The sequence below is a fragment of the Lissotriton helveticus genome, chromosome 3_1, assembly GCF_964261635.1.
Source record: "Lissotriton helveticus chromosome 3_1, aLisHel1.1, whole genome shotgun sequence".
NCBI classification, from domain to species: domain Eukaryota; kingdom Metazoa; phylum Chordata; class Amphibia; order Caudata; family Salamandridae; genus Lissotriton; species Lissotriton helveticus.
Window position 1 is genome coordinate 32,764,632 of NC_136061.1, and position 71,912 is coordinate 32,836,543.

Sequence of the window (71,912 nt, forward strand, 5' to 3'; positions counted from 1 at the left end):
ATTTCCGCAGTGAAAGGTTTCTGTGTGTTTCTCCATGGCTTCTATATACACGGTTTCTAGTGCGTGGTTTCTCTGGGTGTCTGATTTCCGCAGTGAAAGGTTTCTGTCGGTCCGTGGGTTTCTTCGTGGCTTCTATGTACATGGTTCCTAGTTCGTGGTTTCGCTGGGCACCTGATTTACGCAGTGAAAGGCTTCTGTGGGTTTCTCCATGGCTTACGATATACATGGTTTCTAGTGCGTGGTTTCTCTGGGTGCCTGATTTCCGCAGTGAAAGGTTTGTGTGGGTTTCTCCGTGGCTTCTATATACATGGTTTCTAGTGTGTGGTTTCTCTGGGCACCTGATTTCCACAGTGAAAGATTTCTGTTGGTTTGTGGGTTTCTCCGTGGCTTTTATATACACAGTTTCTAGTACGTGGTTTCTCTGGGCGCTTGATTTCCGCAGTGAAACGTTTCTGTGGGATTGTGGGTTTCTCCGTGGCTTCTATAAACATGGTTTCTAGTGCATGCTTTCTCTGGGCGCCTGATTTCCGCAGTGAAAGCTTTGTGTGGGTTTCTCCGTGGCTTTTATATACATGGTTTCTAGTGTGTGGTTTCTCTGGGCACCTGATTTCTGCAGTGAAGGGTTTGTGTGGGTTTCTCCGTGGCTTCTATATACATGGTTTCTAGTGTGTTGTTTCTCTGGGCGCCTGATTTCCGCAGATAAAGGTTTGTGTGGGTTTCTCTGTGGCTTCTATATACATGGTTTCTAGAGTGTGGTTTCTCTGGGTGCCTGATTTCCGCAGTGAAAGGTTTGCGTGGGTTTCTCCGTGGCTTCTATATACATGGTTTCTAGTGTGTGGTTTCTCTGGGCACCTGATTTCGGCAGTGAAAGGTTTGTGTGGGTTTCTCCGTGGCTTCTATATACATCGTTTCTAATGTGTGGTTTCTCTGGGCACCTGATTTCCGCAGTGAATGATTTCTGTGGGTTTGTGGGTTTCTCCGTGGCTTCTATATACACGGTTTCTAGTGCGTGGGTTCTCTGGGCACCTGATTTCCACAGTGAAAGGTTTCTGTGGGATTGTGAGTTTCTCCGTGGCTTCTATATACATGGTTTCTAGTGCATGGTTTCTCTGGGTGCCTGATTTCCGCAGTGAAAGGTTTGTGTGGGTTTGTTTGTGGCTTCTAAAGGGGGTTTCTAGTGCGTGGTTTCTCTGCGTGCCTGATTTCCACAGTGAAAGGTTTCTGTGGGTTTCTTTGTGGCTTCTAAAGGGGGTTTCTAGTGCGTGGTTTCTCTGGGCGCCTGATTTCCACAGTGAAAGGTTTGTGTAGATTTCTCCGTGGCTTCTATATACATGGTTTCTAGTGTGTGGTTTCTCTTGCTGCCTGATTTCCGCAGTGAAAGGTTTCTGTGTGTTTTTCCGTGGCTTCTATATACATGGTTTCTAGTGTGTGGTTTCTCTGGGCACCTGATTTCCGCAGTGAAAGATTTCTGTTGGTTTGTGGGTTTCTCCGTGGCTTCTATATACACGGTTTCTTGTACGTGGCTTCTCTGGGCGCCTGATTTCCGCAGTGAAACGTTTCTGTGGGATTGTGGGTTTCTCCGTGGCTTCTATAAACATGATTTCTAGTGCATGCTTTCTCTGGGCGCCTGATTTCCGCAGTGAAAGGTTTCTGTGGGTTTCTCCGTGGCTTCTATATACATGGTTTCTAGTGTGTGGTTTCTCTGGGCACCTGATTTCTGCAGTGAAGGGTTTGTGTGGGTTTCTCCGCGGCTTCTATATACATGGTTTCTAGTGTGTGGTTTCTCTGGGCGCCTGATTTCGGCAGTGAAAGGTTTGTGTGGGTTTCTCCGTGGCTACTATATACATCGTTTCTAATCTGTGGTTTCTCTGGGCACCTGATTTCCGCAGTGAATGATTTCTGTGGGTTTGTGGGTTTCTCCGTGGCTTCTATATACACGGTTTCTAGTGCGTGGGTTCTCTGGGCACCTGATTTCCGCAGTGAAAGGTTTCTGTGGGATTGTGAGTTTCTCTGTGGCTTCTATATACATGGTTTCTAGTGCATGGTTTCTCTGGGCGCCTGATTTCCGCAGTGAAAGTTTTGTGTGGGTTTCTTTGTGGATTCTTAAGGGGGTTTCTAGTGCGTGGTTTCTCTGCGTGCCTGATTTCCACAGTGAAAGGTTTCTGTGGGTTTCTTTGTGGCTTCTAAAGGGGGTTTCTAGTGCGTGGTTTCTCTGGGCGCCTGATTTCCACAGTGAAAGGTTTGTGTAGGTTTCTCCGTGGCTTCTATATACATGGTTTCTAGTGTGTGGTTTCACTTGCTGCCTGATTTCCGCAGTGAAAGGTTTCTGTGTGTTTCTCCATGGCTTCTATATACACGGTTTCTAGTGCGTGGTTTCTCTGGGTGTCTGATTTCCGCAGTGAAAGGTTTCTGTCGGTCCGTGGGTTTCTTCGTGGCTTCTATGTACATGGTTCCTAGTTCGTGGTTTCGCTGGGCACCTGATTTCCGCAGTGAAAGGCTTCTGTGGGTTTCTCCATGGCTTACAATATACATGGTTTCTAGTGCGTGGTTTCTCTGGGTGCCTGATTTCCGCAGTGAAAGGTTTGTGTGGGTTTCTCCGTGGCTTCTATATACATGGTTTCTAGTGTGTGGTTTCTCTGGGCACCTGATTTCCGCAGTGAAAGATTTCTGTTGGTTTGTGGGTTTCTCCGTGGCTTCTATATACACAGTTTCTAGTACGTGGTTTCTCTGGGCGCTTGATTTCCGCAGTGAAACGTTTCTGTGGGATTGTGGGTTTCTCCGTGGCTTCTATAAACATGGTTTCTAGTGCATGCTTTCTCTGGGCGCCTGATTTCCGCAGTGAAAGGTTTGTGTGGGTTTCTCCGTGGCTTTTATATACATGGTTTCTAGTGTGTGGTTTCTCTGGGCACCTGATTTCTGCAGTGAAGGGTTTGTGTGGGTTTCTCCGTGGCTTCTATATACATGGTTTCTAGTGTGTTGTTTCTCTGGGCGCCTGATTTCCGCAGTGAAAGGTTTGTGTGGGTTTCTCTGTGGCTTCTATATACATGGTTTCTAGAGTGTGGTTTCTCTGGGTGCCTGATTTCCGCAGTGAAAGGTTTGTGTGGGTTACTCCGTGGCTTCTATATACATGGTTTCTAGTGTGTGGTTTCTCTGGGCACCTGATTTCGGCAGTGAAAGGTTTGTGTGGGTTTCTCCGTGGCTTCTATATACATCGTTTCTAATGTGTGGTTTCTCTGGGCACCTGATTTCCGCAGTGAATGATTTCTGTGGGTTTGTGGGTTTCTCCGTGGCTTCTATATACACGGTTTCTAGTGCGTGGGTTATCTGGGCACCTGATTTCCACAGTGAAAGGTTTCTGTGGGATTGTGAGTTTCTCCGTGGCTTCTATATACATGGTTTCTAGTGCATGGTTTCTCTGGGCGCCTGATTTCCGCAGTGAAAGGTTTGTGTTGGTTTCTTTGTGGCTTCTAAAGGGGGTTTCTAGTGCGTGGTTTCTCTGCGTGCCTGATTTCCACAGTGAAAGGTTTCTGTGGGTTTCTTTGTGGCTTCTAAAGGGGGTTTCTAGTGCGTGGTTTCTCTGGGCGCCTGATTTCCACAGTGAAAGGTTTGTGTAGGTTTCTCCGTGGCTTCTATATACATGGTTTCTAGTGTGTGGTTTCTCTGGGCGGCTGATTTCAGCAGTGAAAGGTTTGTGTGGGTTTCTCCGTGGCTTCTATATACAAGGTTTCTAGAGTGTGGTTTCTCTGGGTGCCTGATTTCCGCAGTGAAAGGTTTGTGTGGATTTCTCCGTGGCATCTATATACATGGTTTCTAGTGTGTGGTTTCTCTGGGCACCTGATTTCCGCAGTGAAAGATTTCTGTTGGTTTGTGGGTTTCTCCGTGGCTTCTATATACACTTTTTCTAGTGCATGGTTTCTCTGGGCGCCTGATTTCTGCAGTGAAAGGTTTCTGTGGGATTGTGGGTTTCTCCGTGGGTTCTATAAACATGGTTTCTAGTGCATGCTTTCTCTGGGCGCCTGATTTCCGCAATGAAAGGTTTGTGTGGGTTTCTCTGTGGCTTCTATATACATGGTTTCTAGTGTGTGGTTTCTCTGGGCACCTGGTTTCTGCAGTGAAGGGTTTGTGTGGGTTTCTCCGTGGCTTCTATATACATGGTTTCTAGTGTGTGGTTTCTCTGGGCGCCTGATTTCCGCAGTGAAAGGTTTGTGTGGGTTTCTCTGGGACTTCTATATACATGGTTTCTAGAGTGTGGTTTCTCCGGGTGCCTGATTTCTGCAGTGAAAGGTTTGTGTGGATTTCTCCGTGGCTCCTATATACATGGTTTCTAGTGTGTGGTTTCTCTGGGCGCCTGATTTCGGCAGTGAAAGGTTTGTGTGGGTTTCTCCGTGGCTTCTATATACATCGTTTCTAATGTGTGGGTTCTCTGGGCACCTGATTTCCACAGTGAAAGGTTTCTGTGGGATTGTGAGTTTCTCCGTGGCTTCTATATACATGGTTTCTATTGCATGGTTTCTCTGGGCGCCTGATTTCCGCAGTGAAAGGTTTGTGTGGGTTTTTTTGTGGCTTCTAAAGGGGGTTTCTAGTGCGTGGTTTCTCTGCGCGCCTAATTTCCACAGTGAAAGGTTTCTGTGGGTTTCTTTGTGGCTTCTAAGGGGGTTTCTAGTGCGTGGTTTCTCTGGGCGTCTGATTTCCACAGTGAAAGGTTTTTGTAGGTTTCTCCGTGGCTTCTATATACATGGTTTCTAGTGTGTGGTTTCTCTGGGTGCCTGATTTCCGCAGTGAAAGGTTTGTGTGGGTTTCTCCGTGGCTTCTATATACATGGTTTCTAGTGTGTAGTTTCTCTGGGCGGCTGATTTCGGCACTGAAAGGTTTGTGTTGGTTTCTCTGTGGCTTCTATATACCTGGTTTCTAGTGTGTGGTTTTTCTGGGCACTTGATTTCCGCAGTGAAAGATTTCTGTTGGTTTGTGGGTTTCTCCGTGGCTTCTATATACACGGTTTCTAGTGCGTGGTTTCTCTGGGCGCCTGATTTCCGCAGTGAAAGGTTTCTGTGGGATTGTGGGTTTCTCCGTGGTTCTATAAACAAGGTTTCTAGTGCATGCTTTCTCTGGGCGCCTGATTTCCGCAGTGAAAGGTTTGTGTGGGTTTCTTTGTGGCTTCTAAAGGGGGTTTCTAGTGCGTGGTTTCTCTGGGCGCCTGATTTCCACAGTGAAAGGTTTCTATGGGTTTCTTCGTGGCTTCTAAAGGGGGTTTCTAGTGCGTGGTTTCTCTGGGCGCCTGATTTCCACAGTGAAAGGTTTCTGTGGGTTTCCTTGTGGCTCCTAAAGGGGGTTTCTAGTGCGTGGTTTCTCTGGGCGCCTGATTTCCACAGTGAAAGGTTTCTGTGGGTTTCTTCGTGGCTTCTATATACATGGTTTCTAGTGTGTGGTTTCTCTTGGTGCCTGATTTCTGCAGTGAAAGGTTTCTGTGGGTTTCTTCGTGGCTTCTAAAGGGGGTTTCTAGTGCGTGGTTTCTCTGGGCGCCTGATTTCCACAGTGAAAGGTTTCTGTGGGTTTCTTCGTGGCTTCTAAAGGGGGTTTCTTGTGCGTGGTTTCTCTGGGCGCCTGATTTCCACAGTGAAAGGTTTCTGTGGGTTTCTTCGTGGCTTCTAAAGGGGGTTTCTAGTGCGTGGTTTCTCTGGGCGCCTGATTTCCACAGTGAAAGGTTTCTGTGGGTTTCTTCGTGGCTTCTAAAGGGGGGTTATAGTGCGTGGTTTCTCTGGGTGCCTGATTTTCACAGTGAAAGGTTTCTGTGGGTTTCTCCGTGGCTACTATATACATGGTTTCTAGTGCGTGGTTTCTCTGGGCGCCTGATTTCCGCAGTGAAAGGTTTCTGTGGGTTTCTTCGTGGCTTCTAAAGGGGGTTTCTAGTGCGTGGTTTCTCTGGGTGCCTGATTTCCACAGTGAAAGTTTTCTGTGGGTTTCTTCGTGGCTTCTAAAGTGGGTTTGTAGTGCGTGGTTTCTCTGGGAGCCTGATTTTCACAGTGAAAGGTTTCTGTGGGTTTGTGTGGGTTTCTCCGTGGCTTCTAAAGGGGGTTTCTAGTGCGTGGTTTCTCTGGGCGCCTGATTTCCACAGTGAAAGGTTTCTGTGGGTTTCTCCGTGGCTTCTATATACATGTTTTATAGTGCGTGGTTTCTCTGGGCGCCTGATTTCCGCAGTGAAAGGTTTCTGTGGGTTTCTTCGTGGCTTCTAAAGGGGGTTTCTAGTGCGTGGTTTCTCTGGGCGCCTGATTTCCACAGTGAAAGGTTTCTGTGGGTTTCTTCGTGGCTTCTAAAGGGGGTTTATAGTGCGTTGTTTCTCTGGGCGCCTGATTTCCACAGTGAAAGGTTTCTGTGGGTTTGTGTGGGTTTTTCCTTGGCTTCTAAAAGGGGTTTCTAGTTCGTGGTTTCTCTGGGCGCCTGATTTCCGCAGTGAAAGGTTCTGTGGGTTTGTGGGTCTATTTTTGTAGAGTTTTTGCACGTTACCGGTTTCTATTAGTTTGCGAAGGCGTTGGGGGAGGTTCTATAGGCGCAGGCCCATAGGTGTAAATGGCCTCTATTTATATGGTGCGTGGGGTGCATGGTTGTACCCCTGCATACGTTCCATATGTTACATGATTCCTCTATACCAGGCATTCCTTTCGCAGCTCGGTTTCTCTCGGTGCGTTCGGTGGTCTTCGGTCAGTGTTTCTGCGGGGCCGGCTCCCGACAGGGGTTTCTTCCTGTAGGTGGATGCCTGTAGTGTCGGGGGTCTGCAAGGGGGTGTGGCTTCTGCAGATGGACGGCTTCGGTGGGGTGCAGGGGGTGTGCACAGGTCTTCAGGGGGCTGGGACCCTTGAACCTGGTGCACTGATGGAGGTCAGTGGTGTGGGGGTATGTTGTGTGCCCCCCACTCCAGGCTCCAGGAGACCGTGTTTACCCCCCTGCTCCCGCCGCCTGCCTGTGGCCCCGCGCTGCTGCCTGTGTTTGCCCTCCCACCCCACGCCGCCTGTGGCCCCCACGCTGCCTGTGGCCCCCGCGCTGCCTGTGTTTGCGGTCCCCAGGCCTCCCTCCGGGCCTCCCTGCGGCCTCCCCCGTTGCCTGGCGCCGTCTCCACGCCTGCGGTTACCAACAACACACGGGCCCGGGTATAAGAGCCCGGGCAGCGGGCCCGGGGGGCACCTTCGTCCTCCGAGTCATAGCCGTCGGATCGAAGACCTCAGGAGCCCGGCGAGATGGTGAGTCCGGTCCCGGCCTCCCTGCGCCAAGCCGTGCCTCTCTGTCCCTGTCTGTGCATCTCTGTCCCTGTCTGTGCATCTCTGAACCTGTCTGTGCATCTCTGTCCCTGTCTGAGCCTCTCTGAACCTGTCTGTGCCTCTCTGAACCTGTCTGTCCATCTCTGCACCTGTCTGTCCATCTCTGCACCTGTCTGTGCCTCTCTGTCCCTGTCTGTGCATCTCTGTCCCTGTCTGTGCATCTCTGAACCTGTCTGTGCATCTCTGTCCCTGTCTGAGCCTCTCTGAACCTGTCTGTGCCTCTCTGTCCCTGTCTGTGCCTCTCTGTCCCTGTCTGTGCATCTCTGTCCCTGTCTGTGCATCTCTGAACCTGTCTGTGCCTCTCTGTCCCTGTCTGAGCCTCTCTGAACCTGTCTGTGCCTCTCTGAACCTGTCTGTGCCTCTCTGTCCCTGTCTGTGCATCTCTGAACCTGTCTGTCCATCTCTGCACCTGTCTGTGCATCTCTGTCCCTGTCTGAGCCTCTCTGAACCTGTCTGTGCCTCTCTGTCCCTGTCTGTGCCTCTCTGTCCCTGTCTGTGCATCTCTGAACCTGTCTGTCCATCTCTGCACCTGTCTGTGCCTCTCTGTCCCTGTCTGTGCATCTCTGAACCTGTCTGTGCATCTCTGTCCCTGTCTGTGCATCTCTGAACCTGTCTGTCCATCTCTGCACCTGTCTGTGCCTCTCTGAACCTGTCTGTGCATCTCTGTCCCTGTCTGAGCCTCTCTGAACCTGTCTGTGCCTCTCTGAACCTGTCTGTGCCTCTCTGTCCCTGTCTGTGCATCTCTGAACCTGTCTGTCCATCTCTGCACCTGTCTGTGCCTCTCTGTCCCTGTCTGTGCATCTCTGAACCTGTCTGTGCATCTCTGAACCTGTCTGTGCCTCTCTGTCCCTGTCTGTGCATCTCTGTCCCTGTCTGAGCCTCTCTGAACCTGTCTGTGCCTCTCTGTCCCTGTCTGTGCATCTCTGTCCCTGTCTAAGCCTCTCTGAACCTGTCTGTGCCTCTCTGTCCCTGTCTGTGCATCTCTGAACCTGTCTGTCCATCTCTGCACCTGTCTGTGCCTCGCTGTCCCTGTCTGTGCATCTCTGAACCTGTCTGTGCCGTCCCTGTCTGTGCCCCTCTGTGATTGCCTCTGCCTCCCTGCACCTGGTTGCACCTCTCTGTGCCTGTGTGTGCCAATCTGTACCTGGCTGTGCGCTCTGTACTTGGCTGTACCTTGTTGTACCTTTCTATACCCGGTTGTGACTGTCTGTACCTGACTGTGCCTCTGTGTATGTGACTTACCTCGATGCACCTGGCAGTGCCTCCCCTCTGTACCTGATTGTGCCTCTCTGTACCTGATTGTGCCTCTCTGTACCTCCCTGTGCCTCTCTGTGCCTGATTGTGCCTCTCTGTACCTCCCTGTGCCTCTCTGTACCTCCCTGTGCCTCTCTGTACCTGATTGTGCCTCTCTGTACCTCCCTGTGCCTCTCTGTGCCTCTCTGTACCTCCCTGTGCCTCTCTGTACCTCCCTGTGCCTCTCTGTACCTCCCTGTGCCTCTCTGTACCCGATTGTGCCTCTCTGTACCTCCCTGTGCCTCTCTGTGCCTGCTGATTCCCCTGCCTCTTGCGCCTGCTGCGGTGTGTCCCCATCTGTACAAAGGTACCCGGGACTCCGTGGGGGCCCCCGGGGGCCGGGTAGTAAAGCATGTGCGCAACCAGGGGGAGCCGGGTGTGGCGGCGGGGACTGCAGGGGGAGGCAGGCAGTGTGTGGGGGTGCAGCAGGTAGGTGAGAGGAAGGCACGTAGGCAGGCGGTGTGTGGGGGGCCGGTGAGTGGCAGGGGGTTAAGGTTTAGGTTGGTGGTATTGTACTAGGATACGGCGCCTCAGGGGACTGTACACCTTACTGTGTTTGTATTCTATCTCGGGAATGGTGCTATAAGGAGAAGAGAACCACACTTCCTCTTCTAAATTAGGCCAGGCCTAAACAGTATTCGGACACTCCTTAGCACACATTACAATATTCAGCACAAGTTTGCATGTTTGTATTCCACTCATACATAAGTTACGCAAATTAAACAAAAAAGCTTTTGAGGTCCTTGTAATTCAGATTGTTCTGCAGGTGTTGTTTATTATTTTGATCGATGTCACAGCCAACACGTGTTTCGTCAGTAGGGAATGTAACCCTTGACTTTTTCAAGGCTGTTAGGTGAGAAAAGGTAATATATTTGTAACATATTCGGTTCCATTTGAACAGATTATTGTTATACATCATTTTTATGTTACTCTAGCAGGCGGTGGTGGGTTTTATTGGCAATGCTCATATACATTTGTGCATGTTAATTTACGGGAAGTTGTATTTAAAAAGCAACCACAGTTGTACATGATTTGCTCTCCAAACTTGAGAGGTTTCTCTAGTGCACCCATTGAGATATGGAGAAATTAATGATTCGTTTTGTCATGCTCTCAAATTTTGAGTTTTAAAAAAATTATTTAAGTTGTGCGTTGTGAAACTAATTACCGGGGTGAAGATTTCAGTTTGTGAGTCTAATATTATGCTATAGTGGCATGCGTGAAGTAAATGTGAGGTAAGTGCCCTGAGTACCTATTTTCCTCGAGTGTTCTTTTTTCTGTGTGAAGAGAAGAGGATCATAATAGGGTTATTAATATGATCTCAACTCCTACACATATAATAACTATGTTGTGATGTCTCCAATATCGTTATGGTCTGTCACTCACCTTCCTTGAGGTGATAATTCCAACCCTCGAAGGGGTATCTGTTAGGGGACCTCGGTTCGTTTGTAGTTTGATCTTCCGTTATATGCCACAGTATCGGTTTGTTTAGAGGCAGCTGTAAGTCAATATGATGTCTTATTAAGATTTTGTTCGTTAACAAATCCTTTTGGTGATTTTAAATAATTCAATTCAGAGTTCGCCATTAAATATTCAGGTTGGTGAGTTTAGCCTTTATATGGCTGCTTGGCAAGTGTCAGATGGTCCATGACACGTGCACTTATGAATATGATTACGTGTGGTTCTCACCATTATTAGATTAGCTGTTCTTTACAGTCGCTATATATACTAAAATGTTGTAGATAATGTTACAAGTGCCATTACACAGTGAGCTCAAATACTGGCCATCCGTGCAAGTTAATCTTCTAATATCTATACTTCCACCAAGTACGTCGTGCCCCTCACAGTTGTGAGAGAAACCTGACAGCATGGTTAGGCTGCAGGTTCCCCCAACGCGCCCTCTACACCTCGTTATTCAAGTCTCCCTTGTTAGCTTACCTTTCGCTTTTCTTATTATCGCGTCCTCGAGTGTCCCCGCTGCTCCGTATTTTCGGGTGCAGTAATCTGTCTCCTGTGTTTCGCGCTAATGTTTTCCAACCGGGAACGCCCTGAGTCACGTGGTTCGTGACCGTTTCCGGTTAGGTTTCAACAGTGCTCATGTTGTTTAGGATGTATCCTTGCTAACGCGGCGGCCATCTTACCCTATCTGCTATCATAGGGTGGCATAGACCTAGGAATCTTTAGTTAAACTGGTTGCCACTATATTATCCCGATAGGTAGTTATCTCGGATTTTGCAATTAGGTTCTCATCTCTCCCTCGATCTCACACTTATTTGTGATTTGTATCCATGTATATTACACGGGGGAGAAAAGTTTGGGAAAAGTGATCCTATGTGCTCTTATGTGCTCGGTTTCGTGAGTGCATTTTCATTGTGCCAATATTTTATTTATTGATTCTATTGATTACAGATTTACAGTGTCTAAGTTCTTGTGACTGTTGATCAGGAATTGTGTTAGCTCGTTTATGACGCGCAGTGCTTTCTTTTCGTGGAGTGTGGGTACTATAGTGGTATGGTTCCTATTCTCCATAAAAGAAGGGTACAGTACAAAACTTTTGCCACATGGTGGTCTTATCAACGTTATATTATCAATAATCAAAAAACAAAAAAGTAAAAAATCATACATTTTGTTATTATGGTGCACACATATTATAAAGTCATGTCATTTTTACAAAGGGTGGTCATCATTGCACCTGTTAGTATATTCAATCCTCAGGTGTCTCTTAACATTTTTAAAAAAAAAATGAATGGGAGATGGTATACATCTGTTTGTTAAGTGTTCAATACATATATGTAGATAGCAGTCCACAGTCATTCTGTTCATGTCTGGTTATGATGTTCGTCTACTGTGTACCCAGAAAAAAATGATACTCTGGGTCAATATTAAGACCGTGTTCCACACTTCTCAGAGTCATGATCCAAGTTGCCTCTCTCCTGCGTAGTGACAGTTCCCTATTGCCACCTCTTGGGTTACAGGGGGTGTGTTCAAATCCAAAATATTTGAAAGAGCGGTTAGTAGTTTGTTCGGGGCATAAGGACATATGTGCAGCTACGGGGTATCGCATGTCTCCCTGTTTTACTGCCCTGATGTGTTCATTGATCCTGTCCCTTAATGGCCTCTTGGTGCTGCCTACATATCTTTTGCCGCATTTGCAGTCTAAAGCGTAGACTACATATTTGGTTAGACAGTTAATGGTACTGAGGATACGGTATTTCTTGGTGTTATTTGGCCCCTGGAAATCTTTTTTCTTTTTGTAAGCCCATTTACAGGCTGCACAGCTCCCACAGCTGTAGAACCCTGGTTCTGATAGCCATGTGTTCTTTTTATGTGCTTGGGGATAGCTTGGGCTTAGTATGTTTTTCAGTGTTCTCCCTCTTCTAAAGGTTATTGTTGGTCTCTCTGTTATGTGTTCCCTTAGCATAGTGTCTGCCCTTAGTAGGTGCCAGTGTTTGTTTAGACTCTTTCTTAAGATTGTTGCCCAGTTATTGTAACCAGTTACGAGTCTGATTTTGTCATTCTTTCTTTTTTGCCTCTGCTCCTTGTCCCTTAGTGTGTCTGTTCTGCTTACTGTGTCTATTCTTTCAGCTGCTTTGAGCAGATGGTTCCTTTTGTACCCTCTATTCTCAAATCTTTTGATTACCCCTTTCTTCTGAGTTTGGAATTCAACTTCATTGCTGCAATTGCGGCGAGTCCTGATTAGTTCTCCATAAGGGATTGCTCTCTTTTGATGTTCTGGATGTGCACTCGTTGCATGTAATAGGGAATTGCACGCTGTGCTTTTCCTGAATAGTCTGCTTTGAATTGTTTCTTTTTCTATATAGAATTCTACATCAAGAAACGCAAGTTTCTTATTGCTAAATTCCATTGTGAATTGTATATTTTGGTCATTGTGGTTCAGGTACTCATGGAATTGATTTAGTTTCTCAGTTGTGCCTGTCCAAATCATGATGCAGTCATCAATGTATCTGCCCCAGAACAGTATATCATTGTTCCATTCTGATGCCGGTGCGCCCCAGATTCTAGTTTCTTCGAATCTCCCCATCACTAGATTAGCGTATGAAGGCGAAAATCTAGAGCCCATGGCCACCCCTTGTTTTTGTCGATACCATTGATCTTTATATAAGAAAACGTTGTTATCCAAGATGGTTTCTACCATTTCTAAGATCATCTCTGTGTGTGACCATGCACTTGCTGGTCTCTTGTTCAGCATTCTCCTTACTGCTGTGAGCCCCGTTTCCCTCTTTATGCATGTATATAGGGAGACGACGTCTAGTGTGACCAATAGCATATTCTCTTCCCATGGTAAGTCTGCCATGATGCCCAGTATATGCTTTGTGTCCCTGATGTATGAGGGGAGATTTAGCACTAAAGGTTTTAGGAACATGTCCACAAATTCTGATAGTCTCTCTGTTGGTCCTCCTATGCCTGATATTATTGGCCTTCCTGTCCACTTTCAAATAGGTTAGTTCATGGTCATCTATGAGACCCGACCCATGTTTCTCAAGATCACATGTAACGGCTTTTCTTTAAAGCCGTTACATGTGATCTTGAGAAACACAACTCTAAGAACACTGTTAAACATCTACACAGGGACAACTTATCGCAGGGAGAAAGAAGAGCCCTCTTAGAACTAAGCCAGAACAGAGAACTCATGATCAGGGAAGCTGACAAGGGGGGGAATATGGTGATAATGCGAAGTACAGACTATGACAGTGAAATTCTCACCCAACTAAACAACAATGAATGTTATGAAAAACTGGCCGACAACCCCATATGGAAACTCACAGACTACATTAACAAACTACTGAAAAAATGGCATGGGTCGGGTCTCATAGATGACCATGAACTAACCTATTTGAAAGTGGACAGGCCTAAATACCCATGCATTTATACAGTGCCAAAAGTACACAAACACCTAACCTCTCCACCAGGAAGGCCAATAATATCAGGCATAGGAGGACCAACAGAGAGACTATCAGAATTTGTGGACATGTTCCTAAAACCTTTAGTGCTAAATCTCCCCTCATACATCAGGGACACAAAGCATATACTGGGCATCATGGCAGACTTACCATGGGAAGAGAATATGCTATTGGTCACACTAGACGTCGTCTCCCTATATACATGCATAAAGAGGGAAACGGGGCTCACAGCAGTAAGGAGAATGCTGAACAAGAGACCAGCAAGTGCATGGTCACACACAGAGATGATCTTAGAAATGGTAGAAACCATCTTGGATAACAACGTTTTCTTATATAAAGATCAATGGTATCGACAAAAACAAGGGGTGGCCATGGGCTCTAGATTTTCGCCTTCATACGCTAATCTAGTGATGGGGAGATTCGAAGAAACTAGAATCTGGGGCGCACCGGCATCAGAATGGAACAATGATATACTGTTCTGGGGCAGATACATTGATGACTGCATCATGATTTGGACAGGCACAACTGAGAAACTAAATCAATTCCATGAGTACCTGAACCACAATGACCAAAATATACAATTCACAATGGAATTTAGCAATAAGAAACTTGCGTTTCTTGATGTAGAATTCTATATAGAAAAAGAAACAATTCAAAGCAGACTATTCAGGAAAAGCACAGCGTGCAATTCCCTATTACATGCAACGAGTGCACATCCAGAACATCAAAAGAGAGCAATCCCTTATGGAGAACTAATCAGGACTCGCCGCAATTGCAGCAATGAAGTTGAATTCCAAACTCAGAAGAAAGGGGTAATCAAAAGATTTGAGAATAGAGGGTACAAAAGGAACCATCTGCTCAAAGCAGCTGAAAGAATAGACACAGTAAGCAGAACAGACACACTAAGGGACAAGGAGCAGAGGCAAAAAAGAAAGAATGACAAAATCAGACTCGTAACTGGTTACAATAACTGGGCAACAATCTTAAGAAAGAGTCTAAACAAACACTGGCACCTACTAAGGGCAGACACTATGCTAAGGGAACACATAACAGAGAGACCAACAATAACCTTTAGAAGAGGGAGAACACTGAAAAACATACTAAGCCCAAGCTATCCCCAAGCACATAAAAAGAACACATGGCTATCAGAACCAGGGTTCTACAGCTGTGGGAGCTGTGCAGCCTGTAAATGGGCTTACAAAAAGAAAAAAGATTTCCAGGGGCCAAATAACACCAAGAAATACCGTATCCTCAGTACCATTAACTGTCTAACCAAATATGTAGTCTACGCTTTAGACTGCAAATGCGGCAAAAGATATGTAGGCAGCACCAAGAGGCCATTAAGGGACAGGATCAATGAACACATCAGGGCAGTAAAACAGGGAGACATGCGATACCCCGTAGCTGCACATATGTCCTTATGCCCCGAACAAACTACTAACCGCTCTTTCAAATATTTTGGATTTGAACACACCCCCTGTAACCCAAGAGGTGGCAATAGGGAACTGTCACTACGCAGGAGAGAGGCAACTTGGATCATGACTCTGAGAAGTGTGGAACACGGTCTTAATATTGACCCAGAGTATCATTTTTTTCTGGGTACACAGTAGACGAACATCATAACCAGACATGAACAGAATGACTGTGGACTGCTATCTACATATATGTATTGAACACTTAACAAACAGATGTATACCATCTCCCATTCATTTTTTTTTAAAAATGTTAAGAGACACCTGAGGATTGAATATACTAACAGGTGCAATGATGACCACCCTTTGTAAAAATGACATGACTTTATAATATGTGTGCACCATAATAACAAAATGTATGATTTTTTACTTTTTTGTTTTTTGATTATTGATAATATAACGTTGATAAGACCACCATGTGGCAAAAGTTTTGTACTGTACCCTTCTTTTATGGAGAATAGGAACCATACCACTATAGTACCCACACTCCACGAAAAGAAAGCACTGCGCGTCATAAACGAGCTAACACAATTCCTGATCAACAGTCACAAGAACTTAGACACTGTAAATCTGTAATCAATAGAATCAATAAATAAAATATTGGCACAATGAAAATGCACTCACGAAACCGAGCACATAAGAGCACATAGGATCACTTTTCCCAAACTTTTCTCCCCCGTGTAATATACATGGATACAAATCACAAATAAGTGTGAGATCGAGGGAGAGATGAGAACCTAATTGCAAAATCCGAGATAACTACCTATCGGGATAATATAGTGGCAACCAGTTTAACTAAAGATTCCTAGGTCTATGCCACCCTATGATAGCAGATAGGGTAAGATGGCCGCCGCGTTAGCAAGGATACATCCTAAACAACATGAGCACTGTTGAAACCTAACCGGAAACGGTCACGAACCACGTGACTCAGGGCGTTCCCGGTTGGAAAACATTAGCGCGAAACACAGGAGACAGATTACTGCACCCGAAAATACGGAGCAGCGGGGACACTCGAGGACGCGATAATAAGAAAAGCGAAAGGTAAGCTAACAAGGGAGACTTGAATAACGAGGTGTAGAGGGCGCGTTGGGGGAACCTGCAGCCTAACCATGCTGTCAGGTTTCTCTCACAACTGTGAGGGGCACGACGTACTTGGTGGAAGTATAGATATTAGAAGATTAACTTGCACGGATGGCCAGTATTTGAGCTCACTGTGTAATGGCACTTGTAACATTATCTACAACATTTTAGTATATATAGCGACTGTAAAGAACAGCTAATCTAATAATGGTGAGAACCACACGTAATCATATTCATAAGTGCACGTGTCATGGACCATCTGACACTTGCCAAGCAGCCATATAAAGGCTAAACTCACCAACCTGAATATTTAATGGCGAACTCTGAATTGAATTATTTAAAATCACCAAAAGGATTTGTTAACGAACAAAATCTTAATAAGACATCATATTGACTTACAGCTGCCTCTAAACAAACCGATACTGTGGCATATAACGGAAGATCAAACTACAAACGAACCGAGGTCCCCTAACAGATACCCCTTCGAGGGTTGGAATTATCACCTCAAGGAAGGTGAGTGACAGACCATAACGATATTGGAGACATCACAACATAGTTATTATATGTGTAGGAGTTGAGATCATATTAATAACCCTATTATGATCCTCTTCTCTTCACACAGAAAAAAGAACACTCGAGGAAAATAGGTACTCAGGGCACTTACCTCACATTTACTTCACGCATGCCACTATAGCATAATATTAGACTCACAAACTGAAATCTTCACCCCGGTAATTAGTTTCACAACGCACAACTTAAATAATTTTTTTAAAACTCAAAATTTGAGAGCATGACAAAACGAATCATTAATTTCTCCATATCTCAATGGGTGCACTAGAGAAACCTCTCAAGTTTGGAGAGCAAATCATGTACAACTGTGGTTGCTTTTTAAATACAACTTCCCGTAAATTAACATGCACAAATGTATATGAGCATTGCCAATAAAACCCACCACCGCCTGCTAGAGTAACATAAAAATGATGTATAACAATAATCTGTTCAAATGGAACCGAATATGTTACAAATATATTACCTTTTCTCACCTAACAGCCTTGAAAAAGTCAAGGGTTACATTCCCTACTGACGAAACACGTGTTGGCTGTGACATCGATCAAAATAATAAACAACACCTGCAGAACAATCTGAATTACAAGGACCTCAAAAGCTTTTTTGTTTAATTTGCGTAACTTATGTATGAGTGGAATACAAACATGCAAACTTGTGCTGAATATTGTAATGTGTGCTAAGGAGTGTCCGAATACTGAGTGGCAGGGGGTGTGCACAGGGGAGGGGGCAGCATAGCTCCTGGAGTCTGGACAGGATCCAGGCACCGTCTCCATGGCGACAGACGAGCGTCCCAGACTCCCAGTGCAGACCAGTGCCGTCCAGTTCACAGCAGTCACAGGGGTGAGGGTGGAGACACCTGCACCCGGGGCACCTCGAACATTTCAGCCGTTCATGGGGGAAGCCCAGTCAGTGGCGAGCATCAGAGCAGGGGCCCCCAGGGGTGGAGGAGGGGCCAGCCTCAGACCCCAGGGGGAGGGGCCAGTCTCAGACCCCAGGCACCCCCACTCATGCCAGGGGGAGGGGCCAGCCTCAGACCCCTGGCACCACCACTCATGACAGGGGGAGGGGCCAGCCTCAGACCCCAGGCACCACCACTCATGACAGGGGGAGGGGCCAGCCTCAGACCCCAGGTACCACCACAGACCCCAGTCACCATCACTCATGCCAGGGGGAGGGGCCAGCCTCAGACCCCAGGCACCACCACTCATGACAGGGGGAGGGGCCAGCCTCAGACCCCAGGCACCACCACTCATGACAGGGGGAGGGGCCAGCCTCAGACCCCAGGTACCACCACAGACCCCAGTCACCACCACTCATGCCAGGGGGAGGGGCCAGCCTCAGACCCCAGGCACCACCACTCATGACAGGGGGAGGGGCCAGCCTCAGACCCCAGGCACCACCACTCATGACAGGGGGAGGGGCCAGCCTCAGACCCCAGGTACCACCACAGACCCCAGTCACCACCACTCATGCCAGGGGGAGGGGCCAGCCTCAGACCCCAGGCACCACCACTCATGACAGGGGTAGGAGCCAGCCTCAGACCCCAGGCACCACCACTCATGACAGGGGGAGGGGCCAGCCTCAGACCCCAGGCACCACCACTCATGACAGGGGTAGGAGCCAGCCTCAGACCCCAGGCACCACCTCTCATGACAGGGGGAGGGGCCAGCCTCAGACCCCAGTCACCACCACTCATGCCAGGGGGAGGGGCCAGCCTCAGACCCCAGGCACCACCTCTCATGACAGGGGGAGGGGCCAGCCTCAGACCCCAGTCACCACCACTCATGACAGGGGGAGGGGCCAGCCTCAGACCCCAGTCACCACCACTCATTGCAGGGGGAGGGGCCAGCCTCAGACCCCAGGCACCACCACTCATGCCAGGGGGAGGGGCCAGCCTCAGACCCCAGGCACCACCACTCATGCCAGGGGGAGGGGCCAGCCTCAGACCCCAGGCACCACCACTCATGACAGGGGGAGGGGCCAGCCTCAGACCCCAGTCACCACTAGTTCTGAAAGGGGGAGGGGCCAGCCTCAGACCCCAGTCACCACCACTCATTGCAGGGGTAGGAGCCAGCCTCAGACCCCAGGTACCACCACAGACCCCAGTCACCACCACTCATGCCAGGGGGAGGGGCCAGCCTCAGACCCCAGGTACCACCAATCATGCCAGGGGGAGGGGCCAGCCTCAGACCCCAGGCACCACCACTCATGCCAGGGGGAGGGGCCAGCCTCAGACCCCAGGCACCACCACTCATGACAGGGGGAGGAGCCAGCCTCAGACCCCAGGTACCACCACAGACCCCAGTCACCACCACTCATGCCAGGGGGAGGGGCCAGCCTCAGACCCCAGGCACCACCACTCATGACAGGGGTAGGAGCCAGCCTCAGACCCCAGGCACCACCACTCATGACAGGGGTAGGAGCCAGCCTCAGACCCCAGGCACCACCACTTCTGAAAGGGGGAGGGGCCAGCCTCAGACCCCAGTCACCACCACTTCTGAAAGGGGGAGGGGCCAGCCTCAGACCCCAGTCACCACCACTCATTGCAGGGGGAGGGGCCAGCCTCAGACCCCAGTCACCACCACTTCTGAAAGGGGGAGGGGCCAGCCTCAGACCCCAGTCACCACCACTTCTGAAAGGGGGAGGGGCCAGCCTCAGACCCCAGTCACCACCACTTCTGAAAGGGGGAGGGGCCAGCCTCAGACCCCAGTCACCACCACTCATTATCTTATCTTAGGGGAGACTTGTATAGCGCACTGACACCGAAAGGTTTCCTGGCGCTGGCTGAGTGCCAGTGAGATGGAGAGACGAGGGTCTAGCCAGTCTGTGTGAAGAGGTGAGTTTTCAGAAGTTTTCTAAAAGCCAGCAGGGAATTGGCAGATTTAAGAGGGAGAGGTAACTGGTTCCAGAGGACGGGGGCTAGGTAGGCAAATCTCCGACCGCCATTTTTTTTTATTTGGTAGCAGGGACAGCTAGCAGGAGGCGATGGGAGGAACGAAGATTACGTGCCGGACAGTAGGGGATGACCAGTTGTAGGAAGGGGGAGTCTCTGGTTGGCGCAGTGCAACACTGGCGACAAGCAGGGCCTCTCTCTTCCTCGTCAGGGCTGAGGGTTACCCTCAAGACAACCTCTGCTTACCCTCTAGGTAGTGTGGCTTAAGCAGTCTTAGGCTAATCTCTGGGGCATGTAGGGTTAAACATTTGCAATATTACACCATCACAACCAACCCACCACACAACGACACCAAACTGTATTTGTGAAAATATATCTCTTTATATAAATCTCAAGCAGGCTTGTAAATACAGTCTTGGTTACTCTTTAAAAGCAGGTTCCAGTTACTCTTTTATCAATGTCACAGTTCTTTCTCATTCAGGAAAGGGGTTCAGGCTCTTCACTGTACTTTCTCTGTCCGTGGGCCTCTCTGCGCCCCTGGGCTCCTCCGCGTAGGAAAAGCGGGCCCGGTCTGCCCACTCTCACGCTTCTGGCGGGGGCGGCGGCCGGGGAGTCAGCGTCCGCCTCTCTCTGCTAGCTGCACGGCTGTGTGCGGCTGGCGGGGGAGAGAGCGGGGGCTCAGGGAGCGCTCTCCACGCGGCTCCGAGGGCTGGGCGAGGCAGAGGGCGGTGCGAGCGAGGATGGCAAGGACTCGCACCGCGGGGCAGGAAACAGTACCTTTTCGTTGAAGCAGCTGGGCGTCTGTCAGCGCGGCGATCCGCGTCGCGGTGTCTTCCTTCCGACGGTAGAGCGAGCGGCGGCTCGGCTCTGGCTCGGGGGTTGGCGTTGCGGCGCGGGCCGGGTCAGGCTGATGAAGACGCCTCGGGGTTTCCTCACAGAAGGGGGGACACACGCAGAGGGCAGTGATCCTCAGCGCAAGCCTCTGTCAATCCAGGCGACGCTCAGGCACCCCACGCAGCAGCTGTTTCTCAGACAGCGGCGGCGCGTTTAGGGGCACAAGACACGAAGGGGGCAAGCAGGCACCGGGCACGGCCTCCTCTTCACGATGCGAGCTGCAGCTCGGGGCCAGTCACGGTGTAAGGATCAGCTGGGCTGGTCGTCACGTTGCTTCTGGGCCAGGCAGGCGGCAGTCACTTTGTTTAGAGCGAGGGCAGCTCCCAGAGTGGTGCTAGAAAGCGCGATTGTCAGAGCGCGCTCTGCTTTTCCTGGAGAGGCTCGCAAAAGGAAATCAGCGTCTTGTAGTGGTTCCTCTGTCAGGGAGTAGCGCTCACTGTTCCTGGAGCGCTGGTCAGGGGGCAAGTTCAGCAGCAAGCCCTTGGAGATCTTTTAGCAGAGTTTGGCACAAAGTTCAAAATAAAGTAAAAGTCTCTTGTAGTCTTTTTCTCTTCCTCTCCTTTGGCAGCAAGGCACCAGACACAGGCCAGAGTCAGCACTCCTCCTTGTAGTCCTTCCAGGTCCTTCTCTTCGGGCAGAGTTTCTCTTGTAGCACAAACAGGATCTAATTTACAAGGAGCAGGGCTCCTACTTTTATACCCAGTTTCTTTTGTTCTAGCAAGCCAGGGGGGCCTCTGCATAACTGCTCCAGTCTCTGAGTACTTGTTGTGGGTACTTATGACTTCTGCATTCAGTGTGAGGGCAGGCACATCAGCCGCTCCCCAGGGGGGCGGAGCCGGCATTGAGAGGGCAGGAGTGGCCTGAGCACTTTGTTTACAAGCTTCGGTCCTTCCTGGGCCAGGTGCAGGCTGAGTCATCAGTCGCTCCCCAGGAGGGCGGAGCCAGCATTGTGGTGGCAGGGGCACAGCCTGATGCATCATTCAGGGGAAACTCCCACCACCCATTAAGGGGTCCTCCTGCTAATCACTACCTGTCAACTCCCAGCCCTGTCACTCACACACACCAGACAGTCAGATCCACATCCAAGCAGAGGCGGGCTGAAATGGTTAGGCAAGCAAATGCTAACTTTCTAAAAGTAGCATTTGCAAACACAGGATATTAAAATAAACTTTACTAAAAGAAGTATTTTATTATTCTGAGTTCAGGCATACTAAACACGAATTTCTACCATGTTCCCTGAGCCTGCTGGGATTATAGAGTGTAATAATTCCAGCAGCCCATCTGGCCTAGAAGGGAACAGGTAGCCTTACAATAGTGAAAAACGACTTTGGCAGTAATTCACTATTAGAACATGCCACACACATCAGGGCATGTTCTACCTTACACTTACAATGCACCCTGCCCTCTGGCCTACCATAGGGGTGACTAATATGAAGGTTAAGGGAAGGTTTAGGGGCTGGCAAGTGTGTGCACTTGCCCAGCCAGGGTGACAGTACCAGACTGCACGCAGGTTCTGCAATGGCAGACCCTAGACACATTTTAAGGCTGCTTCTGTGGGTGGCGCAACCAGCGCTGCAGGCCCACTAGCAGTATTGGCATTCACAAGCCCTGGCACTCCTGGTGCACTTTACTAGGGACTAACAGTGAATCCAATGAACCAATCATGGACATCAATCATATGTACACTTTACAGTAGGGAGCACTTGCACTGCGGCACGGGTTGGCCGTGGCGCAGTGCCCCGAGTAGCAGACACCATCAAAACATTGGAGGCACAACAGCAAAAAGTGGAAGGGAAACTCACGCCAAGGTGCCAGGTCTAACACGTGTCCCCTCCAGCTGAAATGTGGGGAGAACTACCCTTCCCCAGGGAGTTCCTCATCACTAAGGCGGAAAAATCTGGACAGACCATCAGCGTTGGCGTGATCTGTGCCAGGGCGGTGTTCCACCGTGAAGTCCATACCCTGTAGGGAGATGGACCACCTCAACAGTTTTGGGTTCTCACCCCTCATTTGCATCAACCATCTGAGGGGCCTGTGGTCCGTCTGAACCCGGAAGTGAGACCCAAACAAGTAGGGTCTTAGCTTCTTCAGCGCCCAGACCACAGCAAATGCTTCTCGCTCTATTGCACTCCACCTACTTTCCCGTGGAAGTAACCTCCTACTGATGAAGGCTACGGGTTGGTCCCAGCCCTCCTCAGTCATCTGTGAGAGAACAGCCCCTACACCATGCTCTGAAGCGTCTGTTTGCACTATGAATTCCTTGGAGAAATCAGGAGCCAGGAGCACGGGCGCCGTGCACATGGCAGTCTTCAGGGTGTCAAAAGCCTTCTGACAGGTGTCAGTCCAAATCACATTCCTGGGCTGCTTCTTAGAAGTCAGTTCTGTCAAGGGGGTCACAATAGTGCCATAGCCCTTGACAAACCTCCTGTAATACCCAGTGAGCCCCAGGAAGGCTCTCACTGCAGTCTGGGTCTTGGGGGGTTCCCAAGCCAGGATGGTCTCAATTTTGGGTTGCAAGGGTGCCACCTTGCCACTCCCCACTTGGTGTCCCAAGTACACCACTGAGCCCTGCCCAATCTGGCACTTGCTTGCCTTGATTGTGAGGCCTGCCTTGCGCAGCGCCATCAACACTTCCCAGAGGTGCCGCAGGTGTTCTGGCCAGGTGCCACTGAACACTGCGATGTCATCCAGGTAGGCGGCACTGAACTCATCCAGCCCGACCAACACCTGGTTGACCAACCTCTGAAAGGTGGCAGGGGCATTCTTCATCCCAAATGGCATAACCCGGAACTGGAAATGCCCATCTGGTGTGGAGAATGCTGACCTCTCCTTTGCCCCATCGGTCAAGGCGATCTGCCAGTACCCAGACGTTAAATCAAACGTGCTGAGGAACCGGGCAGCCCCTAGCCGATCAATGAGCTCATCAGCTCTGGGGATAGGGTGCGCGTCAGTCTTGGTGACTGAATTGAGTCCTCTGTAGTCCACACAGAACCGGAGTTCAGGTGTGGCTCCCGGCGCAGCAGCCTTTGGGACCAAGACCACGGGGCTGGACCAAGGACTGCTGGAAGACTCAACCACCCTAAGAGCAAGCATCTTGGAGACCTCCTCCTTGATGCAGGCCCGGACCCTGTCAGTTACCCTGTAAGCCTTATGCTTCACAGGTAAGCTGTCTCCTGTGTCCACATCATGGACGCACCAATCTGTGACACTAGGAACCAGGGAGAACAGGTCTGGAAACTGCCCCAGCAACTGGCGGCAGTCTTCCTGTTGCTCAGGGGTCAGGGTGGGTGAGAGGTTAACTCCATCCACTGACCCATCTTTCTCACAGGCCACTAAGAGGTCAGGAAGAGGCTCAGACTCCTCTTCCATTCCATCATCAGTGGCCAACAGCATGCCCACTTCGGACCTTTTCAAGTGGGGCTTGAGGCGGTTGACATGTAAGACCCTTAAAGGATTCCTGGGCGTCTTCATGTCCACCAAGTATGTCACTGAGCTCTTGCGCTCCACAACCTCAAATGGGCCTGTCCACTTATCCTGAAGTGCACAGGGTTCCACTGGGGCCAAGACATACACCTCCTGTCCAGGCTGAAGCTCTACCAGAGTGGCATTCTGGTCGTACCACCGCTTCATCTCCTCCTGGCTTGCTTCCAGATTTGCCTCAGCAAGTTGTCTGAAGCGCCTGGTTTGGTTTCCGAAGGCCAGCATGTAGCTATATACATTCTGGGGAGGTTTCCTGGGAGATTGCTCCCAGCCTTCCTTTACCAAACTCAGTGGTCCTCTCACGGGGTGGCCATACAGCAGCTCAAAGGGGCTGAACCCTAGAGACTTCTGTGGCACCTCGCGGTATGCAAAGAGCAGGCATGGTAAGAGGACGTCCCACTTACGCCTCATTGGACCTTCCAGGCCCATGATCATGCCCTTCAGGGTTCGGTTGAATCTTTCAACCAACCCATTTCCTTGGGGATGGTAAGGTGTGGTGAACTTGTAGGTTACACCACACTCTTGCCAAAGGGACTTCATATACTTGGATATAAAGTTGGTCCCCCTGTCGCTCACCACCTCTAGAGGGAACCCCACTCTGGAGAAAATTCCCATTAGTGCACGCCCCACCACGGGGGCCGTCACTGTCCTCAGAGGGATGGCTTCAGGGTACCGGGTGGCATGATCCACCAAGACCAGGATGAACCTGTTGCCCATGGCTGTCTTGGGGTCCAGAGGCCCAACAATATCAATACCCACTCGTTGGAATGGCGTACTGACCACAGGGAAGGGTTGGAGGGGAGCCTTGTTCTTCCCTCCGCTCTTCCCACTTGCCTGGCAAGTTGGACAGGTCCTACAATGAGCATCTGAGCTCTTGTGCATTTGGGGCCAGTAGAAGTGGGTGACAAGCCTGTCATAGGTCTTGTCCATCCCCAAATGTCCTGCTAAAGGCACATCATGAGCCAGTCCCAGTAGGAAGGCTCTGAACTTCTGGGGTACCACCAGCACACGGGCTGACCCAGGTTCAGCAGCCTTAGGCTCTGAGTACAGGAGGTCATTCTCCCAGTACACATAATGTGTTTTGGCCTGAACACCATTGGCCTGGTCTGCAGCCTGCTGCCGCATACCCACGAGAGAAGGGCATTCTTTCTGCTCCCTGCAGAATTCCTCCCTGGAGGGGCCTCCTTCTTGCTGCCAATGGGTCAGCTCAGGCAGGTCCCCCAGTTCGGCAATCTGTTCCCCAGTAGGCTCCAGGGCATCCCCCTCAAGGTCTGCTTCCTCCTGGACCGTGGGAACTTCAGGGGCCGGTTTCCCGCGCGCCCTGCGCCTTCTCCCTAAGGCCGGTTCCTGGGCCTCTCCGTCAGGCCCCAGGACCTCTTGATCACCCCTACTGGCTGCCATTGACCGGGTGGTCACGCACGCCCAGTCAGGTAGACCCACCATCTTCAGGTGAGTCGTTTTCTCCACCTTTTCCCAAGGGGAGTCCTCCAAGTCATTCCCTAGCAAACAGTCAACAGGCATGGCTTTCCTCACACAGACCTGCAGAGTACCAGAGACCCCCCCCCACTCGAAGGGAACTTGAGCCATCGGACACTGACTCTCTGAATTGTCAGCGTTGACAACCCTACAGTAGGCATGGGGTACAACCTGCTCCTGAGACACCAGGTGATGCCTCACTGCAGTCACACTGGCTCCTGTGTCTCTAAGAGCCTCAGCTTTCTTACCATTGATGGTAACCACCTGCCCATATTTTTTAGTGTTAGAGGGCAGGTAGCTTGTAGGGACCATCTCACTGTCTCCTAGTGAGACTAGGGTCATCTGAACAGGATCTCCACCCCCCGGGACCATCACTTCTTCTCCTAAGTGAACACTGGTCACTTGTCGGGGCGGAGCACCAGTGGGTGCTGGTTTTCCAAACAGGCGACACTTGGGGTCACTGGCTATGTGCCCCGGGTCACCACATTTGTAACAATTGAAGGGCCCCTTTGGAACAGGTCGACCTGTCGGGGCCCCATTCTGCTTAGGGGGTGGGGGAGGCTGAGAACCTTTCTGCTGGTCCCCTTGGGGATTACTTTGGGGGCCTTTTTGGAACCCTTTCTGTTTTCCCTTGTCCCCCCCACTCTTCTGCTGGGGACCCTGCCCACCCTTGGCGGAGTCTCCCACTGGACCCTTGTGGACCCTGGTGCTGAGCCAGCGGTCCGCCTCCTCAGCAAGTTTCCTCGGGTTGGACAACTTGCTATCAATCAGGTGCTGGCGTAACTCAGGAAAACATTGATCAGACAAGTGCTCCCATGCAATTAAATCAAAGAGACCTTGAAAATCATTCACTTTGTTACCCTTCACCCAACCATCCAGTGCTCTGCAAAAAAAAGTCACAAACTCCACATACGTATTCCCAGGCCGCTTATTACACCCCCTAAACTTCTGCCTATACATTTCAGGGGTAAGCCCATACCTGGTCATTAAAGCTTCTTTCATATGGGGATAGGATCTCTGGTCTTCAGTGGGCAAATCTAGCAGGGTGTCCCTTCCTTCGCTAAGGAACCTTCCCCATAACCCCGCTCCCCAATCCTTCTCAGGGACCCGGTGGGAAAGCATGGCTACCTCATATGCCCTAAACCACTGTCCTATGTCATCCCCCTTAAAGAACTCTTTAACTACATCTTTGGGGATGTGCACTCTTGACTCTACCTGCACCGGCGTTGTGCTGCCACCAGAGGGAGGATGATCCAAGGCTTTCTCTTTTAGACTCATCTCCCTCATTTTCATATCATACTCAAACTGGAGTTTTCTTTCTTCCAGAGCCATTTTTTTGCTTTCAAGCTCCATTTGGCCCTTCAAATTCAATTCTGCCATCTTGATCTCATGATCCCTGGTTGCCTGTCTGTCTGCCAGCTCCTCTGGCGACAGGCCTCTGCCAAAGCTAAGAACGCTGTCTGGTTTTTCTAGACCCACAGGATCCACAGGTGCATTCTGATCCTCAGGTGCCTTCCTAGATTCAATCCAGGCTCTCATGGCCTTGTAGAACTCAGGTTTGTTTCTGCATCCTGCGTGTGGAACCTTGAGTTTCCTGCAAAAATAACTCAACTGCTTCTTTGTGTAGTCATCCAGCTTTGATGCGTCCCATTCTAGCCCCTGCGCACTAGAGGCTATGGACTCTCCTCCATCAATGCTGTTTGTGCCAGGCATGTTTGCAACACTAGGGATCTTCTTCTTTAGCAAAATTAAAAAATCAAAAAGTCTGTGGCTAAGTTACTGGACTGTAATCACTATGCAATGGTCAGTAGCTAAGGTAAAACACTGCAAATGTAAATTCGCGAATCCTCACCGCTGCGTCCAATGTAGGAAGGGGGAGTCTCTGGTTGGCGCAGTGCAACACTGGCGACAAGCAGGGCCTCTCTCTTCCTCGTCAGGGCTGAGGGTTACCCTCAAGACAACCTCTGCTTACCCTCTAGGTAGTGTGGCTTAAGCAGTCTTAGGCTAATCTCTGGGGCATGTAGGGTTAAACATTTGCAATATTACACCATCACAACCAACCCACCACACAACGACACCAAACTGTATTTGTGAAAATATATCTCTTTATATAAATCTCAAGCAGGCTTGTAAATACAGTCTTGGTTACTCTTTAAAAGCAGGTTCCAGTTACTCTTTTATCAATGTCACAGTTCTTTCTCATTCAGGAAAGGGGTTCAGGCTCTTCACTGTACTTTCTCTGTCCGTGGGCCTCTCTGCGCCCCTGGGCTCCTCCGCGTAGGAAAAGCGGGCCCGGTCTGCCCACTCTCACGCTTCTGGCGGGGGCGGCGGCCGGGGAGTCAGCGTCCGCCTCTCTCTGCTAGCTGCACGGCTGTGTGCGGCTGGCGGGGGAGAGAGCGGGGGCTCAGGGAGCGCTCTCCACGCGGCTCCGAGGGCTGGGCGAGGCAGAGGGCGGTGCGAGCGAGGATGGCAAGGACTCGCACCGCGGGGCAGGAAACAGTACCTTTTCGTTGAAGCAGCTGGGCGTCTGTCAGCGCGGCGATCCGCGTCGCGGTGTCTTCCTTCCGACGGTAGAGCGAGCGGCGGCTCGGCTCTGGCTCGGGGGTTGGCGTTGCGGCGCGGGCCGGGTCAGGCTGATGAAGACGCCTCGGGGTTTCCTCACAGAAGGGGGGACACACGCAGAGGGCAGTGATCCTCAGCGCAAGCCTCTGTCAATCCAGGCGACGCTCAGGCACCCCACGCAGCAGCTGTTTCTCAGACAGCGGCGGCGCGTTTAGGGGCACAAGACACGAAGGGGGCAAGCAGGCACCGGGCACGGCCTCCTCTTCACGATGCGAGCTGCAGCTCGGGGCCAGTCACGGTGTAAGGATCAGCTGGGCTGGTCGTCACGTTGCTTCTGGGCCAGGCAGGCGGCAGTCACTTTGTTTAGAGCGAGGGCAGCTCCCAGAGTGGTGCTAGAAAGCGCGATTGTCAGAGCGCGCTCTGCTTTTCCTGGAGAGGCTCGCAAAAGGAAATCAGCGTCTTGTAGTGGTTCCTCTGTCAGGGAGTAGCGCTCACTGTTCCTGGAGCGCTGGTCAGGGGGCAAGTTCAGCAGCAAGCCCTTGGAGATCTTTTAGCAGAGTTTGGCACAAAGTTCAAAATAAAGTAAAAGTCTCTTGTAGTCTTTTTCTCTTCCTCTCCTTTGGCAGCAAGGCACCAGACACAGGCCAGAGTCAGCACTCCTCCTTGTAGTCCTTCCAGGTCCTTCTCTTCGGGCAGAGTTTCTCTTGTAGCACAAACAGGATCTAATTTACAAGGAGCAGGGCTCCTACTTTTATACCCAGTTTCTTTTGTTCTAGCAAGCCAGGGGGGCCTCTGCATAACTGCTCCAGTCTCTGAGTACTTGTTGTGGGTACTTATGACTTCTGCATTCAGTGTGAGGGCAGGCACATCAGCCGCTCCCCAGGGGGGCGGAGCCGGCATTGAGAGGGCAGGAGTGGCCTGAGCACTTTGTTTACAAGCTTCGGTCCTTCCTGGGCCAGGTGCAGGCTGAGTCATCAGTCGCTCCCCAGGAGGGCGGAGCCAGCATTGTGGTGGCAGGGGCACAGCCTGATGCATCATTCAGGGGAAACTCCCACCACCCATTAAGGGGTCCTCCTGCTAATCACTACCTGTCAACTCCCAGCCCTGTCACTCACACACACCAGACAGTCAGATCCACATCCAAGCAGAGGCGGGCTGAAATGGTTAGGCAAGCAAATGCTAACTTTCTAAAAGTAGCATTTGCAAACACAGGATATTAAAATAAACTTTACTAAAAGAAGTATTTTATTATTCTGAGTTCAGGCATACTAAACACGAATTTCTACCATGTTCCCTGAGCCTGCTGGGATTATAGAGTGTAATAATTCCAGCAGCCCATCTGGCCTAGAAGGGAACAGGTAGCCTTACAATAGTGAAAAACGACTTTGGCAGTAATTCACTATTAGAACATGCCACACACATCAGGGCATGTTCTACCTTACACTTACAATGCACCCTGCCCTCTGGCCTACCATAGGGGTGACTAATATGAAGGTTAAGGGAAGGTTTAGGGGCTGGCAAGTGTGTGCACTTGCCCAGCCAGGGTGACAGTACCAGACTGCACGCAGGTTCTGCAATGGCAGACCCTAGACACATTTTAAGGCTGCTTCTGTGGGTGGCGCAACCAGCGCTGCAGGCCCACTAGCAGTATTGGCATTCACAAGCCCTGGCACTCCTGGTGCACTTTACTAGGGACTAACAGTGAATCCAATGAACCAATCATGGACATCAATCATATGTACACTTTACAGTAGGGAGCACTTGCACTGCGGCACGGGTTGGCCGTGGCGCAGTGCCCCGAGTAGCAGACACCATCAAAACATTGGAGGCACAACAGCAAAAAGTGGAAGGGAAACTCACGCCAAGGTGCCAGGTCTAACACCAGTGATTTGAGAAAGGCAGGGGAGGTCCCGAACACAGCTTTGAAGGTCAAGCAGCTGATCTTGAATGCAGTCCTCTGCTCCGCCGGCAGCCAGTGGAGTCTGTGAAGTAGAGGTCTCGCAGATTGCCACTTCGGGGTTTTATAGGCCAGCCTTGCCGCTTGGTTCAGTACAATCTGGAGCCTACTAAGGAGGAATTTAGGTAGGCCGTAGTACAGGGAGTTTGAAGAATCCAAGCGGGAGAGCACCAGGGCAATCAGGACTTGTATCAGGGCAGGGCCGGCTCTAGGCTCATGGTGGCCCTGGGCAGGGAGCGTAGGTAGGGGCCCGGAAGAGGGGGTCCGGGCGGGGCGGAGCGCGCAGGCCAGTAAAGAGGGGAGGGGGGGGGAGGGGGGTCAGGGTGTTTGGAAGTGGAACAGAGCCGGAGGCCGCCAAATCCCTGCCAGGGGCCACCACGCAAATATGTATCCATCCTCAGAGGATTAATATATTATGAATATATATTGGCGCGGCGGCCCCTGGGGTTTGGTGGAAATTATTTAATGCATTACAAGATTCCTGCGTCGGGGTCTTAGACGGAAGAGTCCTTGCATCAGACGTAAGCTCCCTCATGATTGAACAAATTTCCTGGGATTTGTTATGAGCGGTAAGGATCCTTTCCGAAATGTGGAGAGCTTTAGCTGCAATGATAGAATCTTTATAATTTTTTCTCGCAGCGATATATAGCTCTCTGTCGATGGACAGATAATTACGTCTCCACCTACGCTCCGTTTGCCGTAGTTCGAGCTGCTGAGCTTTTAGGGTGGAGTTGAACCACTTGTGGGACTTACTGTGCCGAGAACGGGGAAAGCTGGAGGGAGGGGCAAAGCGATCACTAGCTTTGATGATCCAGTCAGTGAGATCTTCCTCCAGAGAGTGGACAGTCGCAGTTTTAGATAGCGAAGGACGAGTCTCAGCCAGGAATGAGAGGAATGCCTGAGATTACAGGGGGAGGGGCCAGCCTCAGACCCCAGGCACCACCACTCATGACAGGGACAGGCAGTGAGGGTCGGATATGTAACAATGACTGAATCGTTATGGATAACATGAGTCTAACCCAAGCGATGAACGATAGAAGAAGAAAGGACAGGCAAAAGAAGGGAAAAAGGAAAGAAAAAAGAAGAGAAGCGAAGGAAGAGCAATGGCTGGAGGAGCTGTAACGTTGCTTTCCAGCATTGCTATGCTTATGTTGGCTCAAGGACTCGCGATATTGGCAGGCCTTACATAGTATAACAGCCTAGTACAGGTAACAATGAACCTTACACTTAAATACAATTATTTCGGGTGGAGCGACAGACAGTTCACAGGATATGATCCGTGGTAAACACTGTATTCACGGAGGTTCGTAAGAGTCTAGAAACGCGTCTAAAGAGTCCCACCGCCTCCTGGCTGATGGTTTCCATGGAGAGTTCTGTAATGCTATGTTGTCTGCCCCTCTGAGATGGATGATCCAGTTTATCCAGCGTTTATGCGATGTCTTACTCGTGTCCTTCCAGTTGGCAAAGACCATTTTCACCGCAGAGGTTAGTGACAGGTCCAGTAGGTCTTTCTCAGAATCAGTTCTCAAGCTTGTGCTTCTACAGGCCGTGGGTAGATTGACGGCATCTCTTACCATAGTACACTCTGGGATACACTGAAAGCTACCATCAGGGGTACAATAATTGAAACCAAGACAAAAACTCAACAAGAGTACCAATCTGAGACTAACCCAGCTTGAACAGGGGATCAACAACTTAGTACAGTCCCACGCTACTTCCTTGCACGATAGCGAGCTCCTCGCATCGCTAACACAGAAAAAATATGAATACAACAAAATCCTAAGTGAGAGGGCAGGGCCATGGATTAATAAATATAAAGCTCTTAACCTATGCGAAGCTAACAAAGCGGGGAAACTTCTTGCGTCCTATCTCAAACACATACGGAACCAGTTTGTCAACTCATCCATTAAAGACTCTAACAATAAAACCCATATCAAACATAAAGACATACTTAGGACCTTTAAAGAATTCTATCAGGAACTCTATAAAAACGATCAGACCCTTAACTTAGAAAATTGCACCAAATACCTTGAAAAACCCAACTTGCCGCAACTAAATATAGAAGAGAAAATCAGGTTAGGACAGGAAATTAACTGCACACAGAGATAGAAATGACTTTGAAATCCCTAAAAGACAACAAAGCCCCCGTCTCGGACGGGTTTACAGCCTTACAAGACTTTCTTAAACCACCTAAAACCAACCATGAAACAAGTTTTTAATCACACAGCGTCTACAGGGACCACGCCATACACTATGTCGGAAGGTAACATAATAGTGATTCCTAAGGAGGGGCAGGACCAACTCTCACCGAAAAACTATAGGCCTATATCTCTGATTAACGTAGACTGCAAAATATACGCTAAAATCTTAGCAGTCAGACTCAACTCAGCCCTACCAAAACTAATAAGTAACTCCCAAGTAAATGGTCTTTTAAAGACCTGTGAAGTACTCGGGTGCAGCTGCAATAAGATGGACGCCAGCCCACAGCAGCTCAAGAACTTAGTGCCATTATAGGCAACACTTCCCATCCACTGTCAGAGCATGCATTATGACATAAATAAATACACAACACAACTTGTTGGGGGTGCGGCCGAGCTGTTTGCCACGGCGGTTGCGGCCGATTTCGTTACAGTGGCAGAAATTGCAGCCATGCTGCAAAAACTGCCCTGTAACAAAATCGGCCCTCAGGAGCTCAAAACCGGCCCCCAACCCTGGCGGCCCACCGGGGAAATGCCCGCTACGGCCAGTCCGGCCCTGCTCTGGCACCACTATTGAGCTCTTGCAGAGGTACCCTTCTATACCCATATGCTTCTAGATCGCCCTGTAACTCCGCCACAGCTCTGGAGGCGGCCCGTTGCCTAAAGAGCCCCCACCCATACAGCTAATTTCTCACCTGCAACCCACTATTTCCCTGGTCTCCTTCATTTCCAGTAGGAACAGGTCTGTTCCCACCTGTGACAAGTGCACCCACAACTTTCCACAATCACCTTTGGTGTTTATCTGGATTAGCCCATGCCTGATGAAGCAACGCCCCATGGCTCTGCAAACTTGCACATGGCGCTGTTCATCCTTCTCCTGGACTGTTCAACTGCCTCACATGACCTGTAGGAATATGATGGCCACCCAGGAGGGAGTTCTACTCTTAGCCATAGCTATGTTACCCTTCAAGCTAATGTAGGCTCCAACCTCCTGCGACCTGTGGTTGCTATCCCTTTAGCACTTCTGTGCCTAACACCTGTTTCCCTAATTTATGAAACAGCAGCACACTTGTTTAGATGACCGCTTCCACAACCAGCCTGTCTACTCTGGCTAGGAGGTCGGGGAATTTTATGCATAACTGAAGCAACCCGTAACCTGCCCAGGGAGCAGCGTGCACATACTTCGTTGAAGTTGACCGGACATTTGTACAGGCATTTTCGATTGCTCAACCATGGCGACCAAGAAAGCTCATATTGCGCACTTTGGTGCAGCCACAGCACCTTGGGCGGAGTGACAACTTCCTCCGTCTACCAGGCTTGCTTAACTAACGTTCAAGCACGTGTCCCTTGGAGCTCAATCCAGCTATAGACCTAGTTCACTTTGTTATCCCTGGAATGATTGCCGTCCCTTAAATCAAAGCTGCATTCAGCTTACCTTTTGGTCACCTTAAAATTCAGGGTGGGACATACATAACCTGCGTGGCCAGGGAGTCGTGCATATATTAATAATGATGCTGTTAGAATCTAATATTTCCAGTTGCAAGTATTGCTGCAACCCCATTTTGGGGGCAGCTGGAACCACACAGCCACACCGCACGTTACCTCCTCCTTCATGCAACTCCAGTATGCCCTTGTGTGTCCCTGAAAAGCACCTGGCTGGCTACTGCCTGATGAACGAAGAGTAAGTGACAATAAGGTGGTGTGTCCCCTTGTACTTGCCATGAATCCCTTATTTTTTACAGAAATTGCACCTGTTCGGTGGGAAATGGAGGTCTAACCTTAACCACGGCTACATTACCCGTCAGGCTAATGTAGGCTCCAACCTTCTGCAACCTGTAGTTGCCGTCCTTCTGTATTTGCCTGAACACCTGTGTCACCAATTTATGGGACAGTAGCCCACTTGTTAGGTGACCGCTTCCACAACCTGCCTTTCTACTATGGCTATCAGATCGAGAAGTTTTATGCTTAACTTAAGCAACCCGTAACCTGCCCATGGAGCAGAGTGACCATATTTTGTTGAGGTTGACCCGACATTTGCACAGTCCTTTTTGATTGTTAAATCATGGTACCCAGGAATGTTCATAACTAGAAGTATGTGACAATGAGCAAGTGTGTCCTCATGCACTTGCCATGTAACCCTTAGTCCTTAGGGGAATTTCGCCTGCTCAGTTCCTTCAGTGGTGAAACCCCCTAGGCTTTCCAGGTTTGTGATTCTGTCTGATTTAAGCCAGTGTGCACTGTCTGCAATATAGCACCTAACATTCCGGATTGACTAAGCCTTTGTTTACCCCCGTACTAGATTATTCCCATATTTGGGTCACACGGCCCACCCTGTGCAGCCCCAGCAGTGAAAAATTACCTGCTCCGTAACATTTTTATTCTCTTGAATACTGTACCTGCCAAATGTTCTTTTTACATAGTAGCCTTTTGTGCTTGACACCTTGTTTCCCCAGTTATTGGGACAGCAGCACACTATGTTGGCTGACCGCGTCCCCACCCAGCCTGGGTAATATAGCTAGTCAGGCGGGGCATTTGAGCTTAACTGAAGCAACATGTCACCTACCATCGGTTCTGGAGTGCACTTACTTCGTCCCGTTGACCAGACAATTTCACAGACCTCTTTGATTGCTAAACCCTGGTGAACACATTAATTGTGTCAAATCTGGTTTGAAAGAATATATGTATTGTGCCCACTATTGGAGACACCTCACCCTTTCGTGGAGTGACAACTTCCGCAGCTCGTCAGGCTTGCTTAACTGCTGTCCGATCACAGATGCACAGTAGCTGTGACCCTAGATGCTTAAACCAGCAAGAGTGTCTACATGAGACCTCTCGCCACCATCGCACGCCAACACAACCTCAATATCATCACCTACGCCGACGACACACAGCTGATCCTCTCCCTCACCAGAGACCCCGACACCACCAGAACCAACCTACATGAAGGAATGAAAGACGTCGCAGAATGGATGAAGACCAGCCGCCTGAAACTGAACTCAGACAAGACGGAAGTCCTCATCCTGGGACCATCACCCTCCGCCTGGGACGACTCCTGGTGGCCCCCAGCCCTGGGCACCACCCCCAAACCAACGGACCACGCACGAAACCTGGGCTTCATCCTGGACTCCTCCCTCTCGATGACCAGACAAGTCAACGCCGTCTCCTCTTCATGCTTTCACACCCTCCGCATGCTCCGCAAGATCTTCCGATGGATCCCGACCGAAAACAGGAAGACGGTCACCCAGGCCCTCGTCACCAGCCGACTGGACTACGGAAACACCCTCTACGCCGGAACCACAGCCAAGCTACAGAAAAGACTCCAACGCATCCAGAACGCCTCCGCCCGACTCATCCTGGACATCCCCCGACGCAACCACATCTCCGGCCACCTGAGGGACCTGCACTGGCTCCCCGTCAACAAGAGGATCACGTTCAGGCTCCTCACCCACGCACACAAGTCTCTCCACGACCTGGGCCCCAAGTACCTCAACGACCGCCTGACCTTCCACACGCCCCCCCCCCCCGCCAGCTACGGTCTGCCAGCCTCGCCCTCGCCGCCGTACCACGCATCCGAAGAGCCACCGCCGGAGGCAGATCCTTCTCCTACCTGGCGGCCGAGACAGGGAACTCCCTCCCCATCCACCTTTGGCTGACCCAGGACCATCTCTCCTTCAGGAGACAACTCAAGACCTGGCTGTTCGAGCAGTAGCGGACCCCCTCCCCAAGCGCCTTGAGACCCTTCTGGGTGAGTAGCGCGCTATACAAGTGCCATGATTGATTGATTGATTGATTGAATCTAAAATTCTCAGTTTCATGTTCAGCTGCAGCCCACCTTCAGTGGATCCTGCTGGGACCCCTCGGCATCCCTGCAAATGACCTTGTTACTTAATACCGCCTCTTAATGCCCTTGCCTGTCACTCAATGGCACCTGGCTACAAAATACCCAGCAGCTTGGAGAAGAGGATTTTTGAGCCCAACATAACTCAATCTGTGTTTCCAGCATTTATCCTTTATATGGGCTCCAGTTCGTGTGAAGTGTGTGTCAGTGTCGTAAATGTAAATGTAAATGTAGGTGTACTTATATAGCGCAAACCTGTCACCCAAAGGGCATCCTGGCGCTTGCTTAGGGAACCCTTCCTGGTATTCCCCTGTGAGATAGCAGGGTATCCACAAGGTGAAAGCCAGGCATCCCGCCGCGAGGGGCCGTAGTGGAGATTAAGCAAGCTATTGCCCAGAGTTGCAGAGTGTGACCCCGTGATTCGAGTAGGCACCGAAGCGAGAATTGTCGAGTCCGTGGAATTTTGAGCCCGAGACCCGCCGAGGCGGGGAATCGAACCCTGGTCTACGGTCGATCTCAGCTTCCGGGTCTGCCGCCTCTAACCACTGAGCCACGCTTCTCCACCGTGGCAAGGTATACCCATTAGCCTGTGCCACCTTGCACACAATTTTCACCTGGGTGCACCTCTAAATGAGAATGGCTCTACACAGCCGTAAGGCCAGAGACACACATATATTAAACCCATTTACTGATTTTTGCCACTTTGCACCTTCTGGTTGATGATGTGGAACCTCCTACCCAGCATAAGCTGACCGTCTAGCGTTGCCGTCACACCACCCGTGTCCCTTGACTCACCCTCCATCCTCCTGTGCAATAGTCATACTGCTAAGTGCGCAATCAATTCAACATCCCTCCTTTCCTGCCAGTCTATAGCATGTTCAGTATGATCCGTGTTAACTGCACCTAGACTTCCCAGGCAGCTTCATTGCTGACAATGTGGGCAGTTGCTGACATTGAGGGAATCTCACGCTTGCAACTTGAAACTACAGCGATTATTTACATAACATGATACTGTGTATCTGAATGAACTATGCACAGGTAATTGAAACGCTCACATGTGCAGCTGCTGTGAACAACAAGGTGGATGGCCAAGATGTTTTTGGGAGGGCAAGTTAGCACAGCTAAATTATTCCTTGATGCCCTGTATGGGTCCAACCCAACACTTAAAGAAATGCTTGCTCTGTAGGTGACGCAGCCTGCACATACTAGGCTAAGACAGAGTGCACTTGCTCTGTGCTCCCCTGGCTGCTAGCCTGGCCTTCCTTTCTGCCCAGGGATACCTAAGGCAACGCTTCAATTCTGAAATGAAGGGTCTGTGCAAGAACTGTCATAAGCCTTCGCCTACATAAGACTCCACACAAACAAATTGACCCTGACTGACCTTGTGTTCTGGTGCCAGATTTGGAAAAGCGTTTCCCATGTTCTGTCAACTCCTGTGCTGTTCTGCGCACACTCTTCCCAGGCCATATAAGTTGCACAACTTAAAACTTCACAGGTTCGCTTTTCCATCACCCAACCTTTGCCCCTTTTTAAAACACCATTTGACCTTCTTGCGCAAGTGGTCATTTGGATGAAAGCCCAGTAGGACCTCGCCGTGACTATGAGTTGGGAGCTACCTCACTGTGATGGCCTGCTTCCGGAGAGGTTCCGCCAGGAGGGTTTCTTTGCTAAATAATCTGACAATTCTTCCTTAAAGGAATTCCCCATGTGCAGTTAAAACTGTATAGTTCTGCCCACAATGCGAGAGTCCCATTACTTTGATATCAAGATTCCCAGTGTCATGTCATAATGCAGCCCACCAGTTTGTGGGTCCTGCCGGGACCCTCTGCCTCCTGTTTGTTACCCTGGTATGTGATACATCTCACTTAACGTACGTGCCTGTCACTCAAAAAGACACCGAGCCACAACCTAAACGCAATGCCTCCAATTCCTCAATGCGCCACTCAGTCTCACCTGGCAGGAAGTCACAGGGGGTGACCGGAGACCACTGAAGGGGGAGGGATCTGTACAAAGACCTTACAGACTGGAAATCACGCTATGGACCTGCGCTCCAACCACTGGGCGGGACCTAGGACCGCCCCGACAAGCCACACTGTGCTTATTAGCATCCGCCGCATGATGCAGGAAACCCAAAAGCTACTCAATTGTTTAAATTCTGGGGGGGTGGGAGAGATACTTCTTCCAGGAATAGGCAGCGTGGAGATGCGGGGGCTTTAAGAAGAGGTGAAAATGTATTTATTTATTTATTTAGAGGTTTTCTGTAGCGCTAGCCAGACCCGAGGGTATTGGAGCGCTTTACAACATGATGTAGAGAAGACAAATGCATGATAATGGCACTGTGGAAAAATGCAGAAGTGTGGCGAAAGACAATACAGTTCTGCTTAACGTCCGAGGTGAGTCGTTGAGGTAGAGAGAGAGATCCGAGAAGTAGGATTGCGGTTAAGAGGTCGGGAGGTAGTCTCAAAGACTAGGGCACGCAAGTCTGGTGCTGGAGTTATTTCTTAGCAGTGCTGACCCAAGGGGTGATTGTTTGTGCGGTGTCTGAAGGTTGACCGGTGGGGGCGCGATGTCCGGTGCCTCCCTGATGGGGGCGTGTGAGTCACGTGATTGCATTCGGGAATGCGCGGTTGAGAAAAAGGGCTTTTAGGCAGGTTTTGAATTTTGGAAAGGAGGGGGTGGTTCTGATGTCGACTGGGATGGCGTTGCAGATTTTTGGAGCGTTGCCAGCAAAAGAGCGGGCTACAGTCTTTTGTTTACGTATTTTCGCGGGGATGAGGAGGAAGGCGTTGGAACTCCTGAGGCTTCTTGTTTGACTGGCTTTCTTGAGTTTGGAGGCTAGGTATTCCGGTTTCCCTGTGTGAAGGGCTTTGTCTGTGAGACAGGCAGTTCTGAAGCTGGCCCGCATTTCCACCGGGAGCCATTTTAGATCTCTGAGAGCGGGAGATATATGGTCAAATTTCTTGAATCCGGTGAACATTCTGGCCGCTGCATTGAGGGTGGTTTTGAGAAGGGCTAGGTGTGCGCTAGCTGTACCGGTGAGGACTGCGTTCCCATAGTCCAGTCTGGACAGCACCAGGGATTGGGTGGCTTGTTTGAGGTCGCTCGGAGGGATGTAGGGTTTGATTTTGTTGAGGAGCTTCAGATTGAGGAAGGAGCTCTTTGCGGAGTTCTTGATGTGATTGGTCATGGATAGTTTGGGGTCAAGGGTGAATCCCAATGATTTGACCGAGGATGCCAGTGTGAGATTTCCGTTGAGGGCATCAATTGCTTTCTAGCCATTCGACGATTTGCGGGTTTTATTCCTTGTTTGAAATGAGTAGGATTTCGTTTTTTTCCTGATTGGGTTTGAGGTGGTTCTTTGATAGCCATTCTTGGACTTCTCTGAGAGTGTTGTTGAGTCTTAGGATGTCTTTAAAGGAGGAGGTTTCCAAGTAGATTTGAGTAGCATCTGCATATAGATGAAAAGGGAGGTTTGCTTTTTTCAGCATGGAGGTGAGGGGTTCCATGTATATGTTGAACAGTTGAGGGGAGAGAATGGATCCTTGGGGGACACCTCTGTTCACGGGGAGGAGGTCCGAAGCAAAGGATTTGATTTTTACTCTTTGGGAGCGATTTTGGAATAAGGAGGAGAACCATTGCAGGACCACTTCGTCTGCACCGACCCTCTCTTTGAGAGCTTTGATGAGAAGACTATGGTCTACAGTGTCAAAGGCTGCTGACAAGTCTAGGAGGATGAGTAGACAGCAGTGGTCTGAGTCGAGGGAGTAGAGGATGTCGTCCATGATATGTAGGATTGCAGTTTTGGTGCTGTAACCTTTTCGAAAGCCTGATTGGTGATGGTCTAACAAATTAATGTTGTCAATATGTTTGTTCACTTGACGGAGAACGCATTTTTCTAGGATTTTGGCTAAGAAGGGGAGATTGGAGACAGGTCTGAAGTTATTTAGGTCGGTGGAGTCTAAGCCAGGTTTCTTCAGAAGCATAGTGACTTGGCCGACTTTAAGGCAGTCTGGTATGGTGCCCGTTTTTAGGGAGCTGTTTATGATTTCGCACCAGAGTGGAGCCAGGGTGAGTTTTAGCTCTTTGGCCATTTGAGAGGGAATGGGGTCGAGGTTGTGTGAAGAGGGTTTGAAGGCGGCGATAACGTTGAGGATCTCTGCTTCAGTGATGGGGTCGAAGGAAGACCAAGTCGTTGCCGGTCGACTTCTCCCAGAATTTTCACTTGAAGTGGGGCGGTCTATGTCGGGGGGCTGGAGGTTAATGTCCAGTGAAAGTTCGATCTTGGTGTTTTTTTCATTAAAGATGCTGGCGAAGTTGTCACATAAGGCTTTAGAGGGTTGGACGCCGGAGGTCACTGGCTTGGATGTTTGTTTTTTGATGATGTCAAAAAGTTCTCTTGGTCTGTTTTTGGCCTTGTCCAGTGTAGTGCGGAAAAAGTTCGATTTTTCATTGTTGATATGTTGTTTGTATTTTCGTCTTGCTGTTCTGAGTTCTTCGTAACGACTGGTGGAAGGGTTCTTTCTCCAGAGACGTTCCGCTGCTCTGAGTTGTCTTCTTTCCTCATTAATGTCCTTGTTGAACCAGTACCTTAAGGGGATGTTTCTGGGTTTTTTCAGTTTCAAGGGGGCTAGTACTTGGGTGCAGCTGCGATAAGATGGACGCCAGCCCACAGCAGCTCCAGAACTGTTTGTGTGTGTGCTCGGTAAGCTATCTCCGCCCGGGCTGACACACGACAAGTTGAAGGGCATGTGTGTGTCGGGGGGGATGAAGCCCTTTGGGCACTATCGAAGTTGCGCACCTGAGTCCCACAACCATTAACCATAAGTATAGGGCCACTCAAACAACCGGAAGTACAGGAACACGCCACCAAGTGCAGGCTTACCCCACCGACCACTGACTGGAAGCATAGGGCCACTCCGCCAGACGGAAGTACAGGGTTACTACTCCATCAAGCACTCGCTAGAGGTACAGGCTTGGCCCATCAAGCACTTGTTAGAGGTACAGGGTTACTGCAGCAAGCACTCGCTAGAGGTACAGGCTTGGCCCATCAAGCACTCGCGAGAGGTGCAGGGCCATTCCAGGACCACTCTGCTGCTGGAGACGGTTCCTCTAGCACTGCGCAGATGGCCAGGGCTGCTGCTCTCCCATATGAACTGTCAGTCTCCTTCCCTTCCACCACGCTGTTCTCTTGTGGTCGTCTCATACCCTCTGTGAAATGGGCCTTTGCCCTCTTGCTCAACCTGTTCCGCGTGTGAGCTGCACTCACCTGCTAGGAGCCAGGTGAGTGCAGGCCACAGACAGACCTTCTCTTCTCATCCAGGGAGTGTCTGTCCTCTGCCCCAGCTTCTTCCTTCGCATGACCTCATCTTCTCAATGGAATGTCCCTCAATCCTCTCACTCAGCATGTTCTCCCTCAAGGCATCTATTTCCCTCTGTGGAGTGTTCCTCAGACTTCTCACTCAGCATGTTCCTCCACAGGGCACCCTCTTCCCTCCATGGAATGCCCCTCAAGCCTCTCCCTCAACATGTTCCTCCGCCCACCCTCCACAGAGCCTCTTCTTCCCTCTATTGAGTGTCCCTGAGTACTCTTCTTTAGCATCGTCCTCACGTGGCTACTCTTCCCCTACCTGTCGCGTGAGTGCTTGTACCCCCAGAACCCTGCCCCGGGGTCCCATTACTTGCCACCTGCAAACACCTTGGACACGCGTTTCTCCTCCACCCTCAGCCTTCTCCATAACATGGCCTCTCTTCCTCCTCCACAGCGCGAGTGTATTTCAGTCCACGTTGGCCAGGCCGGAGTCCAGATTGGCAATGCCTGCTGGGAGCTGTACTGCCTGGAGCATGGCATCCAGCCGGACGGACAGATGCCCAGCGACAAGACCATCGGGGGCGGCGACGACTCCTTCAACACCTTCTTCAGCGAGACGGGGGCTGGGAAGCACGTGCCACGAGCTGTCTTTGTAGACCTGGAGCCCACGGTCATCGGTGAGTCACGGGGTGTGGCAGTAGTTAGCTCACTGTACTAGGTGTGTACATGGGTGAGGTATGGAGGCCACGGTCATCGGTGAGTCATGGGGCGTGGCAGTAGTCATCTCAGGGTGTCCATGGGTGAGGTATGGAGGCCACGGTCATCGGTGAGTCATGGGGCGTGGCAGTAGTCATCTCAGGGTGTCCATGGGTGAGGTATGGAGGCCACGGTCATCGGTGAGTCATGGGGCGTGGCAGTAGTCATCTCAGGGTGTCCATGGGTGAGGTATGGAGGCCACGGTCATCGGTGAGTCATGGGGCGTGGAAGTAGTCATCTCAGGGTGTCCATGGGTGAGGTATGGAGGCCACGGTCATCGGTGAGTCATGGGGCGTGGCAGTAGTCATCTCAGGGTGTCCATGGGTGAGGTATGGAGGCCACGGTCATCGGTGAGTCATGGGGCGTGGCAGTAGTCATCTCAGGGTGTCCATGGGTGAGGTATGGAGGCCACGGTCATCGGTGAGTCATGGGGCGTGGAAGTAGTTAGCTCACTGTGCTTGGGGTGTCCATGGGACAGGTATGGAGGCCACGGTCATCGGTGAGTCACGGGCCGTGGCAGCGGTCACCTCACTGTGCCCATGGGCAACGTAGGAAGCCCAGTTAGGGTCTTCCGGGTGCCTAGAACTGGGGCCAACGATGACCAGCCGTGGCTGCTGCAGGTAAGAGCGGTAGGGCGGTGGGGCTGGGTGAGGGGGGATCTCGAGAGACAACCACAAGGGAAAATTAAATCAATATTTAGTGACAACAGTATGAACATTTCACATGAGGCCATTCACCTCTACAAGGGCGCCTTTTGCTCTCATTTCTCTGCTAATCACGGGGGATCACTTTTTTTTGCCATAGGTTTTCTGATCCATGTAACAAGTTTGGAGGGACGTGAAGCGCCTCCCTTGCTTTCTTTTCTTTGGGCCCCCTCCTTACAGCCACTGACTTTCTGTCACCAGCTCCTTTCAGCCATTGGCCGGAGTGTGTGATTCCCATCTTTGCTCAACATGTTGGATTTTTTATCTCTCACCAAATTCTATTGGTCGTTTGGCTGTGTTCCGCCTCCAGTCCAGGCTTGCATTGAACTGTACAAGGGACTACTTTACCACTGTTGCCCTATATCTGGTACCGCTGTGCCCCCCTTGAGTGCCTCACTCTACTGTACTAACGCTGCAGGCATTATCACATTGGCCCTGAAGCCTTCTTGCAGCCTCTGTAGATGCCTTGAAGGGCAGGCCTGGCTGGGCCATGCCTCACCAAACAATGGTCTAATCGGCTCATCCGTTGGCCGGGAATGGACCATGGCTCATCTTCTGCTCCCACGCAGTTGTGGCTTCTGCTTCACAAAGAGGCTGGAACCACCTCACATGGCTGGATTGAGTAGAAATGCTCCCTGCCTCTGGGGTCTCCACTCCATGGCCACAGTCTAGGGTGCCAATGCTAGCAGGTTGGGGTTGCAATGGGTAAGGAAGAGTTGTGCACCACCAGTTGAACACTGTTAGCAGACATCAGAGCAGGCTGTGCTGTGACACCTTTCTGTTTTCAACTGTTTCCTTTCAGATGAGGTCCGGACGGGCACGTACCGCCAGCTCTTCCACCCCGAGCAGCTCATCACCGGCAAGGAAGACGCTGCTAACAACTATGCCCGTGGGCACTACACCATCGGCAAAGAGATCATCGACTTGGTGCTGGACCGGATTCGGAAACTGGTGCGTGCCCTTATAGATGTTTCATGGATTACTCTGGTCCACTGTTCTTACTGTTTTTGGTAATGGAGGTGCTGTTCTCTCGTCGAATTGTGCAGATTTCGTATCGCTACCCTATATAGGCATCAACTTAAATATCTGTTCCCTTGTACAGTAGCAAGCTGGGCAATGTGATAATGTGAGCAGCAATCTTGTGCAATATTCAGACAGGAAGCCAGTTTGTGCAATATTCAATCAGGTAGCCATTGTTTACAATAGCCAGCCAGGTAGACATTTTGTGCAGTATTTAATCAGTCAGCCATCTTGTCAGCCGCGGCCGGTAGTGGGAGTACTGACCGGGCGGTGACGTGGGGAGGGGGAGGGGCAGGGGCAGGGTGTGGGGTAGTAATGAATGGATTACAGAGTTTAACAGGTAAGTAAACATATAAATAAAGAAAACAAATTTCGTTGCGCGCACTGCATTGCATTTGGTGATGCAGTGCACACAACAAAATTCGTATTATATGTTACTTACCTGTTAAACTCTGTAAACCATACATTACTACCCCCTCACCCTGCCCCTCCCCCTCCATACATCAACGCCCGGCCGGTACTCCCACTACCGGCCGCGGCTGCATCTTCAATCAGGTAGCCATCTTGTGCAATATTCAGACAGGCAGCCATCTTGTACAATATTCAATATTCAATCAGGTAGCCATTTTGTGCAATATTCAATCATGTGGCCATCTTGTACAATATTCAATCAGGTAGCCATCTTGTACAATATTCAATCAGGCGGCTGTTAAAAAGGTCAGGCTACCAACCAGAATAAGAGATCCTGAAGTATTGCCCGGCGGTGTCGCCTCTTAAACCCACAAGATATTAACCAATGAAGAGGCAGGCGCTGGAGACTGGAAGGCAGGAAACAAAGGTTTTATTCTCTCCGGAGGAGAACACATCAGTTCGGACAGCAAGTATCGTCACGAGGTGCTCTAACCGCATCTCTGAGGCCTGGCCTCTTATACACAGTTAAATGAATTTTATTGCAGGTAACACAGTCTTGTAATGCTTTGAAGTATGGAAGGACATCCTCTGAATCTCCCCTACAGGCCCGTTCCCACACACATTTACAGTTGAAGTCCCCACCCCGGTCACAACAGGTGATGGTTATCGCGCAGCTGGACATTCCGCCGATTCACGGAATGTGGGGGTTTGATCGGATCTCTTAGGGTGGGGGCTTTGATCAACTCGGGGGTCCTTTGATGAGGGAAGCTTTCTACTGTACGGGGAGGGGCAATAAACAGTATCGGCAGAGCTAGGTGTCGGCCTGGGAAAGAGGAAGACAAACGGGCACACAGGAAAGGGGGTTTGTATCAAAGGGCCTGGGACCATGAAAGGAATGAAGGGAGGTGTCGCGCTGGGAACAGGATGGGGTTCTGAGGCAGAGTCGCGCTGAAGAGGGGTTTATGACTCAGGGCATGTGAGAGCGGGGGGGGGTTGTCAGCGTGCGGGGGAATGCTTGCGAGGTTGAGAGAGAGAGAGAGAGAGAGAGAGAGAGAGAGAGAGAGAGAGAGAGAGAGAGAGAGAGAGACGCGCTGGCTATCAACGAGGGGCAAGGAGGCCATGGTGCTCAAAATGGCTGCCGCTTACGTGCACGAATGGGTTCAAGGGGAGCAAGATGGCGCCGATAATGTTGACGTTTGCAGCTTAACTTTTAACAGTCCTCCCTTTTCAACATATCTAGCCAACTTGTCTATTCAATGTCAATCTTCATCAAATTCCTAACCTCGACATCATATAATGCTCCCATGCGTTCGTTTCCAAAGTCCACAGTCTTAGGGCAAATACATTGTGCACATAATGAACATAGGGGTGGCAGACATTGGATTCCTAAGCATAGACCGCATATTACAACTATAGGAATCAGGATAATGGTGAACAGTCTCCAGCCCCAGTTCTTAACAGTGTTCCAGAACCAACCACCAAGCGACCATTCTTCCTGTTCCTGGTGGACTTCTGAAGAGAGTCTGTGAAGATGTTCGATGGCTTTGTACACTGAGGGCGAGTTGTCCGGTATGTATGTACAGCAGCTGGACCCAATAATGCGGCATGCTCCACCACGGTCCGCAAGAACCACATCTAGGACAAGGCGGTTTTGAAGGGCCACCAAGCGGACCGCTTGAAGTTCGGCGGTGTTGTTAGCAAAGATACCAGCTGTGATGTTCATTGTCGTCTCAACTGCCTGAGTCAGATGCCGGATGGCACGGCTGTTCGCCATCGGGCCCCAGAGGGGAACAAGTCCCTTCATAGCATCGAGGAACTGTGCTCCTGTCGAGTCGGCTTGCTCAATGTCCTTGGCTCGTTTTTGTCTATGATGATTCGCCGGGGCCACATAAGTTGGAGGAAGGATGAAAGAGATGAAACAAGTGCCCCCCCAGCCTTTGGGGAGCCAGGTGTAGGCCTTTGTGCCGCAGACGAAATACATGTTCGGGGACGACACAAAGGAAGGTGGGTCTGTAGAGTCCAAAGTTCTGGTAAACCGGCAAGCACTGTGGCCTACCAGCTGTGTCCCATGTCCTTCTATGCACATGTGGCCGGTAACGTTGATGACTGACAGGGCCACAGTCAGAGTGGCAGCCGTGCGTTTCCGCAGGTAGGAGAAGGTGGGTCTGGTTGGATTGTTGAACACCTGCATTTCAATTCGTTCTTTAGCAGGGATGTCCATGTGGATCGAGTCGTTGGAGGTCTGCGGGCAGAAGTATGTCTTTGTTTTGTTTCGCCAGACCCCGTGGTAGAAATGCGCTACGGTTTTGCCGGAGGTGGCATTGTCCTTATAGCTTTCTTGCAGGAGGATCAGCCAAGCAAGGCAGGAGCCATGAATTGAGAAGGGTGAGGGGATGAATGGTATCGAGTGTCCAGCGGCGTGGGGTAGTAACCCACAGATCCAACAGTTGGTGGCATTGGTGGCGAGATTGTGCTGGTGAAGGAGCTGTACGAAAGAGTTATTCCAAAACTCCTTTCGTCTCTCTCTGAGTTGAGGAGAGAGCGAAATCAGATAATGTTCCTTCATGGTGGTAGGCTGAGCAGTGGTCAGGAATGTTTCGTGAGCAGGTGCATTTTCTTCCACAATCCAGAGTGTGGTCATGAGGAGAAGGCAGAAAAGGATTGCGATGAAGAGTGCAATTGTCTTTGAGCTATGGAGTCTGTCTGTCCTTGGGTTTCTGTAGTGGGTATTTCCTGTTGCCTCCATCATCTTCTTATTTGGCGCTTCCATCATCTTCTTATCTGGCGCTTCCATCATCTTCATTTTCAAGGTGCTCGGTAGTGGGCAGAACCACAGACTTAGTTTAGCTTCTCTCCAGGTAACCCTTGGTTGCTTTGGGTCACCGTTCTGAGATTCAACTTAGTTCGTGGTCTACTTAGCCGAAGCTCCCTCCTTTCGACGCAGGAAATACCCTTCTCTGGATGGCACAGTGGGATCAGAGAATTTTGAAAGTTCAAGCGCTTCGGTGTCAGGATAGCAGGTTAGCGATGGTCGGTCTTTGTTCAGGAGCTCTTCCTGGTTGTCGATGTTTTCCGTCGTGGCCAGGGTCGAGGAGACCTTCTTACAGTGGTGTGCATGCAGCCAGTGCCGTTTCCCCTCCACACGAAGAGCCGTCCGGGTGGTGATTAACACTTGCCAGGGGCCCGTTCACCGGGGTTCCAAGCTCTTTGACCGCTGAAAGTTCTGGATCAGCACGAAATCCCCAGGTTGGATGGCGTGACCCGGACCCCTGGAAGCATCGGGGATGGCCTGCTGCACCTGCTGATGAATGACAGACAGAGTTTCAGTCAATTTATACAGATAATCAGACATTAAGACGTCCGGGACGTCATGAATGGAAGTTGGTTTCGGTGCAGACCAGATACTCATGGGTCGACCGAAAACGACTTCATAGGGTGTTAAGTGATGTCTGGTGGGGGTGGAGCGCATTGATAGCAATGCCAATGGGAGGGCGTCTGGCCATTTCAGACCCGTGGTAGCCACTATCTTGGCCAGTTTAAGCTTTAGAGTGGCATTGTGTCGCTCAACTAGTCCAGCAGACTGGGGGTGGAAGACTGCGTGAAATTTCTGCTTGATGCCCAACCCCTTTAAGATGAACTGGATGACTTCGGCTATGAAGTGGGGGCCGTTATCGCTCCATAAAATACGACAAAGGCCGTAACGGGGGAAAAACTCCTTTAACAGTACTTTTGCAGTGGCCATAGCAGTGTTGTCGCGGGTAGGATATGCTTCTACCCATTTGCTGAATGCGCACACCACGACAAGTACATATTTCAGGCCTTGGCACCTGTCCAGCTGGATGTAGTCCATCTGCAGGACTTCAAATGGGTGATTTGGGACCCCAAATCCTCCCCGGGGCACTACAGTTCCTTTCCCGGGGTTGTGTTGCAGGCATATCAAGCATTGTTGGACTAGACGTTTGGCGGAATCTGTGATTTTATCATTGTGCCAAACTCTGGAGACAAGTTCAATCATGGGGGCTGATCCTATGTGGGCAGGGGAGTGTGCCATAGCCAGTATGGGAATCAGGTATGAGTCAGGTAGCAACCATTTGTTTGTGTCTTTTGTCCGCCAGCAGCCTTCATCATCTTTTAATCCCACCCGTGTCCATTCAGTCAGCTCGTGTTGTGTGCTAGCCGTTTGAATGTCTCTAATAGTGTCCCTAGCGTCAGTCCATTTTTCTGCTTGTGACCTGGTCACGTACATATGTGTTGTCGTTCTATTTTCAGCTGTCGTTCGGGCCGTGATGTCGGCTAGTGCATTTCCCTGCCCAATGATGTCTGTCACCCTTTTGTGTGCCTGCCATTTGACGACTGCAAGCTTTTTGGGGAGAAGGACGGCTTCGATCAAGGCGGAAACTAGATCCCCGTGTAAAATGGGGGTGCCATGTGAGGTCAAGAATCCCCTTTCCCTCCAAAGGAGCCCAAAATGGTGGACCACCCCGAAGGCATACTGGCTGTCGGTGTAAATGTTCGCTGTGGTTCCTGCTGCCAGAATGCAGGCTCGTGTCAGGGCGATCAGTTCTGCTGCCTGGGCAGATCGTTGCGCGATGCGGGCCGTCTCGACTACAGTTCGAGCCGTGGTGACCGCGTAGGCAGCGGAAGTGGTGCCATCGGGGAGTTTGATACAAGAGCCGTCCACCCACAGCTCCCCGTCGGGGTCAGGGAAAGCCGTGTCTCTGAGGTCAACCCTACTTCTAGTCTGTTCGTCCGTAAGAGTCACGCAGTCATGTACAGGGTGCACATTGGGATCGTTCTCTGGCAAGGGTAACAGAGTTGCCGGGTTCAGTGTGGTGCATCTTTTCAGGGTGATATGGGGTGCAAGCAAAGTCAGTTCGTATCCAGTCAGTCGTGCACTCGTTAGGTGTTGTGTCTTGGTTTGGTTCAGGAGGGTGTCAACTGCATGGGGTACCAGTACCGTGAGAGAATTCGAGAGTACGATCCCCTCACTCTGTCGGATAGAGATTGCAGCAGCAGCTACAGCTCGAAGGCAGGCAGGCAAGGCTCTGGCTACAGGGTCAAGAGTGGCAGAGAAGTAAGCGCACGGTCGTTGCTTTGGGCCGATGGCCTGGGTCAGGACAGATAAAGCGCACCCCTCCCTTTCGTGAGTGTAAAGGGAGAAGGGCTTTTTGTAATCGGGGGTACCTAGGACAGGGGCTGAACAAAGGGCATCTCGTAGTTCCGTGAAGGAGGTTTGACACTCAGGGGTCCAAGGGAGTGGAATGGGGACGTCTTTACCTAGCAGAGAAAGCAGTGGTTTCACAACGAGGCTAAAGTTCGGTAACCACTGTCGGCAGAAGGAGGTGAGGCCTAGTAGGGAGCGAACCTGTTTCTGGGTCTTCGGGACAGGAGTTTCGAGAATGGTTTGGATTCGATCAGGAGTGAGTTTCCTTCCCTCTTTGGACAAAAGGTGGCCTAGGTAAGTGACCTGGGGTTGGCAGAATTGCAACTTCTTCTTGGAGACCTTGTGGCCATTTTCCGCAAGGAAGCGCAGGAGTTGAATGGTGGCTGTAACTGCCAGTGGAGTGGTGTCGGCCGCCAAGAGGATGTCATCGACATATTGCACTAATACCACTCCATCGGGTAACTGGACTTGATCCAGTTGTCTCTTGAGGGCCTGGCTGTAGATGCTAGGGCTTTCTGTGTAGCCCTGGGGTGCTCGACAGAACCTATATGAGCGGGCTTTTAGGGTGAAGCCAAAGAGATATCGGCTGTCCGGGTGGATGGGGATGGAAAAGAATGCGTTTTTGAGGTCAATGACAGTGAAGGTGGTGGCTGTGGAAGGAATCAAAGTCAGGATGGTGGTGATGTCCGAGACCACAGGGTACTGGGGTATCACCACTTTGTTAATCTCTCGAAGGTCAATGATAAAACGGTATGCCTTCTCATCTCCCTCTCCCTGTTTCTTGATGATGGGCAAGATAGGGCTGTTGCAAACGTTGCTTACCACTTCCTCTACCACTCCTGCATCTATCAGTGACTGAATAATCTTTACCAATGCCTTCTCGCCCTCGGGCGATATCCGATATTGTGGAAGTTTTGGGAGTGTTGCGTCTGGTCGGACAGTAATGTGCACTGGGTCAATCAACATGCGCCCTACGTCCGAATCCGCCTTGGCCCACAGATACGGAGGCAGAGTGTCAAGCAGGGATGTGTCACTGTCGGTGATGGAAAACATGCGTCGGGGAGGGCAATGTCTAAGCAGAACGGGGTTGTCGTAAAGGAAAACTCGTACTCCATCTTGAGAACATCTGATCGTCGCTCGGAAGTGTTTCAATAAGTCAAGTCCCATAATGGCGTCAGGGCTATTGGAGGAAAGTAAGAACGTGGTGTCAGTGGTGTTGTTTTCTACGTCAAAGAGGATCGGGGCGGACAAAGGGTTAGTGGAGGGCGTTCCATCGAAACCTGTCGATGTTATAAGTGAGCCAGACAAGGGTGCCCCCGGAATCAGTCGTTTAGATAACGCACTACGTGTTGCGCCAGTGTCTACCAGAAATGGAGACTTGGTACCCAGGACCTTAGCAGTGACGTAAGGGCCTTGCTGGTCAACATAGAGCTCGACTGGATCCCTCCCTTGCCCTTGGCAGTCCTATGCAAAGTTGTGGGCGTCATCGTAGTCAGATTGCTGGTATTGGTTCTGCCTGGGTCGATCAAATGTATTTGGTCTGCCTGATCTATCGTTAGTCGTGTCGTTTGGGGGCCCTCGCTGTTGTCCCTTATTTCTCGGTCCACTTACTATGTCCTTGGGGTCTTTGTTTCTGATTATTTACAGAAGAACTGGGCACTGGGATTTCCAGTGGCCAGTTCCTTTGCAAAAAGCGCACTGGTCCTCTCTAAGGTCTGTACGTCCACTGTGGGGAGTCAAAGTGCGGTCCTGGGGAAATACAGCCTTAGGGGCGTTCGTCTGGTAGTTTCCCCGGTATTGGTCTCGTCCTATAGTCACCCCTTGCAGTTGGGCCATCATCACCCTCTCTTTTAAGTCCTTCTTCTTTTTCTCTGTTGCCCTATCGTTTTCATTTTTCTGATGCTCATAATATTGGGCCATCTGGAGGATAGCCGTAGGTTTGGAGGCTGCCCAACTACTCTCGCTAGCCTGCAGTTTCTGGGAGACCTCTGCTGACAGACCCTTAACATAATTCTGGACAAACAGATGGTGTCCGGTTGCAGTAGTCATGTCCTGGCCACTGTAATCGGAGAACACCGTTTCAAACCGGGAGAAGTATTCCGATACATCCTCCTGGGGTTTCTGGCGACAGGCCGTTACTATCGACCAGTCCACTTTCTTTTCTGGAATCAAGGTTTTTAATTTCTGTACGATTTTGTCTGGAAGGTCTAGAATGGATTTCAAAGGCTTTTGTCCAGGTCCTCGTTGTTTATCGATGTTATCGAGTTGTGACCAGGTATGTCCAAACAGCTCAAGGTGGTCGACTTTCCGGATTTGTTTCCACACATCAGCTGGTAGACATAACCCGAAAAACAAGTCGATGTCAGCCAGGGTCATAATCGTTGATCCTAGGGCTGTACCCAATTCAGTGTAGAAGGCCGTGGGGTTTTTACGTAGGTCAGGCAGAGATTTCCGGAATGTCAGAATCTCTTGCCGGTCCCATGGCTGGTAGACCCAGTTGTACACTACCCTTCCCTTTGCGTCTGGGTGGTTTGTATCATCGTTTGTCCCTGCACCTCGTGGAGGGACCCAATAAGGGGCAGCCTCTCGTATCGGCATCATGGTGTTAGATTGCTCAGTTTGCGGCTCGGTCACTACGGAGGTCGTAGGTTTTGTTCCCGATTCTCGTTCAGTGAGGTGGCGGAAAACCTCAAGCGTACGCGTAAGGAGGTCCGTCACATCACACTCGCCCTCATCCCCGATATCGACCTTCTGGTACAGAGTCGTTAGGCTCTCGGGACCTTTGTCTCGATATCGGTCTTCGTATGCGTTCAAGACATGGTAACACAGTCGTACGGTAAAATGTCGCCTGTGACTCCCGGTATACGAGTTAAACATATCCGTGATGTACTCTTCATCTTCCTTCCTTTCTACCAGTGTCCTTGCTATCTTGTCGATCCCTGTTCGCTCATCTTTGCTTAGTCTGTTTGTTCTAGCAGAACCAGCCCTTGGGGTCTCGGGGTCGTCTAACGTTGTCGTTTGTGCAGTATTTGATACAAGGGGTTCGGCCGGCACAGAGGCCATGGGGGCCGAAGCTGTGATGCTACCTTCGTTTGTACCTGGGGGTGGGAGGTGCTGTGCTAAGGGTTGGGAGGGGGCGTATGGAGGGGGCATGTGGATGGTCGGAGGACCTAACAGCAGATCATCGTTGGCTCGTTGTCTCGAGGGTAAATCGGGGTAGAGCATGGAGGACGTTCTAACCGGACACTGACTTGATGTTTCCATTTCTAGTTTCTGTTTGGCTTTCTCTCTTTCCTTAATCTCTCCTTCCAGTTTCTGAGCAGCTAGGTGGGCTGCTTTTCGCAGCTCTTTTCCCAACCTACTCTCAGTTTTCTTTTTACGTTGTTCAGTTTCTTTGCGCCACATGCCGAAACTATCAAGCATAGTGGGCGTTGTCTTGTTTTTACCCAGGGCTGTTTCTAGCGCATTTATTTTGTCATCATCGAAGGATCCTACCAATGGCCACTGACTTTCTCGATCCTTTTTCGTATATTTATGCCACAGTTTGTTATAGGCTATAGTGATCAATCCATGCTTCATGAACATGTCCTTATTAGGGGTGCCTTCCAGTGGAGCCGGATGGTTCACCTCTAATAAGCGGTCCGGGCTAAACAGGCTACCAATCAGTGGGGAGAAGACAGACATGACGGAGCACAACGGGGACAAAAAGTCAGCACTGCCTATCTTATCACTGCGTGCAAAGACTAGACAGAATATTCCTATTCTACGTTGTTTGCAGGCAGTGAATACCTCATGAACAAATATCAAATAGTCAACGTTCGGTCAAAACAATTCAGTGGGGAGAATAAGTAGGCCCGCAAAGATCTGCGTTACCTACCCTTTCACTATCTGTAAAAAGGGGGGAGGGGGCTCTTTCCTGTTTGCAGACAGAGAATCTCCAGAAAACAGTCTGCGAACAATAGTTCAGTTTCAAATAATTAATCAGTGGGGGAGAAAGATAGGTGCAACGGTTGTATTACCTATCCTCCACTGTTTGCAAAGAGAGAGCCTGTTGTTTCTCCGTTTGCGGACAGTGGATCTCCAAATGAATTAACAAAGAGTAATACTAGTATTTTCTAAACAATTCAAATAATTATTTCGCAATTCGTCGTGTTTACACGACCTTACCCGGACCGCATGGACAGTTTCCTGTCTTCCGAATCCAGCGCCCGATCGTCCTCTTTTCTTCGTAATCCTCGCGGCACTCCTGATGGTTCCCAGTCAGGACCGTAGATCACTCGAGAGAGGTCTGTTCGGAACCAGTGAAGTTCGGATGATCGGCTGTCAGACGAGGGTCTATCGGACAGGTGCACTCCCCGATCGTTGCAGTCGTTCACTCTGTCGTCAGGACCTCTCCCACTGGATCCACGAGTCACTGATGGGCCCCACGTAGGGCGCCAATTGTTAAAAAGGTCAGGCTACCAACCAGAATAAGAGATCCTGAAGTATTGCCCGGCGGTGTCGCCTCTTAAACCCACAAGATATTAACCAATGAAGAGGCAGGCGCTGGAGACTGGAAGGCAGGAAACAAAGGTTTTATTCTCTCCGGAGGAGAACACATCAGTTCGGACAGCAAGTATCGTCACGAGGTGCTCTAACCGCATCTCTGAGGCCTGGCCTCTTATACACAGTTAAATGAATTTTATTGCAGGTAACACAGTCTTGTAATGCTTTGAAGTATGGAAGGACATCCTCTGAATCTCCCCTACAGGCCCGTTCCCACACACATTTACAGTTGAAGTCCCCACCCCGGTCACAACAGGTGATGGTTATCGCGCAGCTGGACATTCCGCCGATTCACGGAATGTGGGGGTTTGATCGGATCTCTTAGGGTCTTAGGGTCGCCTGTTCTCGTACAATGCCCCGAGACTATGGAATGCCCTTCCTCTCCCCCTGAGGCAAGAACATAATCACCTCAGGTTCAGGAAACAACTAAAGACCCTACTCTTCCCCTGAGTCCTCCATCCTGACTCCCCACCCCACAGGACAATGGTCACTAGCGCTGGGATGCCCTAGGGTAGCTATGCGCTCTACAAAACCCAAAATCAAATCAAATCAAATCAAATCAGGGTGGGGGCTTTGATCAACTCGGGGGTCCTTTGATGAGGGAAGCTTTCTACTGTACGGGGAGGGGCAATAAACAGTATCGGCAGAGCTAGGTGTCGGCCTGGGAAAGAGGAAGACAAACGGGCACACAGGAAAGGGGGTTTGTATCAAAGGGCCTGGGACCATGAAAGGAATGAAGGGAGGTGTCGCGCTGGGAACAGGATGGGGTTCTGAGGCAGAGTCGCGCTGAAGAGGGGTTTATGACTCAGGGCATGTGAGAGCGGGGGGGGGGTTGTCAGCGTGCGGGGGAATGCTTGCGAGGTTGAGAGAGAGAGAGAGAGAGAGAGAGAGAGAGAGAGAGAGAGAGAGAGAGAGAGAGAGAGAGAGAGACGCGCTGGCTATCAGCGAGGGGCAAGGAGGCCATGGTGCTCAAAATGGCTGCCGCTTACGTGCACGAATGGGTTCAAGGGAGCAAGATGGCGCCGATAATGTTGACGTTTGCAGCTTAACTTTTAACACGGCCATCTTGTACAATATTCAATCAGGTAGTCATTATATGCAATATTCAACCAGACTGCCATCTTGTACAATATTCAATCAGAGAGCCATCTTGTGCAATATTCAATCAGGCAGCCATCTTGTACAATATTCAATCAGGTAGCCATTTTGCGAAATATTCAATCAGGTAGCCATGTTGTGCAATATTCAAACAGGTATCCATCTTGTACTGTATTCAATCAGGTAGCCATTTTGTGCAATATTCAATCAGACAGCCATCTTGTACAATATTCAATCAGACAGCCATCTTGTACAGTATTCAATCAGACAGCCATCTTGTACAGTATTCAATCAGACAGCCATCTTGTGCAATATTCAATCAGGCGGCCATCTTGTACAATATTCAATCAGGTAGCCATTTTGTGCAATATTCAATCAGGTAGCCATTTTGTGCAATATTCAAACAGTTAGCCATCTTGTGCAATATTGTGGCAGGCAGCCTCAGAATTGTTAATAAAGCCATTTTACACAATATTTACATAGACATTTTATGCACGATCCAGGTAGAAAGGAACCATTTTGTGCATTATTCGGGTGCTGACGATGCACTTTAGTTCAACTTTCAGGCAGTTATGCACTGACTCTCAGCACCTGGATACAGTATTCAGGGTCTGTTCAATGCTGCTGCCCTCTCCTACCTTGCACTCAGCACCCCCTGTAGGGGTTTAGGGATCCGGCAGGTTCCACGCGCCACCTATGTGGATCATCCACAGTAGATGTGCTGGTCCTCCTGTGCACCTGCAAAGAGCTCTGGAAGGAAAGGAGGCAGCTTCTTAAAGCTCACTTGAACCACAGAGGGGTTCGGACCAGGAGGCAGCCGCGCTGGCTGCTTCGCACCACAGGACCCACAGCTGGACTGCCGCTTAGTACAATTTTTTACACTGGTGGCTAAAAAGATGCAGCAGGCTGAGGCTGGGACTATTGGCCTTAAACAGCTCACAGTTGACTCAAAAAACTCTTGCAGACATGCCATAAAAATTCATGCATTAACCTTTTTTTAATCTTAACGGCTTTACAATATTTGAATATCAAACCATTGCCTGATGGGAGAGTTCACTTTATCAAGGGCCGCGCCTTCAAGGACTTGAGACACACTCAAGAGCTTAACTCTTAATCCACAATGGTCTCCCATTTGTCTATATAGTATCTTATAATTTTTATGAGATTTTTATGGTGTTCTTTTATGCAATGGTTTTAAGTAACTTTGCTAATAAACTTGACTCGACTGGTGACTCGACCCGTCCTACCTGCTGAGCCTACCTGAGGTACACAGAGACATCATGGGCCGCTTCCTGTACGCACAGGTCCCAGCAGGTGTATTTCAGTCGCCTTCTCGGCAGAGATTCAAACTATTGCTCGCTCTTCAGTATCCTAGGAGTCAATGCGGCCTTCAAACGAGGCTCGCGGAAACTAGAGAAGAGGGTTGAGCACTGACGTTCTAAAAGACCCTACATTAATGCTTAGTGTGGAGGAAATAGGTAGGAATGGCTAGTATCTTTTATGTTGTAGTCTAAAACAGGAAAAAATCTTTCAGGTTAAGTATGTATAGACAAACCTAGCAGAGGCAGGGGAGCAATCAGGTAGCCATTTCGTGCAATATTCACTTAGGTAGCCATTTTGTGCAATATTCAATCAGGTAGCCATTTTGTGCTGTATTCAATCAGGCGACCATCTTGTACAATATTCATTCAGGTAGCCATTTTGTGCAATATTCAATCAGGTAGCCATTTTGTGTAATATTCAATCACACAGCCATCTTGTACAGTATTCAATCAGGTAGCCATCTTGTACAATATTCAATCTTGCTGAGCCTACCTGAGGTACACAGAGACATCATGGGTCGCTTCCTTTACGCACAGGTCCCGGCAGATGTATTTCAGTCGCCTTCTCGGCAGAGATTCAAACTATTGCTCGCTCTTTAGTATCCTAGGAGTCAATGCAGCCTTCAAACGAGGTTTGCGGAAACTAGAGAAGAGGGTTGAGCACAGACATTCTAAAAGACCCTACATTAATGCTTAGTGTGGAGGAAATAGGTAGGAATGGCTAGTATCTTTTATGTTGTAGTCTAAAACAGGAAAAAATCTTTCAGGTTAAGTATGTATAGACAAACCTAGCAGAGGCAGGGGAGCAATCAGGTAGCCATTTTGTGCAATATTCAATCAGGTAGCCATTTTGTGCAATATTCAATCAGGTAGCCATCTTGTACAATATTCAATCAGGTAGCCATTTTGTGCAATATTCAATCAGGTAGCCATTTTGTGTAATATTCAATCGGACCGACATCTTGTATAGTATTCAATCAGGTAGCCATCTTGTACAATATTCAATCCTTCTGAACCTACCTGAGGTACACAGAGACATCATGGGTCGCTTCCTGTACGCACAGGTTCCAGCAGATGTATTTCAGTCGCCTTCTTGGCAGAGATTCAAACTATTGCTCGCTCTTTAGTATCCTAGGAGTCAATGCGGCCTTCAAACAAGGCTCGCGGAAACTAGAGAAGAGGGTTGAGCACAGACGTTCTAAAAGATCCTACATTAATGCTTAGTGTGGAGGAAATAGGTAGGAATGGCTAGTATCTTTTATGTTGTAGTCTAAAACAGGAAACAATCTTTCAGGTTAAGTATGCATACACAAACCTAACAGAGGCAGGGGAGCAATCAGGTAGCCATTTTGTGCAATATTCAATCAGACAGCCATCTTGTACATTATTCAATCAGGTAGCCATTTTGTGTAATATTCAATCGGACCGCCATCTTGTACAGTATTCAATCAGGTAGCCATCTTGTACAATATTCAACCCTGCTGAGCCTACCTGAGGTACACAGAGACATCATGGGTCGCTTCCTGTACGCACAGGTCCCAGCAGATGTATTTCAGTCGCCTTCTCGGCAGAGATTCAAACTATTGCTTGTTCTTCAGTATCCTAGGAGTCAATGCAGCCTTCAAACAAGGCTCGCGGAAACTAGAGAAGAGGGTTGAGCACAGACGTTCTAAAAGATCCTACATTAATGCTTAGTGTGGAGGAAATAGGTAGGAATGGCTAGTATCTTTTATGTTGTAGTCTAAAACAGGAAACAATCTTTCAGGTTAAGTATGCATACACAAACCTAACAGAGGCAGGGGAGCAATCAGGTAGCCATTTTGTGCAATATTCAATCAGACAGCCATCTTGTACATTATTCAATCAGGTAGCCATTTTGTGTAATATTCAATCGGACCGCCATCTTGTACAGTATTCAATCAGGTAGCCATCTTGTACAATATTCAACCCTGCTGAGCCTACCTGAGGTACACAGAGACATCATGGGTCGCTTCCTGTACGCACAGGTCCCAGCAGATGTATTTCAGTCGCCTTCTCGGCAGAGATTCAAACTATTGCTTGTTCTTCAGTATCCTAGGAGTCAATGCAGCCTTCAAACAAGGCTCGCGGAAACTAGAGAAGAGGGTTGAGCACAGACGTTCTAAAAGATCCTACATTAATGCTTAGTGTGGAGGAAATAGGTAGGAATGGCTAGTATCTTTTATGTTGTAGTCTAAAACAGGAAACAATCTTTCAGGTTAAGTATGCATACACAAACCTAACAGAGGCAGGGGAGCAATCAGGTAGCCATTTTGTGCAATATTCAATCAGGTAGCCATCTTGTACAATATTCAACCCTGCTGAGCCTACCTGAGGTACACAGAGACATCATGGGCCGCTTCCTGTACGCACAGGTCCCAGCAGATGTATTTCAGTCGCCTTCTCGGCAGAGATTCAAACTATTGCTCGCTCTTTAGTATCCTAGGAGTCAATGCGGCCTTCAAACAAGGCTCGCGGAAACTAGAGAAGAGGGTTGAGCACAGACGTTCTAAAAGACCCTACATTAATGCTTAGTGTGGAGGAAATAGGTAGGAATGGCTAGTATCTTTTATGTTGTAGTCTAAAACAGGAAAATATCTTTCAGGTTAAGTATGCATACACAAACCTAGCAGAGGCAGGGGAGCACTGTACAGGTCCAAGGGCAAGGAGCACATCTGGGACTGTGGGGTTTCGAGAAGAGAATGGGGCTTTCTAATGCATCAGGCTAGGAAAACAACCCAAACCTCAGGTGTGTGAAATATTTGCATACCTCAAGTCAGTTGGTGGGTCCCTCACAGCTACAAGACTGTAGGCAGAACCCTGGTAAAGTAATATCAACATTGGGAGCACAAGGGCTTGTGCATTACAGCTGGGGGTCTTAGTAACACAGTAGGGAGATTGGGTCTCTTCCAACACCCCAGTAACATGATCCCATGCTATGATAATCCTTGTTCTATGCTCTCTTACCTTTATACTAACTTCCTCCTCTTCTCACTCCCACAGGCTGACCAGTGCACTGGGCTCCAGGGTTTCCTCATCTTCCACAGCTTCGGTGGCGGCACTGGCTCCGGCTTCACCTCCCTGCTGATGGAACGTCTGTCTGTTGACTACGGCAAGAAGTCCAAGCTTGAATTTGCCATCTACCCAGCGCCACAGATCGCCACTGCTGTGGTTGAGCCGTACAACTCCATCCTGACAACTCACACCACTTTGGAGCATTCGGACTGCGCCTTCATGGTGGACAACGAGGCCATCTATGACATCTGCCGCAGGAACCTGGACATTGAGCGTCCGACCTACACCAACCTCAACCGCTTGATAGGCCAGATCGTGTCTTCCATCACAGCTTCCCTGCGGTTCGATGGTGCCCTCAATGTTGACCTCACTGAGTTCCAGACCAACTTGGTGCCCTATCCCCGTATCCACTTCCCCCTGGCCACCTACGCCCCAGTCATCTCTGCAGAGAAAGCTTACCACGAGCAGCTTTCAGTGTCCGAGATCACCAATGCTTGCTTTGAGCCGGCAAACCAGATGGTGAAATGTGACCCGCGCCACGGTAAGTACATGGCTTGCTGCCTGTTATACCGTGGCGACGTGGTGCCCAAAGATGTCAACGCGGCAATCGCAACCATCAAGACCAAGCGTACCATCCAGTTTGTGGACTGGTGCCCGACTGGCTTTAAAGTTGGTATTAACTACCAACCTCCCACTGTGGTGCCCGGTGGGGATCTGGCCAAGGTGCAGCGTGCCGTGTGCATGTTGAGCAACACCACAGCCATCGCCGAGGCATGGGCACGCTTGGACCACAAGTTTGACCTGATGTATGCGAAGCGTGCCTTTGTCCACTGGTATGTGGGTGAGGGGATGGAGGAAGGCGAGTTCTCTGAGGCCCGGGAGGACATGGCTGCCCTGGAGAAGGATTACGAAGAGGTGGGAACGGACAGCGTGGAAGGAGAAGGAGAGGAAGAAGAGGGCGAGGAGTATTAGAAGTGTCATCATTGTTCTTCTTGCACTGAGAATCTGTTTTCAACAAACAGCAGAGATATATTTTGAATAAAAAGATTTATTATGTGTGTGTTCAGCGTTGTATTTTTTTAAAATTAGGTGTCAGGACCCAGCCTGTTGGACAATGTCCCACGGTCCATTCTGCAAAGGTGAAGCATGTTCTCTTGTAGGTATCTTCAGCTTACCTTTGGTAGAAGGGCGTGCACAACAGTGATATACTCTAGAGGAAAGTACACGTCACTGTCTGCACAACGTACTCTAAAAAGAAATGAAGAATTTGAGGTCCAAAGAAGGGAGTAGCCAGAAAATTAAAATACCTCACACTTTCAACCAAAGCTCTTATGAAACCAATGAAATGAAGCAAGTCATCGCGACCCTTCCCCGGAGAGCTTACTTGCTTCTTCCATCAAGCATCCATCCATTCTTCCATCGACCCACTGATCGCTGACATCCCCCATTTCACCTTTACATTCTGTCATCAATTCAATCTTCATCCACCATTCAGCCTGTCATCATTTCATACATCTGCCCTTCAATATCCAAATCTATTCATCCATCTTCAAACCTATCTATTAAACCTATCCATCCATCCATCCATCCATCCTTTTACTCAGGCATCCTTCCTTTCACTTATTAATCCCCCATTTCATCCATTCATTTGTCTAGCCACCCTGTGCTCATCCGTCCTCCCTTTCACTCATCCATTCACCATTTTGCTGTCATCTACCCTTCGACCCACACATGCACCCACCCACCCACCCATCCATCCATCCATACATACATCCACTCATCCACCCACTCATCCATCCACCCAATCACCCTTTCACTCATCCAACCGTACACCCTTTCATCTACCATGTTCCCTGAGCCTGCTGGGATTATAGAGTGTAATAATTCCAGCAGCGTATTCTGGCCTATGAGACCAGGTAGCCTTACAATAGTGAAAAACGAAAATGGCTGTAATTCACTATTAGGACAGGCCACACACATCAGAGCATGTCCTACCTTATACTTACAATGCACCCTGCCCTCAGGCCTACCATAGGGGTGAATCACATGAAGTAAAGGGAAGGTTTAGAGGCTGGCAAGTGTGTGCACTTGCGCAGTCAGCATGACAGTACCAGACTGCACGCGGGTTCTGCAATGGCAGACCCTAGACACATTTTAAGGCTGCTTCTGTGGGTGGCACAACCAGTGCTGCAGGCCCACTAGCAGTATTGGCATTCACAAGCCCTGGCACTCCTGGTGCACTTTACTGGGGACTGACAGTAAATCAAATGAGTCAATCATGGAAATCAATTACAGGTACACTTTATATTGGGAGCACTTGCACTGCGCACGGATTGGCCGTGGCGCAGTGCCCTGAGCAGCTATCACCAGCAAAACATCTGAGGCTCATCAGCAAAAAGTGGAAGGGAGACTCACACCAAGGTGCCAGGTCAAACACTCATCCATCCATCTGCCCTCCCTTTCGGTCATCCATTCATAATTTCCCTCATCATGGATATCTATCCCCATTTCACTCATCCATCCGGTCTTTCACTCCATCCATCCATCCATTTACCTTTTCACTCATCCATCCTGTTACTAACTCATCCAGCCATCTTTTCTCTCATCATCCACCCTTTCATTCATCCATCCAGTTACCATTTCACTCATCATCCATCCATCCTCCCTCCCTTTCACTCATCCATCTATCCATCCATCCTTTCACTCATTAATTCATCTGTCTATCCATCCATCCTTTCGATCACTCACTCTCCCACCCTTTCACGTTGATTATGAACCGTTGTCTACTGAGCTGCAGACAGAAGAGGCCCAACAAGAACTTAATTAATGTGAAAGTGCAGGAATGAATCGTATTTCTACGTGCATTCCTGTCTTTCCCCTGCTCTGGTGCACAGTCTGCTGCCTGCGTTAACGCAGGCACCGGGTGCCTCAGTTGGAGGCATTACTGTTTTTGTTCAGGAAGGAACATCTTTCTGCACAAAAACAATCTCAAGAGGCATTCTCTTTTTATGTGCGCTGCAGAAGACAGCACACATAGAAAGGGGGAAAAACGAAGAGAAATAAAGATATTTCTCCTCGTTACGCCTCACCTGGGGAGACGTGAGGTTGTGGCGCTGCGCCAGGCTTACGAGATGTTGTTAATCTGGGGCAGCGACAAAATCCATGGTGGTTGCGTGGGAACACCCACCGCAACGCCCCTGGAACGCCTCCTTGATGCAGAGTAACGCAACGCCCCTCATCTCTGAAGCCACGCAGGGTAGGGTTGCGTCCCTCATCTCTGAAGCCACGCAGGGTGGCGCTGCGTCCCTCATCTCTGAAGCCACGCAGGGTGGCGCTGCGTCCCTCATCTCTGAAGCCACGCAGGGTGGCGTTGCGTCCCTCATCTCTGAAGCCACGCAGGGTGGCGCTGCGTCCCTCATCTCTGAAGCCACGCAGGGTGGCGCTGCGTCCCTCATCTCTGAAGCCACGCAGGGTGGCGCTGCGTCCCTCATCTCTGAAGCCACGCAGGGTGGCGTTGCGTCCCTAATCTCTGAAGCCACGCAGGGTGGCGCTGCGTCCCTCATCTCTGAAGCCACGCAGGGTGGCGCTGCGTCCCTCATCTCTGAAGCCACGCAGGGTGGCGTTGCGTCCCTCATATCTGAAGCCACGCAGGGTGGCGCTGCGTCCCTCATCTCTGAAGCCACGCAGGGTGGCGTTGCGTCCCTCATCTCTGAAGCCACGCAGGGTGGCGTTGCGTCCCTCATCTCTGAAGCCACGCAGGGTGGCGCTGCGTCCCTCATCTCTGAAGCCACGCAGGGTGGCGCTGCGCTGCGTTGCGTTGCGTCGCCTCATAGATATGATTGAGACGCTTGTGCTGCTGGAGCGTAAAAAAAAGTGACGCTCCGGCGGTGCGAGCGTCTTGTAAATAAGCTCTCAGGTTTAGAGAAAACAGGAAGTAAGATTTCTTGAGATTATGAAACAAAAATGACTCAAATATTCAAAGAGGAGAACTCGCTCAAGCACCGAGCAGAGTGGCCTTGAATGGGTGTCAGGGTCATGGTGGCATTAGTGGCTGTCCCCAGTGGGCTGCCCTTGAGGGGGCGCAGGGAGCTGCCCCCCTGGTTATGAAAGAGGTGCGATGCTGATGCCAGGAGGCAGAATGAGTCTGAGAAGCTGTTTATCTGCAACACTCTGGTTCCATCGGGAGAAAAGGTTCAAACAGTGTTTTCGGCTGTTGCAAATGCCTTACAGAGGGTCTGCTCCTGTGATGAGCGGCTACTGGGGCTCTCCAAGCACAGGAGGACAGGAGCTGTGCCAGAGAACCGAGGTCCATCCAGAGGTGGAGAGGGAAGCCTTGGGCTGAGTCCAGTGGAAAGAGGATTAGTGGCTGATTCCAGGCAGCAGACACCTCAAGCAGCTCCTCCTACCTCTTCCAAGAGGATGCAGACACCTCAAGCAGCTCCCACCCCTCCCAGGACGATGCAGACACCTTAACCAGGTCCCATTGCCTCCAGCAGGTTACAGACATATCAAGCAATTCCCACCTCTCCCAGGAGGCTGCAGACACCTCAAGCAGCTCCTACCGCTTCCAGGAGGTTGCAGACACCTCAAGTAGGTACCACCTCTTCTAGAAGGCTACAGAAACCTCAAACAACCCTGTCCTCTTTCAGGAGCTGCAGACACCTCAAGCAGCTCCCCCCTCTTCCAGGAGGCTGCAGACACCTCAAGCAGCTCCCACCACCTCCAGGAGGCTGCAGATAAGTCAAGCAGCTCCCACCTCTTCCAGGAGGCTGCAGATAAGTCAAGCAGCTCCCACCTCTTCCAGGAGGCTGCAGACACCTGAAGCAGCTCCCACCACCTTCAGGAGGCTGCAGACACCTCAAGCAGCTCCCACCTCTTCCAGGAGGCTAAAGATACCTCAAGCAGCACCCACCACTTCTAGGAGGTTGCAGACACCTCAAGCAGCTCTCACTGCCTTCAAAAGACTGGAGACATCGCAGGCAGGTCCCATCTCTTCCAGGAGGCTGCAGACACCTCAACCAGGTCCCATTACCTCCAGCAGGCTGCAGACATACCAAGCAGCTCCCACCACCTCCATGAGGCTACAGACACCTCAAGCAGGTCCCACCACTTCCAGGAGGCTGCAGACACCTCAAGCAGCTCCCACCTCTTCCAGGAGGCTACAGACACCTCAAGCAGCTCCCACCTCTTCCAGGAGGATGCAGATACCTCAAGTATCTCCCTCCTCTTCCAGGAGGCTACAGACACCCACCACCACCCTGTGCGACTGGACTCAGGTCAGCACGGAAGATACCACCCACACGATGAACACCATCCACTCGGGCTCCCCAGCCGATCCCTGCCCACACCACATCTTCAAAAAGGCCGACTCCATCATCGCACCCAAACTTCGGGACATCATCAACAACTCCTTCATATCCGCCACCTTCCCGGAGAGCTGGAAGCACGCAGAGATCAGCGTCCTCCTGAAGAAACCCACCGCAGACCCCTCAGACCTCAAGAACTTCCGCCACATCTCGCTCCTCCCCTTCCCTGCAAAAGTCATCGAGAAAACCGTCAACAAACAGCTGACAGCCTTCCTGGAGACGAACGGCTCCCTCGACCCATCGCAGTCCGGATTCCGAGCGAACCACAGCACCGAGACCGCCCTCATCGCAGCCACCGACGACATCTGGACCCTGATGGACAATGGAGAAACCGCCGCCCTCATCCTGCTCGACCTTTCGGCCGCGTTCCACACAGTCTGCCACCGCACCCTGACAACCCGCCTCCGCCACGCCGGGATCCAAGGAAAGGCCCTGGAATGGATCACCTCCTTCCTCTCCGACAGAACCCAAAGAGTCCATCTCCCGCCCTTCCTCGCAGAAGCCACCAAGATCATCTGCGGCGTACCTCAAGGCTCCTCGCTCAGCCCCACCCTCTTCAACGTCTACATGAGCCCCCTCGCAGCCATCGCACGCAAGCACAACCTCAACATCATCTCCTACGCCGACGATACCCAACTGATCCTCTCCCTCACAAACGACCCCACCTCCGCCAGAGCCAGCTTTCAGGACGGAATGAAAGACATCGCAGACTGGATGAAGCTCAGCCGCGTGAAACTGAATTCAGACAAGACGGAAGTCCTCATCCTCGGCCCATCCATCTCCGCCTGGGACGACTCCTGGTGGCCCCCTGCTCTGGGCCCCCCACCCAAGCCCACGGACCACGCACGCAACCTGGGCTTCATCCTTGACTCCTCCCTCACAATGGCCAGGCAAGTTAACCCCGTTACCTCCTCCTGCTTTAACACACTTCCCATGCTCCGTAAGATCTTCCACTGGATCCCCACTGGAACCAGGAAAACGGTCACCAAGGCTCTCGTCACCAGCCGACTGGACTACGGGAACGCCCTCTACGCTGGGACCACCGCCAAACTACAGAAGAAACTCCAGCGCATCCAGAACGCCTCAGCACGACTCGTCTTGGACATCCCCCAACACAGCCACATCTCCGCCCACCTGAGGGACCTGCACTGGCTCCCCGTCAGCAAGAGGCTCACGTTCAGACTCCTCACCCACGCACACAAGGCTCTCCATGACTTGGGCCTCGAATACCTCAACAACCGCCTCACGTTCTACACGCCAACCCGCCAGCTCGGCTCCACCAGCCTCGCCCTCGCCACCGTCCCACGGATCCGCAGAACCACCACCGGAGGAAGATTCTTCACCTACCTGGCGGCCAAGACCTGGAACACCCTCCCCACCCACCTACGACTAACCCAGGACCATCTCTCCTTCAGGAAGCAACTCAAGACCTGGCTTTTCGAGCAGTAGCAGCCCCCCCCCGCAGCGCCAGTCATATCAAGCAGTTCCCACCGCCCCCAGGAGGCTGCAGACACCTCAAGCAGCTCCCACCTCTTCCAGGAGGCTGCCAACACCCCAAGCAGCTTCCTCTTCTCCCAGGAGGCTACAGACACCTCAAACAGCTCCCTCTTCTTCCAGGAGGCTGCAGACACCTCAAACAGCTCCCTCTTCTTCCAGGAGGCTACAGACACCTCAAACAGCTCCCTCTTCTTCCAGGAGGCTACAGACACCTCAGGCAGCTCCCACCTCTTCCAGGAGGCTGCAGACACCTCAAGCAGCTCCCACCTCTTCCAGGAGGCTGCAGACACCTCAAGCAGCTCCCACCGCTTCCAGGAGGCTGCAGATACCTGTGTTCCTGGGAGTCAGCCTCCACATGGCTGCCTACAATCCGCAGACCTGTTGGTGTAGAGTGTCTTCTTTCTGTTCCAGTTCCAAGGTAGTTCTGATCAACACCCACGCTGCTCAGTGTGTTTCCAGGGTATACCTGTGCTGGAAAGCTAGATTCCAGTCTCCACAATATTCCAACACTACAACGTCCTCTGTCAGAGCAATGTGATACCCTGTCTCATTTTGGGTGGTCCTCTCAGGATGATTTGTGCTTTGAGGAATCCAGCACGGTAGGGGGTCTCCTTCCATGCCTCAAACCTGTGCACTATTTGCTCATCCCAGACCCCTAAAGAGAATCATCAGACTTCCCTGCCAGCACCCATGCTGTGCATTTATACCCACCAAGTCTAGTACAAAGAGCTCTAATGTTTATATAATTAACACAACACGTTCTGGCCTTCCTCTCTCTCCCTGAGAGCTTGCTAACTTTGATGGACTTCCCTGGCCCCAGCCAAGTGCCTCACTTCAGTATTTAGTACATATTATATTATATATTTTATAATAATGTTCATTTTCTGCAGAAACCAAATTCAATTCTCTGGAGTCCAACTTGTTAAAACACTGAGGTGACTCCTGTTACCCTCATTGCTCTTTGTTGTTAATAGTTTTAGAAATGCAACTAGACATTTGGACTCCATTGTAGAATGACACCTCTGGGTGGAGAGTGAATTCCAATAATCCCATGAACATAGAAGGATGGATTCATTGCAATTACAACATGCTACACATTTGAAGTGGTGGCTGCATGCAGGCTGTTAACCGGGTCACAACGAAGCCTGGTTGTGTGCATTTCTCCAAGGAGGAAACAACTTGTCTCACTTCTTGTATCATAACCCATACGCTACTAACAAGGAGGAAACAACTCGTCTTACTTCTGGTGTCATAACCCATACGCTACTAACAAGGAGGAAACAACTCGTCTTACTTCTGGTGTCATAACCCATACGCTACTAACAAGGAGGAAACAACTCGTCTTACTTCTGGTGTCATAACCCATACGCTACTAACAAGGAGGAAACAACTCATCTTACTTCTGGTGTCATAACCCATACGCTACTAACAAGGAGGAAACAACTCGTCTTACTTCTGGTGTCATAACCCATACGCTACTAACAAGGAGGAAACAACTCGTCTTACTTCTGGTGTCATAACCCATACGCTACTAACAAGGAGGAAACAACTCGTCTTACTTCTGGTGTCACAACCCATACACTACTAACCAGGGGGAAACAAACTCATCTTACTTCTGGTGTCATAACCCATACACTACTAACCAGGGGGAAACAAACTCATCTTACTTCTGGTGTCATAACCCATACACGACTAACCAGGGGGAATCAAACTCATCTTACTTCTGGTGTCATAACCCATACGCTACTAACAAGGAGGAAACAACTCGTCTTACTTCTGGTGTCATAACCCATACGCTACTAACAAGGAGGAAACAACTCGTCTTACTTCTGGTGTCATAACCCATACGCTACTAACAAGGAGGAAACAACTCGTCTTACTTCTGGTGTCATAACCCATACGCTACTAACAAGGAGGAAACAACTCGTCTTACTTCTGGTGTCATAACCCATACGCTACTAACAAGGAGGAAACAACTCGTCTTACTTCTGGTGTCATAACCCATACGCTACTAACAAGGAGGAAACAACTCGTCTTACTTCTGGTGTCATAACCCATACGCTACTAACAAGGAGGAAACAACTCGTCTTACTTCTGGTGTCATAACCCATACGCTACTAACAAGGAGGAAACAACTCGTCTTACTTCTGGTGTCATAACCCATACGCTACTAACAAGGAGGAAACAACTCATCTTACTTCTGGTGTCACAACCCATACACTACTAACCAGGGGGAAACAAACTCATCTTACTTCTGGTGTCATAACCCATACACTACTAACCAGGGGGAAACAAACTCATCTTACTTCTGGTGTCATAACCCATACACTACTAACCAGGGGGAAACAAACTCATCTTACTTCTGGTGTCATAACCCATACACTACTAACCAGGGGGAAACAAACTCATTTTACTTCTGGTGTCATAACCCATACACTACTAACCAGGGGGAAACAAACTCATCTTACTTCTGGTGTCATAACCCATACACTACTAACCAGGGGGAAACAAACTCATCTTACTTCTGGTGTCATAACCCATACACTACTAACCAGGGGGAAACAAACTCATCTTACTTCTGGTGTCATAACCCATACACTACTAACCAGGAGGAAACAACTCATCTTACTTCTGGTGTCATAACCGATACACTACTAACCAGGAGAAAACAACTCATCTTACTCTGGTGTCATAACTGACACACTACTAAACAGGAGGAAACAACTCGTCTTACTTCTGGTGTCACAACCCATACACTACTAACCAGGGGGAAACAAACTCATCTACTTCTGGTGTCATAACCCATACACTACTAACCAGGGGGAAACAAACTCATCTTACTTCTGGTGTCATAACCCATACACTACTAACCAGGGGCAAACAAACTCATCTTACTTCTGGTGTCATAACCCATACACTACTAACCAGGGGGAAACAAACTCATCTTACTTCTGGTGTCATAACCCATACACTACTAACCAGGAGGAAACAACTCATCTTACTTCTGGTGTCATAACCGATACACTACTAACCAGGAGAAAACAACTCATCTTACTCTGGTGTCATAACTGACACACTACTAACCAGGAGGAAACAACTCGTCTTACTTCTGGTGTCACAACCCATACACTACTAACTAGGGGGAAACAAACTCATCTTACTTCTGGTGTCATAACCCATACACTACTAACCAGGAGGAAACAACTCATCTTACTTCTGGTATCATAACCCATACACTACTAACCAGGAGGAAACAACTCATCTTACTTCTGGTATCATAACCCATACACTACTAACCAGGGGAAACAAACTCATCTTACTTCTGGTGTCATAACCCATACACTGCTAACCAGGGGGAAACAAACTCATCTTACTTCTGGTGTCATAACCCATACACTACTAACCAGGGGGAAACAAACTCATCTTACTTCTGGTGTCATAACCCATACACTACTAACCAGGAGGAAACAACTCATCTTACTTCTGGTGTCATAACCTATACACTACTAACTAGGAGGAAACAACGCATCTTACTTCTGGTGTCATAACCCATACTCTACTAACCAGGGGGAAACAAACTCATCTTACTTCTGGTGTCATAACCCATACACTACTAACCAGGGGCAAACAAACTCATCTTACTTCTGGTGTCATAACCCATACACTACTAACCCGGGGGAAACAAACTCATCTTACTTCTGGTGTCACAACCCATACACTACTAACCAAGAGGAAACAACTCATCTTACTTCTGGTGTCATAACCCATACACTACTAACCAGGGGGAAACAAACTCATCTTACTTCTGGTGTCATAACCCATACACTACTAACCAGGAGGAAACAACTCATCTTACTTCTGGTGTCATAACCTATACACTACTAACCAGGGGAAAACAAACTCATCTTACTTCTGGTGTCATAACCCATACACTACTAACCAGGGGGAAACAAACTCATCTTACTTCTGGTGTCATAACCCATACACTACTAACCAGGGGGAAACAAACTCATCTTATTTCTGGTGTCATAACCCATACACTACTAACCAGGAGGAAACAACTCATCTTACTTCTGGTGTCATAACCCATACACTACTAACCAGGGGGAAACAAACTCATCTTACTTCTGGTGTCATAACCCATACACTACTAACCAGGGGGAAACAAACTCATCTTACTTCTGGTGTCATAACCCATACACTACTAACCAGGGGCAAACAAACTCATCTTACTTCTGGTGTCATAACCCATACACTACTAACCAGGGGGAAACAAACTCATCTTACTTCTGGTGTCATAACCCATACACTACTAACCAGGAGGAAACAACTCATCTTACTTCTGGTGTCATAACCCATACACTACTAACCAGGGGCAAACAAACTCATCTTACTTCTGGTGTCATAACCCATACACTACTAACCAGGGGCAAACAAACTCATCTTACTTCTGGTGTCATAACCCATACACTACTAACCAGGGGGAAACAAACTCATCTTACTTCTGGTGTCATACCCCATACACTACTAACCAGGAGAAACAACTCATATTACTTCTGGTGTCATAACCCATACACTACTACCCAGGAGGAAACAGCTTCTCTTACATCTCATGTCTTAACCGATACAGTACTAACCAGGTACTTGTACAACTAACTTAAAAGTGTAACCTGTGGTTATGATTATTCATCATATAGCAACCTAACTTATTCACCTTGTTTGGTTAACTTTTTTGAGCTAGCATCTTGAGTTTTCTTTTAAACATGTGTTTATCATCTCTAAGCATTAGGAAAGGCACATAGTCAGTTATTGTATTGACTATAACTCCATATATAGGATCAATGAATGAAGTTATAAAACACAAATGTGGGTGAAGACTCAATGAAAATGCAACCAACCAGTCAATGATGGTGATCCATTACAGACCATGTTATACACTTGAACTACAGCTAAGATACACACAGGTCTACGTGCGCCAAGCAGCATCCTGCTATACACTTTGCCAAAAAACAACAAGCCACCAAGTACTAGATGACAACAGAGTCACTCGTCATGTACGACTCCAACCTCTGAACTCATCCCTGTTCTATGGGTTGGGCCCAGATATCACTTGGTTGGGAAGAAGTTTGAATAAGTGTAGTGTGCGTTTTTGTCACATCATTGCTGGCAGCCAAGGCGTAAATCGAAATTTTAACTTATCATTACAGGTAGTCATGTTATGAGTCGCACCCTCAACGTATCAGTACAGGTAGTCATGTCATGAGTCGCGCCCTCAACGTGTCAGTACAGGTAGCCATGTCATGAGTCGCACCCTCAACGTATTATTACAGGTAGCTGTGTCATGACTTAAGCCCTCAACATATCATTACAGGTAGCCATGTCATGAGTCGCACCCTCAACGTGTCAGTACAGGTAGCCGTGTCATGAGTCGAACCCTCAACGTATCATTACAGTTAGCCATGTCATGAGTCGAACCCTCAACGTATCATTACAGCTAGCCATGTAATGAGTCGAACCCTCAACATATCATTACAGGTAGTCATGTCATGAGTCGCACCTTCAACGTGTTAGTACAGGTAGCCATGTCATGAGTCGCACCCTCAACGTATCAGTACAGGTAGCCATGTCATGAGTCGAACCCTCAACGTATCATTACGGGTAGATGTGTCATGACTTAAGCCCTCAACGTATCATTACAGGTAGCCATGTCATGAGTCGCACCCTCAATGTATCAGTACAGGTAGCCATG

General features: G+C 49.8%; 1 protein-coding gene across 1 annotated transcript; it reads left to right on the forward strand.

Moving 5' to 3' along the window:
- The first annotated feature begins 7,145 nt into the window (after window positions 1–7,145).
- On the forward strand, window positions 7,146–60,356 carry LOC144822075 (tubulin alpha-1D chain). The gene is made up of 4 exons (XM_078679162.1): window positions 7,146–7,232; window positions 41,702–41,924; window positions 43,510–43,658; window positions 59,289–60,356. The coding sequence occupies exons 1-4, from the start codon at window positions 7,230–7,232 to the stop codon at window positions 60,270–60,272; spliced, it is 1,359 nt and encodes a 452-aa protein (XP_078535288.1). The 5' UTR covers window positions 7,146–7,229; the 3' UTR covers window positions 60,273–60,356.
- Window positions 60,357–71,912: the final 11,556 nt, after the last annotated feature.

Bases quoted from the DNA above. Each gene is read 5' to 3' on its own strand.
- LOC144822075 (XM_078679162.1), top strand. The intron at 41,925-43,509 runs GTGAGTCACGGG...GTTTCCTTTCAG, and splicing joins CCTGGAGCCCACGGTCATCG to ATGAGGTCCGGACGGGCACG. The intron at 43,659-59,288 runs GTGCGTGCCCTT...TCACTCCCACAG, and splicing joins TGGACCGGATTCGGAAACTG to GCTGACCAGTGCACTGGGCT.